General features: G+C 40.5%; 4 protein-coding genes across 6 annotated transcripts; 2 read left to right on the top strand and 2 right to left on the bottom strand.

Moving 5' to 3' along the window:
• Window positions 1-16,173: 16,173 nt before the first annotated feature.
• LOC103707778 (protein TRIGALACTOSYLDIACYLGLYCEROL 5, chloroplastic) lies at window positions 16,174-21,770 on the bottom strand. Of its 3 annotated transcripts, none has more exons than XM_008792415.4 (5): window positions 21,503-21,770; window positions 20,773-20,863; window positions 20,623-20,667; window positions 16,634-16,666; window positions 16,174-16,535 (listed from the first exon to the last, which is right to left on the bottom strand). In XM_008792415.4, exons 2-5 carry the CDS (start codon window positions 20,810-20,812, stop codon window positions 16,369-16,371), a joined length of 285 nt encoding a protein of 94 aa, XP_008790637.2. In that variant the 5' UTR covers window positions 20,813-20,863; window positions 21,503-21,770; the 3' UTR covers window positions 16,174-16,368. The 3 variants fall into 3 exon arrangements, with proteins under 3 accessions (XP_008790637.2, XP_026660700.2, XP_008790636.2); XM_026804899.2 differs by having other exon boundaries at window positions 20,773-20,909; window positions 21,503-21,769; XM_008792414.4 differs by having other exon boundaries at window positions 20,773-20,887; window positions 21,503-21,766.
• A 1,095-nt stretch (window positions 21,771-22,865) lies between these two features.
• Window positions 22,866-24,376, top strand: LOC103707777 (3-oxo-Delta(4,5)-steroid 5-beta-reductase-like). Its single transcript, XM_008792412.4, has one exon. It carries the CDS (start codon window positions 22,993-22,995, stop codon window positions 24,193-24,195), a length of 1,203 nt encoding a protein of 400 aa, XP_008790634.1. The 5' UTR covers window positions 22,866-22,992; the 3' UTR covers window positions 24,196-24,376.
• A 7,035-nt stretch (window positions 24,377-31,411) lies between these two features.
• On the top strand, window positions 31,412-36,727 carry LOC103707776. The gene is made up of 2 exons (XM_008792411.4): window positions 31,412-31,836; window positions 36,197-36,727. Exons 1-2 carry the CDS (start codon window positions 31,519-31,521, stop codon window positions 36,314-36,316), a joined length of 438 nt encoding a protein of 145 aa, XP_008790633.2. The 5' UTR covers window positions 31,412-31,518; the 3' UTR covers window positions 36,317-36,727.
• A 12,238-nt stretch (window positions 36,728-48,965) lies between these two features.
• LOC103707775 lies at window positions 48,966-51,705 on the bottom strand. Its single transcript, XM_008792410.4, has 3 exons — window positions 50,853-51,705; window positions 50,288-50,635; window positions 48,966-50,172 (listed from the first exon to the last, which is right to left on the bottom strand). The coding sequence occupies exons 1-3, from the start codon at window positions 51,339-51,341 to the stop codon at window positions 49,558-49,560; spliced, it is 1,452 nt and encodes a 483-aa protein (XP_008790632.1). The 5' UTR covers window positions 51,342-51,705; the 3' UTR covers window positions 48,966-49,557.
• Between the last annotated feature and the right edge of the window lie 723 nt (window positions 51,706-52,428).

The raw sequence follows: 52,428 nt of genomic DNA, 5'->3' as shown, positions 1-52,428 counted from the left end.
TTGTGTTATACAAACCATCAAATATATAGTCTAATGAGCATTCTATACAAATTTTTTTCTAAATATATTATATGTGGATCACCTCCACTTTTATTCTCTTAGAAAACTAGCATAACTGCCGAGTTCTCAAAATTGTACTAGCAAACATTAATCTCTTCAACGAAACTAACCTATGTCTTTCTTTCCTAAGGTGATAATAATTTTGATGTAAGAATTTGACCACAAAAAAACAATATGACTACAAAGATAAGAGTTATAATAATTTTAAAAAAAGGCAGGTGAAAGAGGAAATTACTTTACTCTTTCAGATTGATTGTGATTTTATGTCTAGTTTTTGTTGATGAATATTTTGTTATTTAGCATTGATTTGGATGGCCACTCTATTCTTAAATCCTATGTGTACTAGATTTTGTATGCTCCCGGTGGACACAACATAACAAACACTTAAAAGTATATTCGCAAAAGCCCAACAAGAGTACACTATTGCATCATGAATCAAATTGATTGAAGGTGTTTGAAATAGTAATCTATTTCTACGATCTAAATAGAGACTAATCATGTTTCTCTCTAAAGAAAAAGGTATTTATTTCTCTCCATTTCAAAATCAACAATGAAATATCCAAATTAAAAATTTATACTATTGATTAAGATTTGTATCACTACAAATGATTAGAAACTAAAAATCATGTAATTTGGCCGTCTCTAACCTATATATTAAGTGGATGCAAAAAATGAATATTAAAATAATATGACACAAGATTTTACTGTGGTGTATGCATTACAATAGATTAATTTTTCAATCTATATATATTTTAATATGCATAACATAATCAATAAGGTGGATTCCCAATTTAAATACTTTATCATATATTTTAATACTCTAGTATAATAAAAACTATCCATTTATTTATGAACATGATGCATAAGTTAGATACCACCAAAATATGTGATTTTTAGCTTCTAGATGTCTGTTGTAGTCTAAATCATAATCAATAATATCGATATTTAATTTGAATAATCTATTATTGATTTTTAACTAATATCCAATAAGTCTTCATCAAATAATAGAAGTTTGACACCGATGATTCATCATTGGATATGATCTACTACCTCTAAATTACTTATACATGAAATATCGTGAGACTTGAAGACCACTAACATATACATTGAATAATAAAAAAAAAAATAGATAGTTAAATAAACGAAACAATACATTTTTTTTGACTACTCGAAACAAAGGTTAGTCTTGATTATATAATTGGATTTGATACCAATGATCTTAGCATAGGATGTGACCAACTACAATTGCTTACACATAACAAACAACATAACTTAGAGATCCCTAGCCTATGCATTAAGTTATCAAAGATGAACAATTTAAATAATAAAAGGATGCACATTTTTTGACTAGTCGATACGCAGGCTAAGGTCCAAATAAATAATTTTCATTTACAATAGTTTTGAACCTTATTTATTTGATTATCTTATATTTTTTAGTTTACATCTATTTAAATTTAATATTATTTAAGAACTCATAATCATATTTTATTAGTTCCTTTTATCTGTCGATTATACTTATACGTGCCTCAATTGTTAGTATACATGAAAGCACATCCGTCCTAGAGTTGTTATTTGTGTGTATATCCTTAGATATCTTACTTTTTTTTTCACATTTTTCGCCGTCATTGTTTGCTAGATGGTGTTATCCTAACTACACTGGCCTTCCATTAAAAATTAACTGGAATATGGCATATATGACACATATATTTCTTTTTTATTAAAAACAAATTTTATATAATAGATAACAAATATTAGAGGCAGAAAATATGAATCTTCAATATATGCTCTAACCAACAACTGAGTTACCCTGGACAAAATAAAGAGAAATGGATAATATATACATATGGAGAGGATTAAAATGGATGGTGAGATCAGCATTACCAGAAGAATCGGCATTATGTATATGAGTAGAACAGATATTTTAATTAAAATAACTTAAATGATCTCAACCTTCCACTCTTCCTTCCTCCCCTATATATTCTTTCATCTCCATAATCCCCTTCCGTCCACCTCCTCGTCCTTCCCCTACCCCTCCCGCCGGGAAGAAGCGCAAACAAAATAGTATCTGCCCATGTGTGCCCGGAGAGCTTTGGCTTTTGGCTTCTTTTTAATGGCGAGTCGCAGCTTTCGACCACCTGCTCGGTGTGAAGCAAGTCCACTTCCAGCTCTCCCTCCGCCTCCATTGTCGCTCTCATTTGTGTTCTCTACCGTCATCAACCCCACATTCTCTATCTCCACAAGGCTCAATATCCCAACCCCTGCCCTCCTTCCTAACTAATTTGCTGGACGCACCGCGATAGCACCTTGTTGTCGCCAATATCATATGCTGCTCCTCCTTCGCTTTCGTCGTCTTCATCATCGAGCACCACTATTGGCGACAGCACCACCTCGCTCAAAGTCTTCTCCGGCGCCCCCTGGTTTTTCCCTTCAACCATTTCCTTGGAATCTAGAGCTGGTGCAATTCCGACCTCGGACTCCACTTAAGGCTCAGTCGACCTCGACCAGACTCTCCGCTGCCACGACCTACAACAACCTCTTATGATACCTGCAATGACGTCCCGAGCCCGAGTTTGGAATGCCTTGCTGAGTCAGTTGCGAGCCAAAGAGCTCTTTCGACCGTGGAACTATTCAACAACACATCCTGACTGAGCTCGGGGCGCCCTCGATATTCGCCAACACGCCCAAACCGAGCTCGGGGCACCCCTTTATATTCGCCAACGCGCCCCGACCGAGCTCGGGGCGCCCTTAATATTCGACGATACGCCCCGGCCAAGTTCGGGGTGCCCTATCAAACAAACCTCAGAACAGAGAAAGCTAGACCGACCTCAGCACCCGTCAAAACGACCTCGCTAAATGCACGATGCGACCCCCTCATCGAGCTCAGCTTTGCCCATGACCGCATCCATGTACGTGCCCACGCCTACCTATGTGGTCGTACATTACAACATCACTGCGTCATGCTTTGCTTGCTGGCCAACGACAGTCAAGAATAACGCCATGTTGCTCCAGCTATACCTCGTCACACCTATTGACGCCTTACCGTTTACAGGAACAACCTATGCCGTACGCCTCAAGCAAGCTCTAACTGTGTGCCATTTGTCTGAAACCTATCTCCTCCCATGCTAAGGACGGGTCATACCTCCGCCACCTGGACACCTCTCCGAGGGCTATATATAGCCTCATTAGATAACACTACAGGGACTTTTGGGACCAACTAAGATCCATCCTAACTTGAGCATCGAAGGGCCTTCACTGGAACCACCGGTGAGGCTTTGTATAGGTACACCGTCGCGTGGGAGATAGCTCTCCTTCTTTCGCTCCAGCCAGCAGCTCTCTCGACTCTTCCAGCATGGTCACCCTCGGGTCAAATTTGAACCACAACATATATAAATGAGAGTTTCCTCCGGAGCCCTCCAAGACTGACGTGAAAGGATACTATTGGTCCGATCTACAGGTGAGCTGGTAGATTGGTTCTGAGGTATAATTTCTCATGCGTTTGACTCGGTCTTGGTGATGTGGCGAATGAGATAGATTTTTTTTTTCCTAAGATATAATTTCTTGTGGGCGGCGGAGCCTCACATTCGGCGGTGTACGGCTGCTTTAGGGGCCGGCCAACATCAACTCCAAACGCTTGTCAATCGAATGAACTGCTTTGGCTCCTCGGTGTCCCCATCCGCCACGTCCTCCCTGCAGTATCTCTTCCCGGCCAACCACCTTTAACGTAACGTTGTAGTGGTTTTCAATTATTCTAAACCACGTTGCGTGACTAACCTGCTATTCAATATGTACCATGGCCCTACCTCCTTGATGGTTATGCTTTTCTGGTCTTGGACGTAGAACAGAAATTGTATAGGAGGGGCACCAGAGGAAAAAAAAAAAATAAAGTTGATTTTTTATTTTACTATACTTTCTGCGGCGCCCATCGTAAAAAAAAATCTAAAAGTTATTGGCTCCTACTAATGGAGTCATCAGTCCCATGATTAAAAAACTTTTAAAAAAGATAATAGCATGTGACATTTTTTTTCTTTCTCATTTCTAAAACATGTTTTTTTATCGGTACATACTATATGGCCAAGTAATACACATTAAACAAATTATTCATCTAACGAGCCAATACACATATCTAAGTAAATTGATATATAGTTTCTAGAACACGACGTTCGCTAGTACAGAGAGTATACGACCATATAATACATACTTAGCAAATTAGTCATCTAGCAATCAAATGCATACATTCGAGCAAATTAATACATAGTTTCCAAAATATTGTGTTTACTGGTACATACTATATGGTTGGTGATATACATCCGTTGACTTTCTGCTGCATATTGTAGGCTTATTTGATATACACCTAGCAGTGATCCAATATATACTTCTAAGTAAATCGGTACATAGTTTCCAAAACATGCTTTTTATTAATTCATACTACATGGCCAGGTAAAACACATCAAGCAAATTAGTCATGTAGTAAGCTAATACACACCTTTAAATTTTTCTATACATAGTTTTCAGGACATGGTGTTCATCTATACCGGCACAGCTTTCTAGCTTTTTCTAACATAAAAAAATATATACATATTTTTTCTTAGATTCCATGTACTCTAGATGCAATGATTCTAGAAAAGAGAGAGAGATTTGAAGGAAGAGAAAGAAAGATGCTTGATAAGGAAGAAGATAGATGGAGAGGCTTGATGAGGGAAAAAAAGATGCGGACAACCGGTCTTCGTGAGTGATCTCTCTTAGTGTATGCGATTTTTTTTATTTTTCTCTAAGGTTACAAAATTGATAGTCTCCATTAGCAAGAGGAGTTCTGCCCTATTTAAGTTTTAGATTTTCTCTTTAAAATTGGCGCTAGAGAAAATCTAGCAAAATAGAGGTCCCGCCCCATATGATATTTCAGATTTTTTTGTCTAACATCATTGTTGAGTGCTTTTGATATTTTTTTCTCAAAAATATCCTTAAAAAGTCGTGATAATGGTGGGAAGTGTCGCTTTTTTGCGATCAAGGGCCTTCTGCAATTCGTGTACCATGAAACAAGGCCGAGCTTCAAGGAGCAGCGTCGTGGGATTGAGTATATTGTAGAATAGATAAACATTGTTATGATAGTAGGCGTGCAGAGGGCTAAGCATGAATTTCAGAGCTTTTTTATGCGGAAAGAACAGGTTAAAATGTTTAACCTGTTCTTTCCGCATAAAAAAGCTCTGAAATTCATGCTTAGCCCTCTGCACGCCTACTATCAGTGGTATCAGAGCTCGTCCAGGTTCTTTGTGATATCAAATATCTATGCAAAATGTGATCTTTTACATATGATGTAAACTGATTATATTATTTTATGATGTTATTCATATGATGAATAGACATGTTTGTATGCATGTGGAAACCATTTAACTTGAACATTAAAAGGGGTTTTAATGATTCAAAGTTGTAATGCATGCAAAACCAAGATAAGACATGAATAATGCAATACACTTAATTGTGAATTAAGTATTGATGTAGATCTTAGATTTTGAATGTGATTTAAACATTTAAGACATTGCATAAATAATGGGTTATCTAATCAAATCTGGTTGGGTTAGACCCAATGGTCAAAATCAAAATATGGAACAATAAGTGGTCAAATCTAATTTAAAATGTTTACTTTGGATTCGATCAAGGTAACTCTTGATCTTTGCAATAGTTGTAGTTGATCAAGTCCATGTCTCTTGATAAGACCAAATGGATGTTGATTTGGGCTCCGCGGTTGAGCACTGAGTTTTGATATTGATCGAATTGAAATTGATGAACCAATTGGTGTCTAAGGCAACTGTTATCAGTAGGTTTTTAATTGGGAGCTACTTGCTGGATTTCGGTCCAGTCAAGTTAATGGCATACCCTTCCGCTGATCTCACTTACCTGGCCATCTTGGTGAATCTCTTTTGATCAGATCTCTGATTGACTCTAATTGACCCATGCCTGTAAGGAAATCGGTCGGACCGATTTAGGTGCACTGACTCAAACCTATTCTTATTAACCTCTGATTTGAAGAAGTCAGTGGGAGGATCAAGGTTAGTCAGTTTTTCGTGTTTCATACAAATCCTCTAAATTATCAGGTTCTTAAAAATGGTGCGGTTAATGGAAGATGATCGTGTCATAGCCTCCCATTGCGTTGAAATGATAATGAGTCCAATATGTTTATGATCATTGGAGGCGATACACGCCTGGTGTTCATCGGCTATTGGGATTGTCACTCAATTAATGTTGAATCGGTTGCATCCATTGAATAGGTGGTCAGGTGAGCCGAGACACACTCGAGCTTGGTCATCTATTAATGTGATAAACTTATTGCAGCAAGTTGATGGTTGGACCTGACCAGGTTTTTCAGTGGAGGTGACACACACCTGTTGAAGTGGCCTGTGGCAAAAGGATAATACTGGGAGTTGTTTGGTGAAGCAATTGGTTATGAACCTACCCTTAGAAACAGATGGGTTAGCCGAGACACACTCGGGCCCATCTGTAGTCTATGTAGATTCCAGTACCCACTAAAGAATTAGGAGTAATTCTTCGGATTAAAGTAGAGGCTATTGATTCGTACAAAATGGTGGGAGGACCTTTGGACTAAAATCCAAATTTCTTGATTATATTGATTCATTTACTGATTAGGCTTTGTTGTCATTCTTTGCAGAAATGGCCACTCAATTGTCACTTAGGTCATTGTTAGATAATGATAAGTTGACCGGTCCCAACTTTTCAATCTGGCTTAGAAAGCTTAAGATCGTCCTAGAACACGAGAGGACCATGTATATAATTACTGATCCGGCACCTGAATTGCCTCCTGCTAATGCACGGGTAGCAGTCCGTGACGCTTACCAGAAATGGACGAGTGACCGGATCACTGTCCGGTGCATTATGCTAGCGGCAATGAGCGACAAATTCTCGCGGAGATTCGAGAGTGCTCAGCCGAACGAGATCATTCAAGTGTTGAATGAATCGTTTGGTGTCCCTGATGACGATAAAAGGTATAGTACCAGTTGCTGTATCTTCAACGCCAAACTCAGGGAAGGGGCCTCTGTTACAGACCATGTACTGTACATGATCGAGTTGATGGAGCGCCTGAGCAAACTCGGCTTTTTCCTGCATGAACAATTGGGAAAGGACGCGATTTTGAATTCCCTGCCTGATTCCTACCGACCATTCCTCACTCATTATAGAATGACAAAGCCTGTACTCAACTTCCATGGTCTTTTGGGGTTGTTGCAGAACTTTGAGAAAGATAACCAGCTCAGGAAAGGGCCGGTTAATGTGGTTGGTGGTGGGGCAGGACGCCGTCCCTTTGGGAAAGGGAAAAACAAAAATAAAATTAAAAATAAAAATAAAAGGAAGAGAAAGGTGCTAAGTGTCGGGACATCTTGTCAGATGATAAGAAAGCGGGCTGACCCTAGAAAGGCGGTGTGCTACCACTGTCAGAAACTGGGACACTGGAAAAGGAACTGTCCTCTGTATGTAGCCACCCTTGATCCAAACAGGCCTAGGAGAAATGAGCAAACAGTTGCTGGGCAAGGTACTTATATGATAACTCCTTGTAATTTCTCCATATGTGATAAATTGATTTGGGTATTGGATACTGAAAGTCCTTATAATATTTGCAATTCATTACAGGGACTGCATGTCAATAAGAGATTTGAGGATAATGAGAGGTTCTTGAATGTTGGAGATGGAAGGACTGTTCCAGTTCTAGCATTGGGAGATCTTAAGTTAGTTTTCAATTCTCATGTAATCGCCTTAAGTGACTGTCACTTTTGTCCGTCGTTCTTAATGAACGTCATTTCTGTAGGGCTTTTAGCCCAAAACGGTTATGAAATATCAATAAAGAATCGTTCTTGTAATATCATTGTGAATGGTGTTATTATGGTTGATGGACAATTAATAAATGGCATTTACACAATATCACATCCTGTTAGTGTAATGTACACATCAAGTAAGCGACCCAGGATAGATAATGTCTCTGATACCTACCTATGGCATTGCCGGCTAGGACATATTAACAAGAACAGGATCAACAAGTTGGCCAAGTTGGGTATTCTGAATATTAATGATCTTGAATCATTTCCAACTTGTGAGTCTTGTCTTCTTGGTAAAATGACCAAATCACCCTTTACTGGAAAAGGTGAGAGAGCCATAGATATTCTAGGACTCGTACATACGGATGTATGTGGACCTATGAGTACAAGTGCCAGAGGAGGGTACAGCTATTTCATTACGTTTATAGACGACCTGTCTAGGTACAGGCATGTCTTTCTTATGAGGCATAAGTCCGAGTCTTTTGAAATGTTCAAATTATACCGTAATGAAGTAGAGAAACAAACTGAAAAGTATATTAAAATTCTTCGATCTGATCGAGGAGGGGAATATCTCTCCAGTGATTTCTTGACTTATCTGGAAGAGAATGGGATTCTGTCTCAGTGGACCACTCCTGGAACACCTCAACATAACGGTGTATCTGAAAGGAGGAACAGGACTCTGTTAGACATGGTCCGGTCCATGATGAGTTTCGCTAGCCTGCCTTTATCCTTTTGGGGATATGCTCTAGAATCTGCCTGCTATATCTTAAATAAGGTTCCTAGTAAATCTGTAATTAAAACACCACATGAAATGTGGACTGGGCGTAAGGCAGTGATCACTCACCTAAGAGTTTGGGGGTGTAAGGCCTATGTCAAACGTTTGAAAGCAGATAAGCTGGAATCCAAATCTGATAATTGTTTCTTCGTCGGATATCCAAAAGAAACCTTAGGGTATTACTTCTATAATACTGATACGCAAAAGTTGTTTGTCTGTAATAGGGCTGTTTTCCTTGAGAAGGAGTTCCTTGGTGAAGGAGCGAACAGCTCTGATGTTGCACTTAAGGAAGTTCAACGTATAGAAGAGCCAGTACAGACTAAAGAATCGGATTTGATTAGATCAGATCCAGAACCCATTATAGAGACATCCGTGAGGCGATCCGGTAGAGTACCGCATCAGCCGGACAGATACTATGGTTTTCTGGTCCAGGACGGCGAACCGGTTGGTCTCGATGAGAACACAAAGGATCTCGTCACATACATGGATGCTATGCAAAGGTCTGATTCTGAGAAATGGTTTAATGCCATGAAATCCGAATTGGAGTCCATTGAGGTCAATGATGTATGGACATTGGTTGACCCACCTGAAGGAATCAAACCCATTGGGTGTAAATGGATTTTCAAGAGGAAGAGAGGCGCAGACGGAAATGTGGAAACCTACAAAGCCCGTCTGGTTGCCAAGGGATTTCGCCAACGTTATGGCATAGACTATGACGAGACGTTTTCTCCTGTGGCAATGCTGAAATCCATTCGGATCATGCTTGCGATATCTGCACACCTGGACTTAGAGATTTGGCAGATGGATGTTAAAACCGCTTTTCTGAATGGAGATTTAGAGGAGCAGGTGTATATGATACAGCCTGAAGGTTTTATTTCTGCAGATAAATCTAAGGTATGCAAGCTTCAGAAGTCCTTATACGGACTGAAGCAGGCTTCTCAAAATTGAAACATACGCTTTGATACGGTGATCAAGACGTATGGCTTCGTTAGGAACGGAGAGGAACCTTGCATATATAAGTGGGTAAATAGTTCAGTAGTGATGTTTCTTGTACTGTATGTGGATGATATTCTTTTAATAGGGAATGACATTCCTGCACTACAGGGAATAAAGATCTGGCTGTCATCACAGTTCTCCATGAAAGATCTGGGAGATGCATCCTACATCCTAGGGATGAAGATCTATAGGGATAGGTCTAAAAGGTTGCTTGGGTTATCCCAGTCCACGTACATAAATACTGTGCTGAAACGATTCAGCATGGAAAATTCCAAGAAAGGCTATCTTCCGATAGGTCATGGAATCACTCTTTCTAAAGGAGATTGCCCGACAACTCCCCAACAAAGAGAGCGTATGAGTAGAATTCCATATGCCTCTGCTGTGGGATCTATTATGTATGCTATGATATGTACTAGACCAGATGTGGCGTATTCACTAGGAGTAGTGAGTAGGTACCAATCTGACCCAGGAGAGAGCCACTGGAAAGTTGTAAAGACTATCCTCAAGTATTTGAGAAATACTAAGGATAAGTGGCTTGTTTATAGAGATACTGAGTTGAGACTGGTCGGTTATACCGATTCAAGTTTTCAATCAGACCGAGATGATAGCAAGTCTGTGTCTGGTTATGTGTTTACCCTGTTAGGTGGGGCCGTGTGCTGGAAAAGTTCCAAGCAGCATACCGTGGCAGACTCTGTATGCGAGGCTGAATACATTGCTGCATCTGATGCCGCCAAAGAAGCTGTCTGGTTACGAAAGTTCATTGCTGAGCTCGGAGTTGCACCCTCCGCTGATGGACCAGTCCCACTATACTGTGATAGTACCGGGGCCATCGCTCAAGCTAAAGAACCAAAGGCACACCAACGCACCAAGCACATTCTGCGCCGGTATCACCTTGTTCGTGAGATAGTAGAACGAGGTGACATTGATCTTCAAAAGATTGATGGGAAGGATAACTTAGCCGACCCCTTCACTAAGGCTCTCAGTGTAAAGGAGTTTGACCATCATTACTTGAAGATGGGTATGCGATACTGTACTGATTGGCTTTAGGTCAAGTGGGAGTTGTTGGAAATTATGTCCTAAATCCAATCAATAGTTGATCGTAAATGTATTTGAATCAATTATAAATAACATGGTATTTATTCATCACCAGAACATCTTCACAAACTCCGATGTGATGAAGTCCTTAGGACTGTTTTGTATAATGAAATATGATTTTGTCACACAGGTCCTTAAAAGTTCATGATCGCATGATATACTATTAATAGGACGATAGTATTATCGAGCGTAGGTCATTGTGTATCATATTTGTTGGTTGTCTTCCAAACCAAAGAGTATAGAGATACTAGTATGGTATACAGGTGAATGGTAGTGTACGTTCACTGAACGTGACCAATTGACGGACTCTCTCTTGTCAAGAGTTGTTCCGAGTGGATATGGGTATATGTATCCTTTAGACCTAAGATTGCAACCAGTGGCTTGCAAGCAACTCACTGTACTTTGGTACCGGACTACCTGGATTTCTAATCCAGCGACGGAAGGTTTCTGGGTCCAGTCAAGTACTTGTGGTAGTCAGTTGCAAATCAAGATGGGATTGACCTCCCTTAAGGGTGAATGCCTTGTGTTTTCAATTAAGGGCTCGTTTGGTTCGCGGGAAAAGAAGGGGGGAAAGTGTGGTCAACGGGAAAGTAATGAGATGCCTCTTGTTTGGTTGGAGTTTTCAAAGGAGAGAGAAGGGAAAGTTATATTCCCATGGGAATGTGATTCCCACATTTCATGGGAAAGTCTTTCCCATGAGAAACATGGGAAAGTTACTTTCCCATGAGGCGGGAATCACTCCATTTTTACTTTTTCCCAAAAAGTCCCTTCAGCATTAAAGAAGCATTAAAGAGGCATTAAAAATCTAATTTTTATTAAGGGCATAATAGAAATTATATATAACTTTCCTAGGAAAGTGGATGACCAACCAAACATAAGCACCTTGGAAATTTGTCACTTTCCCATGGTCAACCAAACATGCCAAAAATACTTTCCTAGGCATCCTCTTCCTAGGAATTTGTTTCCCAGAAATCATATTCCTAGGAAGGAAAATGCTTCCCGCGAACCAAACGAGCCCTAAGTAGTACCCTGGCCAGGGAAAGTCAAACCTCTATCACTTGATTTATTGAATTGAAACATATTTCCGGATGGATCATTTCAGGGTAGACAGACTCTGAACCCACCCTGGGCATTTTCTGGTCAAGAGGATGAATTATGCGGTAACCATGGTCCATAGGTTCTAGAATGTTGCTTTGCATATATTTCGGCCTATCCGGTCGTCGGGTCCCATTGCTAGATGGTTACTTCGATTAGTGCAGGAAGTGTTCTTGTACTACCGGCTTAGGCTCGAACCTGTGAGGTCACACGCTTAGAAGTTTCTGGATTGATCAAATAGCTGATTGACGATTGAGAATCGTCTAGAGGTAAAATAGTCAATGTGATTGATTGATTGCCCTAAGCAATAGTTGCTTGGAAAAGTTAATTGGTGATTGGATCACTGATTAGACTCAATTTGCCCCCAACCAAATTAGATTTGGCTTGAGTCAAATTGGACTTGAACTTCTTGCCTATGTGGGACCCACATACAGTATGTGGGACCCACGACCTGCATATGTGGGACCCACGACCTGCATATGTGGGACCCACGTCCTGCCTATGTGGGACCCACGTCCTGTATGTGGGACCCACGTCCTGCCTATGTGGGACCCACATACTGTATGTGGGACCCACGTCCTGCTTAAGGTGGGACCCGCATACTGTATGTGGGACCCACATCCCGATCGCCCTCCAGGCCACGTCATCCTTTTGCATGAGTGACACGTGGCGGAGCAGGACACCTCTTTTGCTTGCATGTGTGACATGTGGCGGGCCTGGACACCCACACTCCTCCTGATGTCATCCATGACCTCATCTGCCTCATGAGGTCATGCATGACATCGTACTCCAGGCCACCTCACCTCTTGCATGTGTGACATGTGGCGGGCCTGGACACCTCACACTCCTCCTGATGTCATCCATGACCTCATCTGCCTCATGAGGTCATGCATGACATCGTACTCCAGGCCACCTCACCTCTTGTATGTGTGACATGTGTCCTGGCAGGACACCTCACAGGACACCTCATAGGGACACCTCACCTTCTCCTTGGCCTATAAATAGGCCACCCCTCTTCCTTCTTCTACACACAAAAAAAAAAGGGAGGATCAAGAGCACCAGAGAAAGAGAGTGAGAGGAGAGAGTAGCTCTGAAGGTGAAAGCCCAAGAAGGAGTTCTTGAGCTGTGAAGGTCCATCTTCTTCCTTCTCCATTTCAGCCAACCTTCTGCCTCCCTGCGAGCTAGCACTCCCCGGGAAGTTGATCATTCCGGAGCTTCGCGTGGGCGAGTCATCGAGGCCGGACGCTTGTGCGGCTGCGAAGCATCCTTGAAGGAACCCCCTTCTAAAGGTAAGAGACCTGATCTCTATTACGGTTGAGATATGATCTCAATCTTCAAATCACAAGAAGTTGTGATTTATGCATATTTATTCGAATCACAAAGCCCTCAGATCCCGAGGATTGTGTGATTCGAATAAATATGCATAAATCACAACTTCTTGTGATTTGAAGATTGAGATCATATCTCAACCGTAATAGAGATCAGGTCTCTTACCTTTAGAAGGGGGTTCCTTCAAGGATGCTTCGCAGCCGCACAAGCGTCCGACCTCGATGACTCGTCCACGCGAAGCTCCGGAATGATCAACTTCCCGGGGAGTGCTAGCTCGCAGGGAGGCAGAAGGTTGGCTGAAATGGAGAAGGAAGAAGATGGACCTTCACAGCTCAAGAACTCCTTCTTGGGCTTTCACCTTCAGAGCTACTCTCTCCTCTCACTCTCTTTCTCTAGTGCTCTTGATCCTCCTTTTTTTTTGTGTGTAGAAGAAGGAAGAGGGGTGGCCTATTTATAGGCCAAGGAGAAGGTGAGGTGTCCCTATGAGGTGTCCTGTGAGGTGTCCTGCCAGGACACATGTCACACATACAAGAGGTGAGGTGGCCTGGAGTACGATGTCATGCATGACCTCATGAGGCAGATGAGGTCATGGATGACATCAGGAGGAGTGTGAGGTGTCCAGGCCCGCCACATGTCACACATGCAAGAGGTGAGGTGGCCTGGAGTACGATGTCATGCATGACCTCATGAGGCAGATGAGGTCATGGATGACATCAGGAGGAGTGTGAGGTGTCCAGGCTCGCCACATGTCACACATGCAAGCAAAAGAGGTGTCCTGCTCCGCCACGTGTCACTCATGCAAAAGGATGACGTGGCCTGGAGGGCGATCGGGATGTGGGTCCCACATACAGTATGCGGGTCCCATCTTAAGCAGGACGTGGGACCCACATACAGTATGTGGGTCCCACATAGGCAGGACGTGGGTCCCACATACAGGACGTGGGTCCCACATAGGCAGGTCGTGGGTCCCATATACTGTATGTGGGTCCCACATAGGCAAGAAGTTCAAGTCCAATTTGACTCAAGCCAAATCTAATTTGGTTGGGGGCAAATTGAGTCTAATCAGTGATCCAATCACCAATTAACTTTTCCAAGCAACTATTGCTTAGGGCAATCAATCAATCACATTGACTATTTTATCTCTAGACGATTCTCAATCGTCAATCAGCTATTTGATCAATCCAGAAACTTCTAAGCGTGTGACCTCACAGGTTCGAGCCTAAGCCGGTAGTACAAGAACACTTCCTGCACTAATCGAAGTAACCATCTAGCAATGGGACCCGACGACCGGATAGGCCGAAATAGATGCAAAGCAACATTCTAGAACCTATGGACCATGGTTACCGCATAATTCATCCTCTTGACCAGAAAATGCCCAGGGTGGGTTCAGAGTCTGTCTACCCTGAAACGATCCATCCGGAAATATGTTTCAATTCAATAAATCAAGTGATAGAGGTTTGACTTTTCCTGGCCAGGGTACTACTTAATTGAAAACACAAGGCATTCACCCTTATTCCTAAGGGAGGTCAATCCCATCTTGATTTGCAACTGACTACCACAAGTACTTGACTGGACCCAGAAACCTTCCGTCGCTGGATTAGAAATCCAGGTAGTCCGGTACCAAAGTACAGTGAGTTGCTTGCAAGCCACCGGTTGCAATCTTAGGTCTAAAGAATACATATACCCATATCCACTCGGAACAACTCTTGACAAGAGAGAGTCCGTCAATTGGTCACGTTCAGTGAACGTACACTATCATTCACCTGTATACCATACTAGTATCTCTATACTCTTTGGTTTGGAAGACAACCAACAAATATGATACACAATGACCTACGCCCGATAATACTATCATCCTATTAATAGTATATCATGCGATCATGAATTTTTAAGGACCTGTGTGACAAAATCATATTTCATTACACAAAACAGTCCTAAGGACTTCATCACATCGGAGTTTGTGAAGATGTTCTGGTGATGAATAAATACCATGTTATTTATAATTGATTCAAATACATTTATAATCAACTATTGATTGGATTTAGGACATAATTCCCAACATGTTATTGTTACACGATTTCTATCTAACTAGGAATCACGCATTTAGGATTGTTTTTATTATTCTGCAATAGATTAAAATGGCATTGCACACATTTGTTTGTGTGACGTGCTCATCAGCAACAGGTTTTATACTTTTAAAAGCTTTAGATTAGAGAAGGTCGGGATGGTAGATAAAATTTTCTAATGCTAGGAGCTTTCTCATTACTCAGCCTTTCCCTTTTTCTGAGTCGCAGTTCGCTAATAAAAAAAGTTGGTCATTCTACCAAAATCACTTAAGAATTAGTGGGACCTATTTCTTCAATGTCCTTATGGAGCATTTGGTTTGGAAGGAGAAAAGGGTGCTTACATATGATTATCATAATATAAATATTTATAATATCATTTACACACCATATTTCATAATAATGTTTGAAGAGCAATCATAGGATAAAGTAATACTTGGTTAAGTGAGATTCTAATTTTATTTCAACCTCAAAAGCAGTCTGTTATAACCATTAAAACAGTTTCCAAAAGATTCCAAGGCATAAGCATCATCCAAAAACAGCAGAGTCACTGAAAGCTAGGCTTGCTTGGAACTAGTAAATTCCAGCAATCTCATCCACAAATCTTACATACTTTCAATAGATTCAGCTTCTCCTCAATTTATCATTCGAGTCTCACCTCCGGTAGCCCTCACCAAATAACACATCTAATAGAGCCACAATATGTAGATCAGCCTTTATTCAGAGATCAGTCATGATGTCAATAGACACTGTGCTTGTGTCATGCACCAGAAAACATGAACAAAATTAAGGCAGCATATGATATTTCAGGCTCCCTAACAAGTATAATGCATTCAGCACCTTATCATCCTTGTGCTATCGTTTGGGATGTCACACGACAGCATACCTTGGGAACACATCGATACTAAATTTTCTTATTAACAGCAAACCATGGCAGGGAGTATAAACAAAATATTTTTGACATGCAGAGGTTCCATGATAGAAAAAAAAACTTTTCAACAATAGAATCTAAATATAGGAAAGGATCAGGTCATTGAAGGATAATGTTATTCATCATAATCATAACATATTTTATGTCATACGGGTAGGCATTCTACAAGCAAAAGATTTTGTCAAATTTTGAGTCCTAGTTTGAAGCTCAAACATCTTGAACATGCTTTGAGGATTCTGGGATTGCTGCTTTATCTATAGCGGCCTTTTTCTCAAATTCAACACCCTGGAACCTGACCTTAGAAGAGCGGTATTGACAACCAAATCCACTGCCAAAGCCCCAGCCAAGGCCAAGCCCCACTCCACAGCCACCCCCTTCAGAAGTTCAACAGAAGAAACTCAATAATCTCAAAAAAATTATAAAAAAAAATGAACACTGAATAAATCATCGGACAACAGATTGTTGTGCATACCTATTCCCAGACCAAAGGTATGTAATGGCATCCCTGGAAAACATAATGATCAGCAAGCAATTAACATAAGAGGTTCTGAGTTACAAACAAAAACAAGAAGCAAAAGACAATGAAGTTTCAAGTTTTATCTTGGAGTAGGGTATTGCTACTTAAATGAAAATTCAAGTTAGGGCCTAATAAATCATTCCTGGTGGCTGTCAAGTAACAGCGTTACCATCTAGCCAACATCCATTATCGATAACAAACATAGAAATTGGAAATGTGAAAGAAGAAATCCGTGAATCAGTCAGCTGACAGTTGAGCAAATCGAAAATTCCTCCAGAAGAAACAAAGAATAAACAATGTTTAGGGCAATCCTTGAAGGGAAATAATCCTCTGAAAAAAATGAAATTGCTTGCCAAGTACATACCATCAATTTACTCCAAAATTTTCACTCATAACCAGATCTATGAATATAGTAGAAAGGAAGAAAATAGTGTACTCAAAGCTTCTAATAATAAAAATCATCAATAGTAGCAACCAACTCTCTTTCTCTCTACATATACATATGTGTGTGTATGTGCATGTGTGCATGTGCGTGTGCACATGTTTGTGTGTTCTTCATACAGACATATATGCATACATAATACATCTCTCACTCTCATGGTTCTCTTGCCATCTCACATCACTTCTTCCTTTGCCACCATCTTCATCTCCCACAGCACTTCCCTCAACCCCATCAACATCTTAGGCCACTTCGCCCCCTCCACAATGGTCTCTTCTGTTCCCTCCAGTCCCCCCTTGCCTTCCACCCCGCCTCTCTTGCGATGGGTGCCATGTCCCTTTCCTCATCTCCTCTTCCTTCCCTGACTCCAGCTGCCAATGCACCTTCGGTACCAACACCGGGCCATATATCCTGCCAGTGGCACTTACCCCCTCGAGATGTTTTGCTCCATCTATGGAGCACTGGGAACCCACCATCATGAGTCTCCTGAGAGTGGGTGCCACCACTCTGGCATGACCAAATTTACTGGGACATGGTGACAGTGTGGGAAAGTTAAGGGTCCACAGAGCCAAACATGGCACAACCTATGATGTCAATCCAGAATGGTGGGCGGAGACTCGCTTGAGATAACACCCTCTAACCCCCAATAGAGTCTGGCAGAGAAGATAGAGATGGCCCAAGCAAGCTTAGAAATATAGATGCAATTTGATATAGCAAGAGGGCATGGGAGGATGAAGATGATCAGTTTTTTTATTCTATTTCTGCTAGAGCAAAACATCATTTCTTTTCCAAATATTTGCGATACTTGCCACGCAAACCTCCATTCAAAACCATAATCAATCATCCTAATTGCCATCCAAGCCATCCACTCTCTGACAGATAGCTAAGATTCGATTATTCTATAAAATGTATGAATTTTGCTGAGTACAGTAGAAAAACCCTCTCTATATATATATGTATGATAGCTTGAGTCCATGATGGAGTTAACTTATTCAATGATGACATCTAGGATTGTCCGATGACCACTCACATTTGATTCATTTTTATCAATGATAAGGATTGGTTTCCATTCGACTTAAGTAGGCAATGTCACAGAAGCCATCGTCATTAGGATCAGAACATAGAGGTTCTTGATTTCTTAAGTAGTTTCTTATAAAGGATTCACATCCTTTTTTCTGGCTTTTCTTCTTTTCGTATTACCCATTCACTGTTATTAAGGTCCAACATCTTTTACTAATTTCTGTGTAGTTTTTCTTGACATTTGGAATCAGAACTATATCCTTCAAATTTAACGTCTAGCTTATGCAAACAAGGAGTGTTTAAGAGTATGACATCATGCAAAATGAAGAACCAAGGGTTCAAGCAATTAAATGAAAGTTTTGGAGATCTTCAGAAGCCGATTGAACAGTGTAAAGGAAAGGAAGAAAAGCTTTGATCAACCACCTGCGAATTTTAAAAAGCGCTCCCTCTGACCATATGCTACATCACTTGTATAAATATTCTTGTTTTTTGTTTGTTTTTGAAATAATAATCGTCTGGTTGGTATTGGATCTAGAAATGTATAAATTTTGAGGAAATTATAGTGGGAAAGTTGTGGTTCTTTAAAAAAATTCATGTCAAAGAATTTAGAACTAATTGAACAAAAGCATCAAATGTAATGCATGCAAGTCAAACATAGTGGATATATGATAACATGTCATAGATTTATTGGTTTATACAACTTCTGCTCAACCAATGCATGGATTTTATGAAACAGGGAAATCAGGAATTAATACCATGAAACATGATTCTGATAATGTTGCTGATAGCTTTCTTTTCAGTCCTTTATTAATTGCCAAAAGGTGCAGCATGATGAACAGACCAACCCTTATGGCTATATGCTAAATTGGTGTAAAACTTCTCGACGACAACTAAGTCAATGAAGAATGGTAAAACTTCTCTCAGGGTAATAAAGAATAGTAAAACTTATGACTATATGACTTATTCATAAGCCAATAAAGAATAGTAAAACTTCTGGATGACATATCAATGAAGATCTTGATTGTTCTCTCCCAGTGCAAGAGTTCGGGGCCAAAAGAAAATGAGTTCCTCCAATGGATGCAATGCAAAGGATCAATGAAAAGTCAAATGGAGAACAAGAATTGAAGATTTCAACAAAAAATAACTGTGTAGAGAGATATGACAAAAAGGGCCATTTAGTGATTTAGACTTTGAGCCATGAGACGTGATTTTCTTAGACAGCTAAACTTGAAAAGATTATAAAGCAAGATGAAGACCCATCAGCAAGTTGACCTTAGAATGCATTAAAATTTTCTGACACCACAAAGTGAATGTCAAAGAAGATAAAAAGGCAGATAAAGAGGCATCTGCAATTCTGCATTAGATCACGGCCATGAATGAAGACATATTAAGAATACTAATAGTGTGAAAAAGACTGCTTCGGAAACTTGAGGATAAGTTTTCCTACGACCGATGAACAGCTTTATCTGATCAAAAATAAACAAGAATCAATCAAATATGTTATAATTCACATCGATCAAGTACATTAGTAGATTGCAGGTACATTTTACTAGTTTGTACTACTATATGATCACAAATTGAAGGAAACAACAACTCAGCTAAATGGAATGGGGTGATGCGCTGCTTATTTGATTATGAACAAAGCACCTTCTAACTACGTGACCATGGGGCATATGTGATGCTAATTATGAACTTCATAACACTAATTCTAGGAGTGTAAAAATAGTTAAGAACTGTTCCAATATTCATTTTTTTATTGCAAATTTGAATTTTTAGTTTGGCTTAGTTATACGACTTTTCAGACTATCATCATTGATTATTCTGTCAATCAATGTTAAGCTTGAGAGGGCCATGTGTGATAACCATGCAGTCCAAGAGGGTTGGGACTCTAATTTTCTGTAAGAACTATACATAGGAGGCCAAAATTTGATGGAAACTGGATTACCCTTTTCCCCCACCTGACATGCTCTAAAGGTCATTATACTCGAACCCCTAAGAGAGATGATTTTTAATCAGAATTATGATTAACATGTCAGGTATATTACTCTCATTTCTCTGTGGTATCCATTCATGTTGAAGATGTAACTTATTTAAACACAAGGTGATATTTGCTATACCATTTGGTTGCAGAAATTCTACTAATTCTTAACTCTATAAATTTCTTCTTGTTGCTAGCATTTCTTCTATAGATTTCTCAATATTTTCTCGAATTCCATTATCTAAAAATCCTATTATACATTCTCATTATATTTTCAACTCGTACACCCTTGAATTCCAAATTTAAAATTTTAAATAGAAATATCATGGCCTAAACTTACTTTCTCTTTCAATTTTATCCAAATTCATTTATCAAAATTTCTAGTACCCATGATCTGACCCTTTTGAAATCCAAGCAAGTGTACATTTTCCTTTACTCAAGTGACCTGAACATGATAAAGGCTGCATTGTACCTACATTGCAGGAAGCTGAATGAAAAGATACTGACCTCCAAAACCCCATCCAACTCCAAACCCACAACCAATGCCAAAACCTGCCACACAAAAAAAATTTCAGATAAACTAATTAAGCTACTTCTATCTAGAAGGCAAAACTGGCAAACCACTATTTAGTTAAACACAAAATCATGTTATCTCACCAAAACCAACACCAGCACCAGTAAAGCTTGAGAATACCATGCTTCCTGACTATTCCAGTAACTTCACCAGACCAGAATTTTCGTGGATAGACTACAAGCAAGAAGTATATCTCAACTAAAACAAGCAAACCATTAGCCTACATCGAAAATAATAGTCAAGCATACTTCAAATGCACATTCAAAGTTCTGACCCATGTAAATAAGTAAATATGCATGCGTACTTGCTTAAGTACACATAAAGAAAGAGAAGGGAACCAACGATCCCCTCATAATCAAAACAAAGGAAAAGTCTAATTCTAACTCTTTGGATAGAAACCGATGGACAAAAAGAACGACCAGTTATGTTTGACTACTAACTCTTCATGTGATTTTGGCTTTGCCAAGAGGTTTTGCCGTACAATGCAAGTCACCTACAGGGCTGCGGCCAGGTTTTAGACTAAGAACCAATCTAACTGGATCTGCTACCAAACGTCCAATTTCTGATACATTCTTTTCAAAGACATAGTGGTGCAGAAGTGAGAAGAGTCCAATGAGACCGACGATCGAGCGAGTGGTGGGCAACAACCAGCTGAAGAAATTGGAGCAGAAGATAGGGTATGTAGAAATGGTGAAACTCGGTAGCTGGCCCAGCCCAAAATTGATAAATATTGTAAGCACTGACGACCATAGCCAATATAAAGAATTCGGGAAACAGAAATTAGAGAGAGAAGCAAGAGAATTTTATGCGTACCCGGCTCAAGGGCCTTGTAGATTTCGGCCTCTTTGATAAGAACCCAGATCTAGGCTACCGTGGAAGAGAAAAGTTTCAAACTTCTCGATCGTTCCTCGCTCACAACTCACAAGGTTCGTCGTAGCAAAACCTCGTTCTGGTAACCCATGGAATTTTCTTCACTTTCGCTGGGCTGGAAACTGCCGCCGGTCGACCGCCCTGGCTGCGCCACCTCAGTATTTTAATAAATTGGGTTGGGCCTTCACTTCAGAAGTTTTGTTTATCATATTAAAATATTAACTTGTATTAGAGTTTATTACCATGCAAAATAATTATAGATATTTCAGAATAATGACCTATGATATTAATTATGATCTAAAATATTTAAAAATCAAAAAGCCAAATATGTTTTTGCCGGAACTAATTGGCCCCATGCATCATAGCAAAAGATATGACAATATTGGAGAGCTCGGTGGTCAGCTGCTTTGGTCGGAATTAGAGAAAGTGAGCGGCACTCGGTCGCCGCAACTGAGATCCTCGTCGGATACTGCTCTCCGACTTGAAACGGCACAGAGTAAAAAAGTTCTTTGCCTGTAACGTATCGGATAAAGATCCTCCGATGCCTAAGTTAGTATAGTTATCATGCATCAAAAGGAGGTTGTCTCTTAGTTTGTTATTCTTGCTTACTTTTTTCCTCCACTTCTCTCCAACTGAGATCCTCGTCAGATCGTGGCACTCCAATCTAAAATAACATTGAGCAAAAAAGTTCTCTAGCCGGAGTGTACCGGCGGAGGACATTCCGATACCTAAGTCAATGTAGTGATAAGATAACAGAAGAAAGTTGCCTCTCAGTTCGCTATGATATTTTTCTTGCTATACAAATAAATTATTCTAAAAATGCATGATATGACATATAGCATTCGAATCTGGTTAATTGAATCCGATACATATTTTTAAATATATAAGGACCACAATGGGGCGTATTTGAGCGGTTCTGAATCAAAAATACAAAGCGTTGCATCATCTGAACCATGCAGGAGGTTATATATGTCAATCAAGAATCTTGCACACGCTATTTACATGAGAATTATGGATGGTATAAAAATTTCTTGCAGACCATAACATCTACACTCAGGCAAGACATCTTTAGAAATAAGCTCACATGACTTTAAACCTGATTATGTCCTGTGGGTCCCATTCTATTAAATAAATATCAGACATGACAAGGTCTCTAAAAGTCTAGTACATACGTGTTGGACTCCAAAAGCCTGCTCGCTGTATTTAAAAAACATATATATGATTATTTTAGTGGTATGAGTACCATCCACGTGTAGACTAGGTGGCTTCCCAAAGAAGACAAAAAAAATGAGACGAGGTCCTGCCGGGCGTTCGCACCGCCCTCCCATTCTTCCCTTATCACCAGCAACGTTACAATTCCATACCTACCTCGCCCTCCTCGCGGGCATCAAACCCCAAGCTTCCAGAAGAAAACGAATAGCAAACTTGGAGGCATGAGCTGGTGGTGGGCCGGAGCTATAGGCGCCGCGCGGAAGAAGCTCGACGAGGACTTCGGCGGTGGCGGCGCCGCCCCTAAGTTCCAGAGCGTCGGCCTGGTGATCGGTGTCACCGGAATCGTCGGCAACAGCCTAGCGGAGATCCTCCCGCTCGCCGACACCCCCGGCGGCCCCTGGAAGGTCTACGGCGTATCCCGACGGCCCCGCTCCTCCACCTTCCCGTCCCAAACCGAGGGCCTCGCGATCGAGCATGTCCAGTGCGACATCTCCGATCGCGAGGACGCCCTTGCCAAGCTCTCTCCGCTCACCGACATCACCCATATCTTCTATGTGGCGTGGGTTAATCGCTCCACCGAGGCCGAGAACCGGGAGGTCAATTCTGCCATGTTCCGCAACGTCCTTGCCGCCGTCATCCCCAACGCATCCAATCTCCAGCATATTTGCCTCCAGACCGGCCGCAAGCACTACGTCGGCTCGTTCGAATCCATGGGCAAGGTGAAAACCCATGAGCCCCCGTTCGTCGAGGATCTCCCGCGGCTCAGTTGCCCCAACTTCTACTATGACCTCGAGGACATCCTTTTCGAGGAGGTGGCGAAGACGGACGGGAAGGTGACGTGGTCGGTCCACCGCCCGACGAATATCTTCGGCTTCTCGCCATCTAGCCTCATGAATTTGATGGGGACTCTCTGCGTCTACGCCGCCGTATGCCGGCGAGCGGGGGTTCCTCTCCGGTGGCCTGGGAGCCGGGTAGTTTGGGAAGGGTTCAGCGATGCCTCCGATGCCGACCTCATCGCCGAGCATCAGATCTGGGCGGCGGTCGATCCGTATGCCAAGAACGAGGCCTTCAATTGTAGCAACGGGGATGTGTTCAAGTGGAAGCACTTGTGGCCGTTGCTGGCGAAGGAGTTCGGCGTGGGGTGGGAGGGGTACCAGGGGGAGGCGGCTCGGTTCAAGCTGGAGGACGCAATGAAGGGGAAAGAAGGTCTGTGGGAGGAGATGGTGGCGGAGCACGAGCTCGCGCCGACGAAGCTGGAGGAGGTGGGGAACTGGTGGTTCGTCGATGCGGTGCTCGGCCTTGAGGAGGAGTATCTGGACAACATGAACAAGAGTAAGGAGCATGGGTTCTTGGGGTTCCGAAACACGGTATCTTCTTTCAATTCTTGGATTGATAAGATTAGGGCTTACAAGATTGTTCCTTGATATTGCTTTGCTTGCTTGGTTTGCCTTGCTTCCATGGCGTGATCTATAAACTCGCGTTGCTTCCTTTGTTTGCCTTTTTCTTTGTTGTCATGGACGGGTTGGTTGGATGAAGTATGTGTTTGTGAAAATGATTGAATGAGATAAGGATGCAAAGCTCTTCTCGGCTGTGTTATTGGTCTTATGGTCTTCTGCTCGTGATGCCAAGTCATAGCTGGTGAACCTAGTTGTGTGATTCTTTTAATATTTGATGTCTCTCATGTGAGCAAAATTGATCGGTGAAAAGGAAGGAATAAGAAGTGGGAGAAATTAGCAGGCATTTTATATCCCAATACATAGCTTTTCCGGATGCCGAAAGCATTTGAGTATATGATCTTTAATCAGCTTGAGTGCAGGCATTCTTATTGGTTAATCAATGTTATATGGATTAATTAGATAATATGATAAAAGTTTTAAGGATCTCAGTTGTGTTATCAATATATTCGCTCTGAAAGTAAATATATTTCTCTTAACTTTCTTGCAACTTGCACTTGCAAATTAAGAAAACTGCCTAATGTGTTCATGTCTACCATTTTTCTCATTTACTAAGGTATCACACTCTTCTTTCTTTGAGCAAAATGAATGTTATGCTCAATTCTCCCTGTCTACTGCTGCATAATATAACTTAGAGGGATAAATGGCATTCAAACGAGGTACAAATGTTCGAAACTTCTATGCTCTTCAACTCAACAAATTCCCAGCCGTAGTCATCCAATCAGCTTCAAAGTACTAATAACCTATAGCCAGCTAACCACCTTCTCTTCCATTTCCTTTTCACCCTTTCTCCCTGTCTCCAGTTAAGATCACTTATCCGATGGCTACTAATTCTGAAAACTCAAGATTCAATGACCAGCTTTTGTCGACATTTTTGTCTGAGATCCTTGTTTGAATGTTTTCTTGGGGCATTTATTGTTGTTGTTGTTGTTGTTGTTGTTAAGGATAGGAGAAATTGCCATTAAATTGCTTAAACTCCCTTTGTTAGCTGTTGCTTTGGATACTCACTATTATGTTATTGAGACACTTTTTCATCCACTTTCTGCTTCTCTTGCTTTTTTCCCCTCTGTTTTCGGTATCCTTTTCTTTATCCCTTTTTAATATTATTTTCCTTCTCAAGTGTCATGAACCCTCCTCAGGTTTTCTTGATAGTTAAACGATTGTGGTATCAATACAACCTGCTGACAAAACGGACTTCAAGTTTACCGCATGATTTTTCATTTGATTATATGTCTATAAAACATGCCCACTGAGACAAGAATCTTTTCCCCATGAATCAAAGCTAGGATAAAAGGGTTAAAACAAAAATGCTGGACCACCACCAAAAAAAAGAAAAAAGAAAGATTTTCTTATTCAACGATATGATGTTGAAGTTAACAAAATGGAGGAAAACAAAAACATTAAGTTGGTACATATGTGATTTATGTCAAAGGAACCAGAGTTCTACAAGCGCACGAGACAGGTCATCAAAGTATTGTTGTCTCAAGTTATTAACTAGGCATCTAGGCCAACCCATCAATAAGGAACCTAGTGTGTTTCCTAGGCCAGATAACCATTCAGGCATCTAGGTATCTGATGGCTTCACCTGTGAAAGTTGCGTCAATATGATATCTATCTTTTTTTTGGGAGAAAACATCAACATGATTCTTATGCTCGACAATCGTTTTCAAAGAAAGCTAATAATTTATCCGATGCTTATTTATTTTTTTGGAAAAAAAAATTGACATGATTATCATGCTCGATAATTGTTTTCAAGGAAAGCTAATAATTTGCCCAATGCATATCTATTTTTTTGGAAAAAAACATCAACATGATTATCATGCTCGATAGTCGTTTTCAAGAAAAGCTAATAATTTGTCCGATGCCTATCTTTTTTTTTGGAAAAAACATCAACATGATTATTATGCTCAACAATTGTTTTCGAGGAAAGCTAATAATTTGCCCATTGTTTATCTATTTTTTTGGGAGAAAACATCAACATGATTGTCATGCTCAATACTTGTTTTCAAGGAAAGCTAATAATTTGCCCAATGCTTATCTATTTTTTTGGGAGAAAACATCAACATGATTATCATACTCGACAATTGTTATAAAAAAAAGCTAATAATTTGCCCGATGTTTATCTATTTTTTTAGGAGAAAACATCAACAAGATTCTTGTGCTCGGCAATTGTTTTCAAGGAAAGCGAATAATTTACCCGATGTCTATCTATTTTTTTGGGAGAAAACATCAACATGATTATCATGCTCGGTAATTGTTTTCAAGGAAAGCTAATAATATGCCTGATGCTTATCTTTTTTTTGGGGGGAAAACATCAACATAATTATCATGCTCGACAATTGTTTTCAAGAAAAGCTAATAAGTTGTCCGATGTTTATCTATATTTTTGGGAGAAAACATCAACATGATTTTCATGCTCGGCAATTGTTTGCAAGAAAAGCTAATATTTTATCTGATGCTTATCTTTCTTTTTGGGAGAAAACATCAACATGATTATTACGCTTGGCAATTGTTTTCAAGAAAAGTTAATAATTTACCTATTGCTTATCTTTTTTTTTTTGGGAGAAAACATTAGTCTGATTACAATTGTTTTCAAGGAAAACTAATAATTTATCCGGCGCTCAAGCGAGGGTGCAATAAATATAATGGTGCTGGACATTTGATGAAATGTTAAACAGTATGTCGCCTTCTATTGTTAGGTATGTGAAAAGCTATTTGGCTCATGTCACCCTTTTTGCTAAAATGTTAGGTATGGGAAGGAAACAATGAAACTCCCTAGACTTCTCATATATCAACCACCTTGGCATGGTCTTGGCCATCATGCACCTTCGCCGCTGACTCACTAGGTTCTCCCTCGATTATCTTTACCTCGCTCCTCCTGTTCATGCTTGATGTCATGCTCCCAAACCCCCTAACACAGACTTCTGCTTTAGTCTCCATTCCAAGTTCATTTCCACCATAGAAATGGGCCCAAGGTCAGTTCTTTCCCATATTCCCTTCACTTAATACCTTCTTTATATCTTCTTCTCATTTGTTTTCTAAGAAATTGTTGAAATATGTATGGATTTCAGGTATCTCAATATGGTAGTTTTGCAAATCAGAAATGAGAGTCCAGAACACAGACATTTGGGTTGAAAATTTGGAACTTGGGTGTTTTTTAAGGAGAAATGCAGGGGGCACTTTTATTGAAAGAATAAATGGTAAGAAGAAAGAATTTATCGGTTGAGGCGTGATATCACTGTTCTTAAGAAAGAATGAATCTCGGTGTAGCAGATAATGGTGGCCTATCCTTCAGGATACAACAATCGGATCACTCCAAGCGTACACTCGCAGATGCAGTGACACTAGCGAACAACCCAGAATCGCTCAGAGGAGAAAATCAAACGGCTTATGTTTAGAAGGACTACTTTTAAGTTGGCAAACTAGGAATCATAAAATTAGAATCCGTGTTGGCACTTGTCCTATAGTAGTTGTAAATTTCTCCAAAAAGAGTTGTTGTAATTGTATGATGTAAGCAGTACCATTGGCTCATTAGACAAAGAACAAAATAAGCTTGTCAAAAACAGTATTATTATTATTAGGATTTTTTTGCATAAATATTTACCTAAATATCGAATTTTGTATGAATACCCTTCCAAAACTGATATTTGCATGTATACTCTCGTAAAACACTTGTTTTGCTATTTTATCCTTTTTTTATTTTTGTTTTTGTATATGTACCATGCTATCTAATGGCGTTAAAAAAAATTAATGGTTTCAAATTAAAATGACTAAAACACCCTTTATAGGTAGACATGCAAATAGATTGCAATTCTGATAGCAGAAAAAGAAGACAAGAACAGTAGCATAATTTTAAAATTTTATTTTATTTTTAATTAATATAAATAAATTTTTTTTCAATACCATTTGAACAACCGTTATATGGTATTTGTACAATAATAGAGTTTTACGTGGGTATACATACAAATATCAATTTTGGAAGGGTATTTATATAAAATCCGATATTTAGAAGGGTATTCATTTATTATTAAGGCATTATTTATCAATATTTATTCTTTGTTTTCTTAAAACAATACAATTTCCATGAAGATGCTTCAACAGAAGAACTGTGCATTTTACATGCACCTGAGATTTGGAGTCTATTATCTTGTGAACTAAAGATTAATCAAAAATTGGTTTAATTAGATTTTGTTAAGTTCCAGTTACTTGCCATGCAGAATGGCTCACCAATTTATAACTTCAAATAATTTTAGAGAGCCTGATTTTTGGTGTTCGGCCCTCGCTATATGCTTTTGTGCTCCTCATCACTCATATCTAATAAATCCAAATCTAACCTCAAATTTTTCCACTTGAATCCTTTCCAATATGTTCCTTGATATAGCTCTAAATTGGTTTTAAGACATGAAAACCATTGACAAACATGGATGGGCATGTATTCTCGTTGGGTCAGTGGCGATTTTTTTGGGCCGGGTGACATCACTCTAGTGGGGCCCCATGTCTGGTTTTGTTAGGAATACATGCCTTGTAAAATTTGTCGCCTTTGGACAGTGTTTTGCGATCCAAATAGGATCATCAAGATAATTTTAAATCATTGATGATCTTTATTTTGAAATAATTTAATTTTAATGATTTAAGATCACCATATTTGATATATTTTATTTCAATGATTAAATATTTTCAGGGATCCACGAATAACCTATTTGGTATTTTATGAAAATCTAAAATCACTCATCATACAATACCAAAATTTTTACCCATAATATATTTTATAAAATAATAATCATATAAAATATATTATAACAAAATATTAATATATTTATTTATATATTAATTATTAATTTATTCTATAAAAATATATCCATTGGTCCTATAAATTATTAATCCTATAAAATCTATTAACATTTTTATTTATATTTATAATATATTTTTAATATTAATAATTATTTTAAATAAGAAAATAAAGCAAATAGAAGTAAGATATTAAATACTTTCATTATATAAATATAAATTACAATAATATATTTCTACCATAATTTAAAATTATCACTGAATAATAACATGACAATAATATAATTAATAATATAACAATAATATGATTAATAATATAATTTCATATATAATATTAATATAATATATTAACGATATATTGGTATACCAATTTTTTTTATTAGATTAAGGAGTATTTTTATTCTCAACTTTTAGTACACTATCTTGGGTGATCTTGAATTTTCCGTCACAATATTGGGTGGTGATTTGAGGGATGGGGATAGTTTGAAATCACTGCCACATAGAATACTGTAATGCAGTCAAATACAGTGATTTCATTACTTTTACTTGCATTATTTTTTATCTAGAGATGATCATCTTATACTAAACACCCCATTAACGTGTCATATGAAGCTGCCGAGAAACACCCTTCTCTCCCACTCTTTCTCTCGCTTCCCTCTGTTTCATTGATAAAAAAAAAAAAAAAAAGCTCAAAGTTTGCAGCTCCCGTGAGGCTAGTAGTTGTGTTTATTTGTCACGGGTGTTCGGTTGGTGAATGGGATTGTAAGTTTGTTGTTTTGTAATTTAGGCTGGCAGAAGGACAACTCGCTTATAGGCTGGCCAGTTGTACGGCACTGTTTATAGCCGTTGGAGGTTTCTTCGTGTGTATCTAATATTTGGCTACTTACTCGAATTTTAGAAGTACATTAATTAAAGAAAGTTTTTGTGGCCATTGCAGCCGAACATTTCGAAATTTTTTCATAGTTTGGGAGGACAAAGATTTTGTATCATTTGCTGAAAGAAGTCTATTGCATATGAATTAGTCTACGAGAATAGCTTGGTGGTGTCATAATTGTCGAGAGTTTATCTGAAAGACCATTCATCCACCCGTTTCTCTATATTTATGGAGTATTTTGTCTCTTGACTCAGATGGTAATACTCACGTAAGACTAGTGTGAGTTGCCGATATATCCAAAAAAAAAAAGAAAAACCATTCATCAATTATCGTTTGTTAAATAGCGCATGAAGAGCATGAACATTCAAATTGGTTATATAATTTATATAATATTCAAATTTTTGAGTCAAGCTGGGATGAGCCTGAAATAATATAATATTATATATATTGTATCATATATATTATTTGTTATATAATACTTTAATTTAAATTATATACTAATACTATATATTGTATTCATATTATATTATTTTGATGCTTTATTATTGTATTATATTTTTTAGAGTATGAATTAGACCAAAGCCTAAATCAAAATTCGTTTAGAGAAAGCATATGATTATCATTTTATTAATATAAATATTTTAAATTGTATATTAGAAAAGAGAAGCTATTATCCAGTTATTGTCTTGATAATTCAGAATATTAGATTTCAAAGTAACAATTTACTTACTAATCGGATCAAGTGAGAGTAATTTCATCATTTGAGATAGTGTTGCCACAGAGGTTTGGTGTAGATGGGGTGAGGGATTAGATTCAATCACTCAGGTATCTTGAAAGATCCAATTGAAAATTTTGTGATATGAGAGATTGTATGTGATTTTGTGAAGCATGAGAAAACTTGGGGAGGACAAGAGATAATTTTTTGAAGAAAGCAATAAAAATAACAGGCTAGAAGGAATCCTCCAAATTGATGCTTAGGGCACGAAAACTGATGGTTGAGGCATGGTTCCTTCCCACCCTCCAAAAGACCACCCAAGCCAGCTCTATTACGATGCAGGATGACTCGGCTACAGTAATAGAAGGATCCAGGGGGGCTCGAGCAGAGTAGGGATGGACTAAATTCGAAATGTATGGGCGATGGATAGAGATAGAAAAGTCTTCCAGACCAAATATATATTTAGAAAGGACAATGGAGCCGTAGATTGGGTGGCTGCTTATGCGGCCAGCTATTTCGGTAGTACACTATGGACTAGTGAGGAAAGCTGCCTAGGACATTTCATGGTATTTTATTTTCTAATTCTATTAAATATATTCGTACCAATGTGGTATGAGTTACCTGCTTATGCTGGAAAAAAAAAAAAAAACAAAAACAAAAAACCACCCAAAAGATGACAAATGACAAGGAAGTCACCTCGATCAACATCGTCCAGAAGCTGGCTCCATCATCAGCCAACATCTTCAAGATAATTTCGATCTGACGGTCTATAATCATTTTTCGTACAATAGCTGCACTTATCTCTTCTAGTCTCTCAGTTCACTCGCTCCCCGCAGCATTTCAGGCGTCTTCCCTCTCGGCTCGGAAACTCCCAACCCTCGTTTCTCGCACCGTCGCTGGCAGCGGAGCTCCGACCATGGCGGCGATGAGCTGCTTCTCCGCCTTCATCACCGGCGAGGCCGCTTCATGTGTTCTCCCCTGCCGGGCTCGTCTGCCCTCCGCCGCGCTGCCGTCGAGTAGATGGCCGGCCACGGTGGTGCTGCGCGCCGCGGCCGCGTCCAGGACCACGACGGCGGAGGTAGTGCCCGAGGCGCCGAAGAAGAGGCAGCCCAGGGGTATCACCAAGCCCCGGCCCGTCTCCCCCGAGCTCCAGGCGCTGCTGGGCGTCAAGGAGATCCCCCGCACCCAAGCCCTCAAGCAGATATGGGCCTACATCAAAGAGAACGAACTCCAGGTCTTTCTCTCCCTCCTACTTCCCTCTCTCGTTTTCTAAGTCTGATCGTTGTTCTTGTTAGGGTTTCTGCTGATGATTTCCAAAGCTTTTCTTTCCCCCTTTTTGTGGCTTGTAACTCTTTCCACCGTTAACTCCTTTCTATGAAGCATGCATCGGAGCTGATATTTGTCTTCGATTATTTTTTTGGTTTGTGTGGTGTTGGCTCATACTTGGCATTGGGTCTTTTGGCTCCGAACATGCATGTAGGGTAGCTTTCATGGATTAATGCTGCAATCTGCTATTTGAAATTGAATAATGTTTTCCTCCATATGATTTCCTATTGATGCTTATCATGGTTATGCATTTGCCTATTTGTTGTGGAATAAATGGTAAAAGTGCTTGGAGAATCACCGAAAGGGTAAAGATTGAATTTTGAAGCTAAATTAGGCTTTGCTTATCGTGGGGTTTGGTTATCACATAAAATGAATTAAGGCCATTTACCAGTGACGCATGTGGTGCTTGTAATATGCAAAATGTCATCAGGTTTTCCTGATCTCTTAGAGTCATATTATACAAGCTACTTCCAGATGCAGCAGATTCGTAAATTTCCTGCCATTTCCCAGTATGCATGCATTCAACCAAATATTGTGCAGTTGGCCTTTGATTTTTCCCCCCCAAAAATATTCCCACCCATGTAATTATTTTTCTCATCCAATTCTTTTCCCATCAACATGAGCCTACAATGAAATGTGAATTCAATTCAAGAAGGCTCAACAAAGGAATTAGCAGATTTTTTCAGCCAGTTGTCAACCTAAATAAATCCTCCAAGCCAAAGAGTTCTCCGGTATGCCTTGAGCATGAAGCAAGCTAGCCATAATTTAGAAGGCTGTTTGGTAGGTAGAAATCCTTACTTTAGGTTATGTAGTTTGAGTATGTGGAAATTTAGCCTTTTTTTTTTGCTTGGACTCTTTGCTCAACTTTCTAATGTTGCTGGCTTTTTGTATCCTAAAGTTGTCTTTAAGTTCTCAAGAAATGCATTGGCTATATTAGCTGTCAAAGAACAATTTAAACTTAATTCACTCATCTTTGTTTCTATTGGATATGATGCTTTTCTCTTCCATTCCATCCCTTAAACAATACGAGATATCGGAATGATCAATTTGTGGTATCCTTTTTCCAGTTTGGTTGGCACCTTTGTTCTAACCCATTGCACAAAAACTACATTTGTATATTTTGGTTATATTCTATTAATATTTATGCCCTTATCACAATTTCATGAATAATTCCAGTTTAGAGTTAAAGCTTTTTAGGCTATTAATAAAGTTAGTTTGCCATCCAATAATATATGTGTGGTATGTTATTTTGTCTATCAATAGCAAGTTAATATTCAATGAATGTAGAGAGTCATGAGTTCAATGAGTCTTGGCTAAAAAATCACTAATCTTTTCAAAGCTGCTAATGAATCATCCACATATGTTTTTGAAAATCTCAACGTACTACATGTACACAGCTTCCAACTTAATGTCCATTACACCAAGCTACTTCTCATAGAATCAAGCGTTATCTTTAAATCAACAATGATCTTTGGTTGTTCAAATTTTTACTATCAATTGTCTAAGCACAGTAGCAGCCTCTACTGTTAAACTTATTAAGAATCTAGGTTCTATATAACAGTGAAGAAGCCTAAGTTATTGTTTGGATGTAATAAATTATAAGGTCTCAAAACACGCTATTGTTAACAATTTAACAGTTCAAAGTTCAAACAAGTGGATTTTCACTTTATCAAAATGTTAAAAATAGTATGGTTTAGTGTTCATCCATGATACTTAGACTTTGTAGATTTGCCCTACATGCCCATGTCAACGAGATACAATGTAGGTACGGGTGCTTGATATGTGCATGACACATGAAAACAACAGTCAAACACAGCATCTAGCATGGAGAAAGTCCAGAAGTTGTGGACAACACACACATGCAAAGACTAAAGAGAGGCAAGGTACCTATTTGAGAGGAGGTGGACCCAAGGTGGGTTGTCTCGGTCAGCCATGGGTGGATTTCAATGGCAAATGGAGGTGGTTCAGGGTGGATGCAACTAGAGGTGGGAAAGCAAGCGAAAGATCAGAAAGGAAATCCGATAAGGGTTTTCCTTTTAGCCTCTCATCACATGTGCAAGGCCATCACTTAGTTGATACACTAATGCTATCCATGAAGGGTTTGGCAACTCATGGTAGATCTTATAAGGATTGGGACTTAGGCATGTGGTCCTTTCCTGCAAATAGGCGATGGTCTTGGGTTTTCTCAGAATTGTTCATCTGGGCCATGTTAGTTTAGTAGGTTGGGCTGACAATTTAGCCTGTACTATAGTAGCAATTAGGTCTAGCCCGGATTGCAGCGAAACATGCCTAGCTCACTTAATTTTAAGAACCATAGGAACCCACAGAACATAATGGAAGGACTTGAAAACCCACGGAGCTTAGTGGAGCAGCACTCTGCTGATCCTAGAAAAATGTAGTTTTGAGGCGATAATATTTTGGTAACCTCGCATGTAAAATGACCAGATTAAATTGACAAGTGCGAAAGAGTCTCCCATTGTTGTGAGCAATTGAAATAGCCAAGTCTTCAAGATTGTTAGACTAATTGGTACATTATCGACGGTGTTTTAAATGTGATGCATATTTCCGCATATGGACCCAGATATGCATATGCGGTCACTTGGCTACACCACATTGCTTTTATGCAATTATTATATGTGGTCATATTGCAAATGGATCGAAAAGGTGGTCCTACTTACCATTGGGCAGCTGCATATATGTCTGGCTTAGTATTGTACAGCTAATACGGAAGCCTACTTAGCATTTTGGAGTCATGTATACAATCCACTCTTATGTGGGTCCAAGTAGGGGATGCAGATTCAAGCTAATGGTTAGATTTGATGTGGGTTTTAGGTGGGCCTGATGCGGGTATTAGTTATGTTGAAATGTTAATTATTTTATAATTATTGATATGAGGTACTAGATACTATGAAATAAGTATTAATTGCTAGTTATTATTATAGTTAATATTGTTATTATCCATCCAAAAAATCTTATTATCATCATTGCTGTTATTATATTTCATTTATTATATTTATTTTTAAATATTTAAAAAATAATAACCATACATGCACCTGCATCGTGGCTATGCAGTCCTCTGACCAACCGCATATAGCAACCGCCTTTTAATCCTCTGACCAACCGCATATAGCAACCTGTGGGCTAGTTACAAATGGTTCACCCATTGTTGAAACAGCCAAAGCACTCTTCAGATGGATCTTAACACTATTTGGAAACAATGGAAAAGGCACCAGACAAACTTATTACTTTGATAGTCAATATCTTCAAGTAGATAAATAGAATATGCTAAAAGATTGCATTCACTAATCCACTATGAAGTGAAGGACTATAACAATTTATATCTTTTCTTCATACAAAGATGCCTAGTGAAACACAATTGATTGCATTGACATCTTAATTGATATCCCCTTGCCTAGGTTTAACAAGTACACATTTGCTTGGTATTAAAAAATTAAAGTATGAAGAATGGTCACCTGAGTATAAAATTTCTGGGGTTTTTTTATGCTACCACCCTGCCCTGCCCCACCCCGCCCTGCCCATTCTTGCCCAAGCCAAGGAAGGAAAAGAAAGAAAATGGGGAAATTCATCTTTTGGAGAAGATGGTACAATGTTCTAGTGACAACTTAATGCATGGGCTAGGAGTCTCCAAAATAAATGATTTTTGGTTTAAAGGGTGTTTGGAGATGGTAGATCACATTCAATGGTTTGAATTTTCATTTTGGAACTCCAATCTTCAAATTTCATCAAACTGGATCTAGTCTCATATTTGATCAATCTTATTGTGTCTTTTCATCTCTCTCTATCTACACACACATACAAACACAAATAAAATTTTTGTCTAGAAGCTATCACAGGGAAGAGTCCAACATAATTTTAAAAACAATATTTTTGCACAAAATTATGCTTTTCAAAAGTAATAGAAAATTGTCACTAAATTATGGCTGTAGCTTTTGGCCACTTTTTGACCCAGAAACCATTCAAATTTCATTTATCAATTGTAGATCTCATATACTCCTTTATAAGAGGTCTATGATTATCGAAATCAGATATTTCTGCGCAAGTTTTGCCTTCTGAAAGTTTGTCTATTCCATGTAGAGTGTTTATGTCAGTTATCATGCCAGATATAGATTTGCTTATCAATGTCCATGTTACTAGGCTTTGTAGATTTTTTATAAAAAATATTTAGTTAATTCTTGTACTTCTGATCAATTCCTATAATGGATGACGGAGGCTGTTTTGCATTTATTCTTTGAATTATTTTTATACAGGACCCAGAGAACAAAAAGGTGATAGTGTGTGATGAGAAGCTAAAAAAAATATTTGGAGGGAGAGATCGTGTTGGCTTTCTTGAAATCTCAGGATTGCTGAATCCTCACTTTTTGAAATGAAGAACCTTCTAGAGAGTTGGTTTCTGTACATGAATGGCTCCATGTTTATTGCTACTAAAGTAGGTGGAATCCGACTGTTGTCACACTGCATAATCCAGTTCGGCATATTTCCTACTCTTTGCTGGCAATGGTTTAATATCTTGCTTTTATCTGTTATAGACTTCAGACTTTGTGGTCCTGTCTAGTTCTTTAACTGTTTGTTTTTCAGCATACGGATGCTATTAGTCAGGCCTATGTATATGCCTGCAAGTGCACTTGGTTATTTATCCATTCATGCATCCTCTGTGCTGAGCTCAATCACTCAGGTACTCAGCTTTATGAATTTTGGAGTCTTGGTCTCTTGGAAACTGCCCTTTTTTGTCGTTGAAAATTGGGGGTTTCTTTGCTTCAAGGGATTTTCTATTCTTGGCAGCCACAAGAGTGTCTTATTTCATAACCTTGTTGTTGTGATGTGCAAAAGAAGCAGATGTGCTGATGTTTCAAAACTAGACCATGTTTTATCCCCTAGGATTTTTTTTTATAAAAATTTTTATTGAGTCGGTTGGCTGTTATCACTGTATTATCCAAAAACGATGGCAGTGAAGCCATGTCTGACCTGCCTCCAATGCTAAGTTTCAGAAGATAACCTAAATTCAGAGCAACAGCTTGTTTCTTGAAAATGTTCTCACAAAAGATATCATTTGTCGATTGTAACTCAAAATTTTGAGGCTACAGCTTGATTCCACTTAAATGCACGTGCAAGTGGACTTGTCAAAACCTTTCTTTGTGACATCATATTCTGTGGTACATGGCCACCGGCAATCAGGCATAGCTCTCCAGTCTCTGATATAAGAGTTTTGATAATGGTATAACCGAATGACTGGTTTCTTCAACTTTGGTTTTTGTTCTCAGTGCCCGCTTGCTTATAACATTTCATGAAGAAAACCTCGAATATTGCTGGTTTTTGGAAAACTCTTGCTGAGATCATGCCAATATAAATCGAAATGCTTCTAAGAGTGCTGATTTTGAAGTTACCTGATTTATTTTTGCTGTTTGGTAACACACTGCTTCTTTAATGAATCTATAATTAGTATTCTGAAAAACTTTCATGTTTATGATACAAACTTTGCTTTTGAATCTCTTGCTATTGCTTGACTACAAAGAATTACGTAAACATACGTTGGTGCATCTATTATGTCTTGTTCACCATGTCCCCTCCTTGCATAGTGCATTACTGGTTTTATAAATTACGACACATTGCTCTTGACCTTGCAGTTCACTTGATGCAGATGCAATGCCCTGTTTGTTAATATTGGTCACTTCCTATAATATTTCCTGTTTTCTGTCAGTCTTCATTATGAAAATGATATTAAGACAGCACTGTGGCTCCTGTAAATGATCCAGGATTGTGAGCATACAGGAATATAGTGCTTTAGTGACCTATCAAAATTTTTTATCAAGGTGTGAGGATGACTCTGATCATAGTGAGACAAGGAGCTGGGCAGAGGGTTATAATTTCAAGGGGAAATTCATAAACGCTGATCATTATGGCAGAGTTGAGGCCTAATTGATGGTATAACATAATCAAGATTCAATTTTTCCTCTTTTTTTTCCCCTGTTCCTTTTCCTTTTTCACAATGGAAAAAGAATAGGTTGGTATTCCTGCACAATCGGTGGACATCGATGAAGAGGAATGGTTATGCTTGAAAAGAAATTGTAATGATTACATTTTCATTTCCTTCAACTGAAAGAAAAGAAATGGAGTTCCCTCTAGCTGTGGATTAGCCAACAGCAGAACGGAATCAGGGCAGTATTGTTCTCCACCCTTGAATGATGTATCTACCTAGATCACGTTGCAGTAAATCTGGTGCTGCCACAAAAATATCGAGGTTTAGTTTACGCCTCCTGGTCGGAATCCAGCCTCACTCTTGCAACAATATGTTACTAGGTTCTGCAATTGCTTGGTTGCCTCAAGGGAGCAGTATTTTGCAAGTCATTTGAGTATTCCTCATAAAGCTGTGGAATTTATACCATCTAGTTTTCCCCCCTCGTTTGGAGAAGGGTAAAATGCCATTCTACCATAGATGATTGAAACCTATGCAGATAACGAAGTACAAATATTGCAGTCTAGGCAGAATACTGTACTCTAGAGTGTCTAGGACTCAAAGTTACCTTTTCAGCTGAAGCATTATTTGCGTGCGATGAACTGCTATCTTAGAACATCACATTTACTAAATGAGTATATTGTGCCTAATTACTGCTTAAGCTTTGTGTTCTCTTATCTCACTGAAAAAAAAAGAGCTTTAGCTTCCCCTTTCACTATTCCATATTTGGTGTCAGATAGTGCTACCTTAGATATTCATATTAAAGAATTCAGCACTAAACTTTAGGAATAACAACAAGATAGGAAAGTTACTCTTATTTCTCCCCTTTCTGAGCTGCAAGCTTCGCTGTTAGCACTTTTGACCCTAGGTAATGATTTTTTTTAGATGGCCTGAGTGACTTGTTTTTCCACACCCATACACTAAGAAATAGATGTGGAAGTTTACTTGCAAATACTTCACTCATTTGTTTACCTGGCCTAAATCGTATTAAATACAGTCATCATAAATGCCAACATGATGATGGAAGAAGGATGAAATCAGCAACAAGCACAACTAATCCATCATCAGTTGTAATCAATGGGTACTGGTATTATTATAATGAGAGTGACTTCAATTGTTCATATATCCTCAACCAATGTGTACCGCTCATGTTACTCCAAGGAACCTGTCGGTTGAAGAACTAGAATTATGATTTTTGATATTATCATTGATGACATTTATGTTGTCTATGAGGCAGTCCTGTCTCCTAATCATAATCTAGATCCTGAAAGACCAATGATGGATAATGCCTGATAACAATGAAAGAAGAACATGGTCTGAAACTGGAAGGAGTTGTTTGCATGGTACTACTTGAAGACATTATTGTGTTTCTGCTTCTGTTGGGGTTGTGCTCGCATCATGAGAAACATTTCCACATCACATTATGATGTTTGAGACTAAGAGATGCCAGTATTCAATCATAAGTGTCTTCAGACTGATTCCCATTTTTTATTCATTTTTTCCCTTCTTTTTTTTTTTTTGAACCTCCTGCATGATTAGCTGAGTTTTAACTTCTTCTGATACTGAAGTAAATGATCATGAAATTGTTCAATTCTTGTTTTCTATCTCTTGGGCATCTTCTTTGGGTAAATCCTGTGTGAGAGTAATCATGCAATCTCGACATATAATGCTAACAGTGATACTCAGGGGCGGCTCAACCCTTAGGCAACTGAGGCGGTCGCCTAAGGCCCCAGCCCAAAGAAGGCCCACCGTAGAAAATGCCTCAAAGATAAAATGAAAAAAAAGGCCCCTTGTGAATTCGCCTTAGGCCGGCCCACTGTAGAAAAGGCCTCAAAGACAAAATGGCCTTAGGCCCCCAAATACATTGGGCCGCTCCTGGTGATACTTATATTTCTTAAGCTTGGATTTTATAATTTGATTATGTTATAAATCATTAGCCAGTCGGAAAAACAATGTCGAATTATGATATGGATCAAAATTTGATTTTCACAAAGATTTTCCCTTCTATACAAATAACATCAGGGGAAGCCCTGAAAACGCATGCTTATAAGGATTCATAAAGGCAACTATATATCATAGGAGTATGATTGGATGATTATGGTTATGATCATAGTCATGATACACATTGTACTTGCTCTGCAACTGTGCTTAATCTCTTTCAATATTCATTTTTGCACCTGACATTATTAATGCTTGATTTTCCAAAATAATTACTTGAGTTGGACTGTTAAAAATAATATTTAGGAGGACACTCTAGCACCGTTTGAGCCTGCACACAAGATAATGATAGATGTCTTTGTCCAACTTCTTACTAATTTTAGTTATCAAGTTCTATCCGAAAATGGCATGAATGTAATCCATCTCTTTTATCATTTTTTCGTTCTAATGCAAATCTGTTGCGATATTTTCCTAGTGTATTTTATTATAGCTTTAATCATGCACAATCTTGCCTATTATAATATATACGATATTGGATATCACAGCTGCTATATATTGCATTCACAATCTTGGTATATTAGCTCAGATCAATATCCAAAAATCATGAGATCTGATTGTTATATTCAAATTTAGTATTTCTATCAAATCATAAGATTTTGCTACTGTATTATATTAGATCTGGTCCCTAGTATTGTTTTCATAATCATGAGATTTTATTGTTGTATTCTACTATATCTAGGAATTCAATTTGTATATAAAGTACATCAATGCTATGAACAGTATAAGCAATTCAAATTATATTTTCAATACAAATTTCTCACATTTACTTTGTGCACTACTTCTTGATAAATAATCATCATTACTTGCAGTCTCTCTTGTAGAATTTAGAGTGGGAAGAGCACAATAGGTTCATGTAGATGACTATTTCATGTGCAGAACCATATGACATGTTTGGGCAGGGATTTGGTCAAGTACAAGTTATATTATAAAGCTGCAAAAAAGGGTTCTTTGAACAATGGCTAAAGGTTTCTAATGAGGAATAAAATTAAGAAAAGGTCTCTGCAACAGAAGTAATGTCATACCGTGTTTATATTTTGAAATTTTAAGCTGTAAGCAAATTTTGCATGCAGGTGAAGTACTATTTTTGAGACCTAATTTCAAAAGATTGTACATTTCCTAAAAGCAACAAATTCATGGCGTTTTTATTGCAGTTGATATGCTGGTCGTTGAAGAGAAAATGGAAATCGCGATGATTGTTATCATATATTTTTCAAAATCACAATGTTCTTATGTTAGTTGACTAGAATCTAATCTATATGAATTCTTTTACTTCAATGCAAATGTGAATTTGGTGTGCAATTAGAACTAAAGAGCAAACATTATTGTATAGATCATTTTGGATATTTTGTTTTCACCATATAGATTAGGAACGGATTTGATATGGCACAGAACCGTTTTCCTATTGTGGATGGACACATGGTAAGCAATTTTGAAGAGATTTGAATTTTAGGTGGTTACAACTCTGCAATTAAGAGGATCTAGAAACGGAAGGATGGTTAGAACTCATCCCTTGATTTCCACCTCCAATTGCAACGAAATCTTGCTCCCACATCTATATAAAGAGGGCTAAGGGAGGAGCTCTCATAGTTAGAGGCACTCATAGCTCAAAGCTCTAGTGGTAAGAGGCTCTCAAGCTCTTATCCATTATTTTGCTTTTCTTTTTTAGTAGGTCAGCAGATTTGTGAGTTGTCGAAGCCTAGGTGAAGTCCGAGGCCGAAACTAAGGTGAGAAACCGTGGCCTAGAAGAGAAGGCCAAAGCCGACATAAAGGTCGACACCGAGGTGAGAAATCATGGCCGAGGAGAGAAGGCCAAGGCCGAGGTGAAGTCCGACACCAAGTTGAAGGTCAAGACCAAAGTGAGAAAGCCGACTTGCAATGGCTAAGGTAAAAAGACCGAGTGAGAAGGCCGTGGTAAAAAGACGGAGATGAAGGCTGATCAAAGGAGGCCGACTAGAAGTAGGCAATATTTTGCACTAATTTTTTCTTTTATATTTTTATTTTCTACTATTATTCCATAGCCTTTTTTTGACTTAGACATCGGAGGGTCCGACTGAAGCCAATCCTTCGAGCCTCTCTTTTTTTGTGTACAGATCAGTATCTCTCCGTAGATTAATTGGTGGCCTCTAGACCTCCATAGTCAGGCATGATTTTGGCATCATTAGAATTCAATGTAACTTTCGAGATAGTTGGCTGTTAATAGGATTTGAATGCACCTTCAAGAGCAATGTTGTTGTAAGGATTGAGTTTGCTTCGACAAAGCCAACGACAAGATGTTATCACTGTGAGGACCCATGCAGGTGTATGTTTATCGGTTATTCGCTAAGGAGATCTTGGGTACTTATATAAAACTAAGAAATTTAAAAAAATATCTGTCGACTAGCCATTTTGGGTGAGGTCCTAGGTTGTGACAAATGATATCAGAACGAAGTCGGCCCATAGCCTATGTAGACTAAGGAACACTGCAGCACGGGTTCTAAAGGCTGATCATCAGCCGATCATGGTGTTTGTGATTAAATTTGAATGAATTTGAACTTTTAGCCTGACGAGGACGTCTGGGCTTGAACAGGGAGAGTATGTGAGGATCCGTGCTGGCGTGTATTTAGTCCCACATCGGTTATTCGCTGAGGAGATCCTGGGTACTTATACATGACTAAGAAATTTAAAAAATATCTTCTACTTAGCCATTTTAGGTGAGATCCTAGGTTGTGATAGTCACCCAGATTGGGATATTGTGGTTCAAATCATGACAAATCCAGATAGGAGAAATCACCGTAAAGGAATCCTAAGAGCTGCATCGAGAGTGGACAAAGTGCCAGAGTATGATTGTGGCTTCACAGCGCTGACCACAGAAAACCCCCTATGTGGTCAAGCATAGATCTGTCTTAATGCCAATCCCAAATAGATTGGTTCAAACTTGTTGTCTTTGCTTACATAACTATATCGATGTCAGATTCATTTAGGGAAGTCATATGAGTTGTCGGTGCTCTCTGGATGCTTGAACTATGATTTCAACTGTATCATCCAAAAACTTCTACTAATGGTAGGCTACATGAGGAAGCTACTTAAAGGCTAAAGTATAAAGGCTTAAAGTCCTAAACGGTAGGTCTTAATCTACTTATGGATTGGTGTATATATGTTCTATTCACATGCTTGGTTTCTCAAAGTTAAAGAAACCAAGAGAATGTTTTGATCAAGTGAACCAAGGGCTGTTCTCTATGTGAAAAGTATGAATAATGGGAGATAGCTTAACTACCAAGGATATGTTGTAACTGAGAGAAACAACTTGAAAGAGAACATTTTTAAAGAAACCTCATCTTTTGTGGGAGAAAGCAGTGGAGCTCTCAAATGTTCACAAGCCCATTGTGCTACATTCCATCACCCAAACTTTCCACAATTTAGTTGAATCACATCATTGTGTATATGTACCATCAGCTAGACAAATGTTTAAAGCCATAGGCATGCGAGTGCAGTCCGGTTAAGAACTGATGATATATAAACGATTCAGGTTAGCTCAGGCCAAGTCAGATTTTGCTAGTCCTAAGCCCGAGTCGAGGATGACACCAAATTGGGTCCATTCCAGCCACGAGCTTATCAAAAAGAATGGGTTGGTTTAGTTCTAGTGCGGTCCTCCGCTGGATCATGGCAAGTTCTTATCTTTGGTCAAGGGATATTAATGTAAGCATAACCAAAACTCCTATTGATTCTGGCATTGGTTTCATGCACCCATGTGGAAATTAAAGCTAAAGGAGTTATTAAGGTAAAATGTTTGAGGTAAAAGGCCACATATAATTCATCCATTCCTTATAAATTTATAGTACACAAGAGTACAAATAAAGAACAATTTACAAATAAAGTATGCTTTTCTAGATTAAGGAATATTTTTGAATAATTGCACAATATGCAAGAATCTCGATTCTCCATAATTCTTGAGCAACGTGATTCTTGCTGATAAAAAATATTTTTGAATTGTTGCATAATATGCAAGATTCCTTAGTTATCTTGATTCTCCTTGATTCATAGGCTGCATAATTCTTGACGATAAGAAATATTTTGAGTTATTGCACACTATCCAAGATTCCTCAGTCATCTTAATTCTTCTTGATTCTTGGGGTGCAATTGTAAGGAATGATTCTTGCTAATAACCCAAATCTGAGTTGTCTGCCTGGTGAAGGCTGAGAAAAAGAAGTGATTGTAATAAAACAAAACTACTGCTTGGAGGAATTAAAGAGAAGCTAGCAATTAGATAAAACTCATTGTTCCTAGGCTACTAAATGGATTAGGCAACTTAGAAGGCCGATGCATGTGGAACAAACTTAGTCTCACAAACCAGATAGAGATCACAACCATCAGGAGGAGATCAGGCTCACGTCTTGTAGCACTTCTCAAATAGGTCGTTAACTAGCAATGTGGCTGGCAAGCAATGTGGACTAATCATAGGGTCTCCGAGGATTAGTTGGATAACCTCCAATGCTACTTCACTAGGGTTTTGAAGTTGCCGGTGGAGAGGGTGAAGGCTTCGAGGCAGGCCTGGGAGTCCATAGCATTGATTGCTCAGAGTCTTGGTCGGAGGATGCCGGCCGATTGGGCTGCTCATGATTTTAAGGTGAGGGAAGCTTGAATATGATGTGGAGTCCTGCCCCATGGAAGAGGAGCTTAGTTTGTTCTATTTCAAGATGGAGGCAGAACATGATGCTGCTTTGGCTAGCGGCCCATCGCTGGTGGCAGGCCAACTATTAGCCATGGAACCCTGAGTACACAATTTTGTCCCGGGTAAGTATGTCGTCAAGACGACTATTGTGTGGATGCGATTTTCATGCTTGCCCTTGGAGTATTGGGGGAAGAAGATGATCTGGGATATCGCAGCTCCGACCTGCCACCTACTGGCGCTTGACAGCTTCACCGGACAGTTGAAGAAGTTGGGGTGTGCTAGGATAAACATCAAGATTGATGCCCTAAAATCGCTCAAGTCAGGTATCCTCATATGGGGACGATTTAGGATCTTTTGGCAATCCTTCGTGTACGAGAACATTCCGGCATTCTACTACTATTGTGGAAGGATTGGGCACAAGGATAAGGAGTGCTGCTTTTCCTTTGCCTCACCAGTTCCCCCCAAAATTGATTGAGTTTATCGAGGTCTCCACCGGATTCAGATGGGTGGCAGAAGCCATCCAAGGTGGCGCGGCAAAGATCTCTGATGAAAGAACGCCCCAACGATGAATCTTGCATGCTGGGTGGTGAGCTGAGTCAACACAGTTTTGGATTGAAGCTGGGCTCTGACTTGCAAGAGGAAGCAGGTCGGCTTAGTGGAGACATGCAACTGGATCGGGCTAAACGGCCAAGCGCCCCGGATGTTATTATGGTTGAGGTGGGCTCAGGCTTGGGCCAGCTCAAGCGGGCTAGAGGCCTAGTCTCTCCTTAGGTGACTGCCCTTGCGGAGGGGGCTGATTTGGGCCCGACCCATGTGCCGGCTCGGAAGGTGGCACTGAGTGCAATGGAGGGGAGCGATGTTCTTCACCAACGTCAATCGTCTTCTCCATCTCAACCTCCGACGGCGAAAACTAGGAGCCACCACGCCCTTGATGGCAAGCCGGCGGCCACCTAGGAGGGATGAAGGGGTGACGACCCTTGATCGAATGCGGAGGAGGTCACGGTCACCGTACCTACACTAGCGAGGGTAGTGGACTACAACCCGGTGATGGTCATCGGCGAGGAAGTCATTCCTAGGTGGATGGGTCAGGCGAAGCGAGGAGGTGGTGCTAAGAGGGAAAAGGATCGAGGGGCCGGTCGCCTAACAGAGGATGATGGGCATGAAGAGGTAGTCCGAAGGGCTAAATTAGCCTTGATCGGGGCCCTACTAAGTCAATTTCAATGGACGGGGATTAGAGCCATTAGTGCTGAGAAGCCATGTACTGAAGGGGGTGGCGCTTGTCCATCCAAATCTTCTACTAGTTTGTGATAAAGTTCTTACTATGGAATTGTAGAAGAGCTAGGAAGCCATCCTTTGCTAGCTCCTTCAGACGTCTTATGCAATTGTATGACCCGAATTTGTGTGTTTTAGTTGAGACGCACTTTTCTGGGGGGAGTCTACAGTGAGCTAGGTGGCGTTTCTCCCCTCGTGGGATTTTTATGTAGTGGAATCCAGGAGTTTATCTAGGGGCATTATAGTGGTGTAAAGGTTGGATTGTCCCATTATTGATGTGTTTCACAATTGTAGCCAACAAGTTGTTATGGTCTGAATGCGATAGGGAACCATGAAAATTGTCTGCGGTGTATGCCAGCATGGACTACGAGGAATGGCGTACCTTGTGGGAGGAGGTGGCCAGCTTGATTCGATAGGGGGTTCCTACTATTGTAGTAGGGGATTTCAACTATATTGATGGGCCTCAGAAGAAGAGGAGGGCAAGGCCTTCTCTAGTAAGTTGGAGGTGAGGGAGTTTCAAGACTTCATATCTTCCAACAGCCTCGTCGACCTCGGCTTCACGGGATCCATATTTACATGGTGCAATAATTGCACGGGCAGAGTGAGAGTCTTGTAAAGGATTGACCGGGTATTTGCCACGGCCGGTTGGATCCAACGCTACTCAGATTATCACGTGAGCCACTTGCCCCGTACTGCTTTTGATCATTGCCCGATCCTAGTTAGCACTAATCAAGCTATTCTGTATCGAAGTCCCATTTGCTTTGAGAAAATTTGGCTTTCTTATTCGTAATCCTGGGATATTGTTTGTGGTGCGTGGAGATCAGCAGTGCGGGGGGGATGCTATTTACCGAGTCACCCACAAGCTGGAGTTAACCAAGTGCAAGTTCCCGAGATGGAATAGAGAGGAGGTGGAAAATATTTTAAAAAATTAGAGGAAGTAGAGGACTCAATTGCCCACTTACAAGCTGTGGAGGATCAGTGCGGGGGATTGCCCCCTGAGGAGATGGGCGGGCGGTTGATGTGATATATGACATCTGGGTCTTTGACTTGCTGCTAAGGCTCTGGTCTTCTACTGTTAACCCAGAGTATGTGGAAGGTTTCAAGATTTGCGATCTGCTTCTACCAGATGAGAGGAGGTGGCATGTTGATGCTATTCGGTGCTCCTTCGGAGATCAGTTGGCAGAAAAAATTCTAGCTATACCAATCCCTAGGCAAGGGATCCCGGATAGGAGGATATAGAGGATGACTACCAGATCGACGGTTAGAGCCGGTGACCTTTGTGATCTTTACAGAGCTGAGCCTACTAGGTTGATTGATGGAGGTTGGATCTGGAAGCTTCGTGTTCACCCTCTATTGCTCTCTTCATCTGGAAAGTGGCATGGGGTTGTCTTTCGATCAGAGGTGTTTCATTCGGTAGTGGACTGAGGCTCTCTCTTTCCTACATGGACTGTTCGTCGGAGGAGTATGTCGCTCATGTGTTGTTCCACTACCCGAGGGCGGCTCCGGTGTGGAGGTGTTCTGGGACCAACCTGACATTTCTACAACAGACGACACCGACTGAAGCTTTCTTGGCCTTCTTGAAGGGAACTATGAGGAGGCCAGCTATGGTCCGTCTACATGTCAGGAAAGCCTATGTCGCCTATCGTATTTGGCTTGATAGGAATGCCCGGATGTCCAAGAATAGAAGGCACCATCCTGGTCAAGTGGTCGACAAGGCCTTACTTCATGCAGCCGAGATTCTCCAGCCTTTCTCTACCGGTGAACCTAGGCTAGGAAGGGATATCTAGGACTTCCTTTCGACTCCTACAGAGATTCGGACAATCCTCGTCTCTTAGGAGTCGCCACCCTCGAGCTTTCTCAAAGTCAACTTCGATGGGAGTATGTTTGACAGCTAACATAGGGTCAAAGTGGGATTCGTGATCAGGATTCTGACTCTAGATTGTGGCAGCTAGGGCAAGCACATCTATGATGTCTTGGTTCCTGGAGCAAAGCTGAGAGCTACGTGAGAGGGTATCACCTATGCAAAGAGTATATTGAGAGTTGATAGCATCCAACTAGAGAGAGACTCGGCGATGGTGGTTGGCTGGATTCAGAACTCAGTGGGAGCAGAAGGCGAGCATCTGTTGTTGTAGTACATCTGTAAGATAGTGATGGGTTGTGCCGCCTTCTAAGTCAACCATGTGTATGGAGAAGCGAACAGGGCAGCTGACTAGGTCGCCTCCTATGTAGCTCAATATTCTGGTGATTGTTTGTAGGATAGACTTGAAACTATCCTTTTTCGTTTCCGTATTATTTTATCTTCTGACTTATGTGGATATACTCATACTAGAGTTATATGATCTATCCATATTACAAAAAGAAAAAGCATACAAAAAACAATTATAGAAGCCGGTGGAGTTAGATCAGCTTTTCATAGGCAAAGTTCACTTGGATATGCTAGACTAGCTACGACAAGAAGCCAGTGCCCATGATTTACTTGGCTTTGGAGTCAGACCCAAGATTCCAACTATGCAGCCACTAGAGAAAAGAGGAGAGGACACCCTCTGAGACCACCATCCTTCTTCAGGATTGTTTGAAGCTTTTGCAAAAGGGAATACAAAGCCATGTTGCTTCTTTCTTTCATTAATAGCTCCTTGTTTCCCCAAGGTCACATTTCCTGTCAAATAAAAATATATTATCCCCACTTATAGGCATTGTATAGTCATCCATGGAATTGACTTAGGGAGGCATCATGATGTGGAAGCTTCCCAGTGTTACATACAAGTGGACCTACAACTTAACAATGACTGTAAAAGCTGAGTGAAAATGTCACATTCACACAAAGAAAGACCCAGGCAATGAATGAGATGTGAGAATCCATATGGAGGCCTTCACACCCCATGACCTTGGTGTAATGATTCTTTCCCTTCACCTGCCCCAAGGCAATGCAGAACCTTGGGCCCCCTGGTCAATAAAGGTAAACAATGCTTGGTCAGATGACCACCGCCCCCAATACACCCCCCTCCCCCACCTGAGGATGAGCTGTGGACCCTTTTCCCAGTAAGCAACCCTAGGATGCTCTCATGCAACAAAGAAAAAAGAAGAGCACTAGGATAAAGATGATCTCAGCATCCAAGAGGAAGAAAGTTTGAAATATGTAGTTCAACTAAGACTGTAAAGAGAGCCAAAGAGATATATGCAAGCATTTGAAGTTTGTTTTACATCAACTCACTCCCAATAAGTCTTACAACCCCAAAAACTCAAGGAAGAGTGAGTACCTACCGCTTCCAAAACTAGCTTCTCTTGCAACATTAAGAAAAATTGTAATAACGAAGAACAAGCAAACACACATTAAGACTTAATTTCAAAGGCCATCTGAGCTGCAACACGCCGGCTGCCGGCCTGCCGGTCAGTGGAGTTGCTGTCGCCACCCGTAAGGAGAATTAGTTTTAGTTCCAAATCACCAGCACAAACAAGATTCTCTGGGCATGGAAGGAAGAAATCACTCCCCATAGTAGTGATTCTTCTAACCAACCCATCTACCAAGAATTCTGCATTCAGAGTATAAAGATTCACCCAGGCCCCGTGTGAGAAGTAAGACCTGTGAACAATTATGCTCCTATTTACAGAGGACAATCCCATTAGCAAAAACTGCAAGCTACCTCCAATCAGTGTCTACAAACCTACATTTATGGTGGGGGTCAGTTTTAATCAGAGTAAGGCCTACCACTATGAACAATTGAATTCACTTCTCCTAAAAACTAGACTTCGACCCTCCAAATGATCTTCTCTCCGGCATCCTGCGGCTTCTCCACAGCCGCCACCCTCGCCCGGTGGACCATGCTGGTCTTCGCCCTCTCGCCTGCAGGCAGCTCGCAGGTTTCGCTGATGGAGCCGCACTTTATATCGGCTGGAGGAATGAAGCAATCCATGGAGAGGCCAGGGACATTGAAGGCGACTTCCTCGATCGTCCAAGCCTCCTCCATCCTTGTCTTGGTGTGGCTCATGGCCATTTCGCCGAACCGGAACAGGGTGACCACCGAGCGACCCGAATGGGCTATCATTATGCCTTCGACTGGATGGTAATCGTCGAGGAAGGAGTTGATGGTGGTCTCCCAGTACACAGCGTCGCCGCCGGCGTTGGATTGGATTCGGGTGAGGTGCGAGTCCTCCATGCGGACGAGCAGCCCGGTTCGCTGGCTGAAGTAGCCAAAGAGGACATGCCTTATGATCTCTGCCGGGCCTTCGCTTCTAGCTTTCAGTGTCTGCGGATCAGCACAGAGCTTCAGAATGAAGCAATCCTCCCCATTGACCTTCTTCTCTCCAATGCACCGGGCATTGGCAAACATGCTCGCCGTAGTCAACGGATCAAGTCCCTAAGCAAACACCTTAGCTCAGTTAGCTTCCAACAATAGAAAAGCTCGCGTCTTTGGCAAGGAATTTAATGGTCAAAAGGCAATGTGGAGCTTCGTTCGACGGTGAACTCGATACCTGGAGAGCTCGGCGGAGGGGGCGTACGGGGCCCTTCGCGGCGTGGGCGCCGAGCCAGGGGGTGTGGCGCCACACGAGCTTGCCGTTGGAGCCGGCGTGGACCTTGCTGCCGCCGACGGCGAGCTCGACGTACCACATGTCGGGGGCCATCTGCCAGAGGACGAAGCCGCCAGACTCCACGGCCTGCGACGAGCCGCGGTTCTTCATCACCTTGGTCGCTGTCTCGAACTCCGACGCCACCATTCGCACCTTCCCCATGGCGTACGCGTTCCGGATGGAGCTCTGGAGCTTGAGGCCTCCCGACGCCGCCGTGTACTGCTGCAGTATGTACTGCGCCGACGAGGTCTCCTGCCGAGACGAAGCCAGAGAGTGAACCACAGAAGAAAAAACAGTACCTATCTTGGGTTTAACCTCGGAGAATGGAGAAAAAACCATCAATGTGAGGATAGAATGCATCAAAACGTGATTTTTTTCATAAAGTTTCGAACTCTACCCAAAAATGGGAAACCGTAGCGGAGAAAATGAGGGGAAAAAGGTATAAATAGAGAAGATTGGAGAGTCTCACGATGGGTGTGTCCTTGATGCTGAGGTGGGGGAGAGGGTCGGCCGAGCTGACGTGAATGGGGGCGAGGGGGGCGCCCATGACGCCAAGGAGGAGGCGGAGGTCGGAGCGGCGGAGGTAGGAGGAGGAGGCGCCGCGGCCGGAGGAGAAGGACGGGGCGCGGGAGAGCTGGCTACGGACCCACTGGCCCCAGCGGCCCTCCCGCCGTGACTCCCCGCCGTCGTCCGCGGCGCCGTCCGGCTCGGGCCCCTCTACGAGCGGCGCCAGCGCCTCCCCAACGGGCCGGAAGCTCCCGGATCTCGCGATCAGCTGCTCCGGGAGGTTCGCCAGCGAATGGTGGCGGCCGTGCCCATTCCTCCGCCGCCGTGGCAGAAGCAGCCCGGCCATCGGCGACGGGCTCCTCGCCGGGCTCTTCGTTCGGGACCTCCCGGGCGACAGCCCCCTCACCACCTCCTCCTTCAGCGCCGCGAAGAACCCCTGCTTCCTCTCCATCTCCGAAGCCTTCTCACCAGAAGAGAAAACAGAGAAATAACGAAACAGGGGAGGAGAGAGAATGGGAACGAACCCCCTTAAGAGAGAAGAGTAGAAAAGCTCATGGACTGATCTGACAGAATGTTTCTAGAATGGACTTTCATGTAATTTTTTAGGGGGGTGGGAGGGACTAAAATGTGACTTTTTTTATTTCTTTTGAGGGGTTGGGGACTGGGGAAGCTGAAGAATGAGAGAAGAGGAGAGAAGAGAAAGATGGGCTCTGAGAGGCTACTGCCCGGTGGCTACGGTGTGCGTTTAGCGAGGAAGGGGAAGATGGGAGCAAAGAGAAAAGTAAAAGTGTAAAAAAAAGTTGGGAGACAAAACCGTTTATGGGAGAGAGATGGCGATAATATTATAATATCAAACTAAAGTCGGGTGATAGTTATAAAATGGTAGCGACCAATAGCACAACAAGTGAAACGACAAACGCCTCAATGCGGCTATATTCTAATGGAAGATAAAAGATTGGATTCGTTACGTTCGGTACGATTTAACTATTCCTCACCTCGCCTACCCTCTCTACCGGCCGGTAGCTAAACGGACGAGGTTATGAGGCTCCTTAGGCGTTGAGATTAGGGGTGGTGTCGGTAACTGGGATCGAGTTGAGGAGGCAGCTAATTGCCACGTGGTTCGAAGGGACTGGGCAGCGCCATATGTTCGGCGCGCTGTTGACGGCGCCGTTAAGGGAAGGCTTGCGTGAAGCTTTGACCCGTAGAGTTTGGCGTTCCGAAACAATTCGGCCGGATGAATATTTCAACTTGGCCGGCTCATAATTTTTTTTAAAAAAAATTAACAATCAAAATTAATTTTTTTTACATGCCAATTCAACTGAATAATAAACACTCAGCAAATTCCAGCCAAATTTCAATTTATTTTAATATTTTTTTGAATATATACTCTTCTAAATATAAAAAATTTTATGATTATTTTCGTAAATTGTTATTTGTCTATATACCCTCAGAACTTCTTTTTCATATCTATTCATAAAATATTTCAGTCATTTTAGTTTTAAGTTGTTTATTTTTTAATAATATTAGATGGTATAGAT

Source organism: Phoenix dactylifera, chromosome 15 (assembly GCF_009389715.1).
Source record: "Phoenix dactylifera cultivar Barhee BC4 chromosome 15, palm_55x_up_171113_PBpolish2nd_filt_p, whole genome shotgun sequence".
Classification (NCBI taxonomy): Eukaryota; Viridiplantae; Streptophyta; class Magnoliopsida; order Arecales; family Arecaceae; genus Phoenix; species Phoenix dactylifera.
The sequence above is the reverse complement of the archived record's forward strand: the minus strand, read 5'-3'. Positions and strand labels throughout refer to the sequence as shown.

What these genes read in the sequence shown, in the direction of transcription:
- LOC103707776 (XM_008792411.4), top strand. Translation starts at nt 31,519, where the DNA reads ATGGCGGCGATGAGCTGCTTCTCCGCCTTCATCACCGGCGAGGCCGCT. An exon ending in TCAAAGAGAACGAACTCCAG is followed by an intron (nt 31,837 to 36,196) that starts GTCTTTCTCTCC and finishes ATTTTTATACAG; the next exon opens with GACCCAGAGAACAAAAAGGT.
- LOC103707778 (XM_008792415.4), bottom strand. Translation starts at nt 20,812, where the DNA reads ATGGTATTCTCAAGCTTTACTGGTGCTGGTGTTGGTTTTG. An exon ending in TGGTGCTGGTGTTGGTTTTG is followed by an intron (nt 20,668 to 20,772) that starts GTGAGATAACAT and finishes TTTGTGTGGCAG; the next exon opens with GTTTTGGCATTGGTTGTGGG. An exon ending in AGTTGGATGGGGTTTTGGAG is followed by an intron (nt 16,667 to 20,622) that starts GTCAGTATCTTT and finishes TATGTTTTCCAG; the next exon opens with GGATGCCATTACATACCTTT.
- LOC103707775 (XM_008792410.4), bottom strand. Translation starts at nt 51,341, where the DNA reads ATGGAGAGGAAGCAGGGGTTCTTCGCGGCGCTGAAGGAGGAGGTGGTG. An exon ending in GCATCAAGGACACACCCATC is followed by an intron (nt 50,636 to 50,852) that starts GTGAGACTCTCC and finishes TCGTCTCGGCAG; the next exon opens with GAGACCTCGTCGGCGCAGTA. An exon ending in CCCTCCGCCGAGCTCTCCAG is followed by an intron (nt 50,173 to 50,287) that starts GTATCGAGTTCA and finishes GTGTTTGCTTAG; the next exon opens with GGACTTGATCCGTTGACTAC.
- LOC103707777 (XM_008792412.4), top strand. Translation starts at nt 22,993, where the DNA reads ATGAGCTGGTGGTGGGCCGGAGCTATAGGCGCCGCGCGGAAGAAGCTC.